Consider the following 72089-nt stretch of genomic DNA (forward strand, 5'->3'; position numbering starts at 1 on the left):
TTTAGTGCTCAATTGTTTATCTTTACATTTTAGGATCTTTTCTAGTTGTTTCATAGCAGTCCAACCCATTCCTTCTTAGTCATGCTTGAATTGGAGGACATTTTGGAATTCCTCCTGGACAGAAGGTTGAAATGTAGGACATGTCCTAAAAAAGGAGAGCATCTGGTGACCCTGGCCTATTTGGGGGGGAAGTAAATAAGTGTGACTTTAATAAAAGTACTTTTCTCTCCAACAATGTGGCTCTTTGTTATAACATTGCAAGTGATATATTGATTTCTTATTGACATTTGGATTTTTATTGGACTTAATCCCAAAAGCATTGAATCCCAATGTAACAACAATGAATCCCAATGTAACAATGGATTACACTGAAACCACCAAATCATTTCCACTGAAGTCAAACATCTTTATTCCTGTTCCCAAGTTCCTTATTGAGAGTCTTGCACTGCCCTCATGCTCAAAGTCAGGGTTGGAGAATCAGTGGCCTTTGGATCTTGCTGGAGCCTATTTCTCATTAGCCCCAGTTAGGCTGGCCAATGATGAGGGATGTTGGGAGCTGTAGTTCAACAGATGGATGCCCACAGATTTCTTAGTAGTGTCCAAAATCAGCCAGAAAGAATGGGAACTAACCTTACTAATGGGTGTTTAGTATGTATAGCTCTGAAATCCTACAACGACACCCCTCTTGAACTTCCATCTACAACCTAACAGAAGCTCAACCATCCTGCCTGTAGTTTTTTGTGGGTTTTTCGGGCTATGTGGCCATATTCTAAAAGAGTTTAAACCTGACATCAGGAATAAACTTTTAGAACATGACCACATAACCCAAAAAACTATGAATGCCGGCCATGAAAACCTTCGACTTCATATCCTGCCTGTGTTTTGAGATCTACTATTGAAGCTCTTCTCAAAGTGTCTGCACAACAATAAAGAAGAGGGACTTCTTCAAAAAAAAGTGTGCTTGCCACCAACATCACCTTACAGCAATGTAAGTCAAGCTAAGGAAATGTGTATGTTTTTCTAGGCATTTTACTTTGAGAAATAGTATTATGTGCATCTCTCCACTGAACCTGCTTCTCCAAAAAAGTTCCTAAATGTCCTCTAGGGGACATGGAGGGGTTTTCACCATGGTTTTCACCATTCATGGCCCAGGAGAGGAATTTTTAACAACAGGAAGTGAGCAGAGGTTTACTCCATGTTTCAAAGAGGCCTCTCTGGGGCCAAATTGGTCTGAGGAGGCTGCACAATTTGGTAGAAATGTGCCCTCATCTTCTAGTAGATATTTGGAGATTTAAAAACATTGAGAAAATGGGGGAAATGCAAAAAAAAAAAAAAAAAGGTTTACATCTCTTGGAGGGGCCCCAAACATGGTGGAATGCCTTCCATATCCTCTAGAGAACATTTGGGGGCATTCAGGAGCAAAACATATTTCAGAAAATAAGGTTTGACCCTGGAAGCCACAAAAAATGGCCTGGGGGGGGGCTGCATACAGCCCACAGGTTACACTTTGCTCATCCCAATGTACACCTAAATCCAGGCTCATCCAACAGAGCTTGTCACTTGGCTAGCAATCATATTCATCACTCAATTGCATTAAATAATCATGACTCACATCTGTCATCACATTATTCAAATTAAGCCATCACTCAGAACATTTCATGTGTGAGACCTGAGATTTTTCAATAAAGTCAGTTCACATATGCAACCCAATGACATCCAAGCAGAGTAGTTAACTGTATAGCTATTTAGTGATTTACACTCATACCAGCAATCAAACTTACTTGCTGACTTGACCAAAGAACAGCCTGGTTGACTTGTTCAGTTGTATATATTTAGGATTCTATATCTGAGTTTCTGGTGAATTTCTCAACCCTTACACAGCAACATTGATCCAAAACACATTGCAGAAATAATCCAGTTTGAGACTGCTTTAACTGCCCTGGCTCAGTGCTAGAGAATCCTGGGAATTGTAGTTTAGTGTAACACTATAGATCTCTGACAAAAGGCTAAATGTCTCATAAAACTATAGTTCCCAGGATTCCCTAGCAGTGAGCCAGGGCAGTTAAAGCAGTCTCAAACTGGATTATTTCTGCAGGGTGTTTTGGACCATTGTCAACCTACAAATGCCTCATTGGGACAAGGTACAGTGCAGTACATGTTTTCCTTTAAAAGGTAGGTATATTTATCACATCAATACATTTGGGAATAATTGGGAGTGATGACAAATATGTGTGAACTATCTTAGACAAAACTATGGCAAAAGTTTTAAAGAGAGTTCTACAGATATGAATCAGCCTAATCTAATAATAACCAGACAGCAAATCCACACTTGATGATAACAGTTATCTAATTTAAGACCTTGGGTGAGAGCTGCTTCGTCTTCTGAATCAACCACTATTTACATGTTCATGATGGCAACAGTCTCCACTATCAGCCTGTAAGGGGGAAATCTAGCTATTGAGCACTTGTCTAGACTTTGGCTTGATATTCACCACCCTACTTTTATAGCTTTACTGTTTACTATGTTAAGTAATAATATCAATTGTAAGGGCCTAGGGCTCACTGGCTGGTGAAACCCCCCTGTCCCCATACTCCAACCACAATTGTTCTTGCCTCTGGGAAAGACAGGCACAGCCCAAGTCTGATGAATGTAACCCCTTCCACAGTTGTTGTGTGCCTTCAAGTCACTTCAAACTTATGGTGACCCAAGGGCAAATGTATCATGTGGTTTTCTTGGCAAGATTTGTTCAGAGGAGGTTTGTCATTGCTTTGCCCAGAGTCTGAGAGAGTGTGACTTCTCAAGGTCGCCCAGTGGGTTTCATGGCCAAGCTGAAAATAAAATGCTGGTCTCAAGAGCCATAGTCCAACACTCAAACCACTATACCAAGCTGGCCCCTTGGTGTTCCCTTTTCCTTGTGTGTCTTGTCTTATTTAGACTGAAAGCCTGAGAGTAAGGAACTGTCAAATTAATTATGTGTAAGCTGCTCTGGGAGCCTTTTTGGGTGACTAGTGGGATATAATAGGGTAAATAAATACAATAAATAAGACACAAGTAGTGTCTGGGAAGCATACATGTTGACACTGGGCAAATTAGTCCTGGGCAAATTACAGAAATAAAATCATGATTTTAAAGTGTGTTCTCTTAAATGTGTGAAATCAGAGTTGGGTGGGAAAAAAACAGTTTTGAAACAAATGTGTAAAGTGTTTACACCATTTTTCAGTTTTATTTTTTAAACCAAGTTTTGGGGGTTTTTTTTGGGGGGGGGGTTGCATTAAAGTGTGTGACTACATCAATATCTTACATATTAATTCAACCCCCCCCCCCCAAAAAAAAAAACCCAAAAACTAAACCTGGGAACTACATCACTAGGAGCCAGCATGGTGTAGTAGTTTGAGTGTTTGGACTGGACTCTGGAGACCAGCTTTCAATTCCCAGCTCAGCCATGAAACCCTCTGGGTGACCTTGGGCAAGTCACATGCTCTCAGCCTCAGGAGAAGGCAATGGCAAACCTCTGAACAAACCTTGTCAAGAAAACCCCATGATAGTTTCACCTTAGGGACGTCATAAGTTGGAAATGACTTGAAGGCACACAACAACAACAAACATGAATATAGGGCTAAACCAGAAAATTGAATAGCAAAATGTAGTTCAGATATTATGACCACTGCTGCTGTTGTGTGCCTTCAGCTCATTTCTGACTTAAGGTGGCCCTAATGTGAACCTATCATGGGGTTTTCTTGGCAAGATTTATTCAACTGAGGTTTGCCATTGCTTAGACTGAGAGCACATGACTTGCCAAAGGTCACCCAGTGGGTTTCATGGCTGAGCTGGGAATCAAACTCTGGTCTCCAGAACTGTAGTCCAACACTCAAACCACAACATTACACTGGCCACTAGGGCCCAAAACAGACAGACCAAATAGAGTGGCTTCCAGGGTGTGGCGTTTAGACAACATGCCCCCCAAAGTGGCCAGAAGCCGTTCCAAGGCTGCCCAAAGCTACCGGCAAAAGGGGTGGGTGTAATTCACTCCTGTCGGTGGTCCATTTGAGACTATCACAGCAGCCCGCTTTGGGAGTAGGCCATCTGGTCGTTGTGGTCCTGGCACAATTACCATGGTCCCAGGGCTACCCTTTTCAGGCAATCTGCTTTGGCTCTAGCTTAAATAATATTTTTTTGTTCTTTTAAAAGTGCTCTTTCAAAGCAAGTTGTTTTGGTTGAACATGTTAATTGAAGGACTGTTTCTGAATGATTCTTCTTGCACTTTAAAATAAAGTGATGAAAAAAAAAGCAACTGACACTGGATACTGGTCTAACAATGAACAACACCGAATAAGGTGTTAAAGCTAAAATGTTTAAATTCAAACAGTCATTATGGGGAAATCACCAAAGAGGAATTCAAACAAATAGCAAGCACATGTAGGGGTAAAGTCAGAAAAGCCAAAGCACAGAATGAACTCAGGCTTGCTAGAGAGGTTAAGAACAACAAAAAAGGCTTTTTTGGGCGGGTTACAGACCGCCCATTTGGGGCAGGCTGCACCCACCCCTTTCCCCGGTGTATAGGCGCCTCAGCTGCTGGAACGGCAGCCGCTTAGGCCCCGATCTGCCGCTTTTCAGGCTGCGGGGAAGCAGCAAAACGCCGCTTCCCGGCAGCCTGAAAAGGGGTGTCCCTGGGGCTTCAAGCCCCAAGGACACCCCGCGGCGGTGGGGAGAAGGAGAAAGGGGCCGCTTGACCCCTTTCTCCATTGCTTCGCTGGGCGCAGCCATCTGAAGGATGCGCCCAGCGAAGCAAAGCGCCGCCGCAAACCAGGAAGGAGCTCCGAAACGGAGCTCCTTCCTAGTCCGCGGAAAGAGCGCCCTAGGTGCGGACCGACGACGTCACGTCCGCGCCGCCCCGTGTAGAGGTGGCGCGGTCGTGACGTCGTCATGGCAGCCCCCTTGTGGAAGGGGAGCCATCATTTTGTACGGACTCAGTCCGTACTAGGGTTAGCGGGGTGCGGAAGCACCGCACCTTCCTAACCCAATACGGACTGAGTCCGTACTTTAATGGCGGTTTGTAACCCGCCTTGGATATGTCTACAGCAAAAGGAAGAAGAAGGAAATGGTAGGGCCACTGCGTGCAGAAGATGGCAAAATGCTAACAGGGGACAGAGAAAAGGCAGAATTACTCAACACCTTCTTTGCTTCAGTCTTCTCAGAAAAGGCAAAGGGAACTCAACCTGACGATAATGGAGCAGAGGACAGAAAAGAGGAATTTCAGCACAGAATAAGCAAAGAGATAGTACAGGAATACCTGTTTAACCTAAACGAATATAAGTCTCCAGGAAGAGATGAACTACATCCAAGGGTATTAAAAGAACTGGCAAATGTAATATCGGAGCCATTGGCAATAATCTTTGAGAAGTCCTGGAGAACAGGAGAAGTGCCAGCAGACTGGAGGAGGGCAAATGTTGTCCCCATCTTCAAAAAAGGGAAAAGAGAGGATCCCAACAATTATCGTCCAGTTAGTCTGACATCGATACCAGGAAAGATTCTAGAGCAGATAATTAAACAAAGAGTCTGTGAATATCTAGAAAGCAATGCCATAATCACAAAAAGTCAACACAGGTTTCAGAGAAAGAAGTCATGCCAGACAAACCTGATCTCTTTTTTTGATAAAATTACCAGCTTGTTAGATGAAGGGAATGCTGTGGATATAGTATATCTTGATTTCAGTAAGGCCTTTGACAAAGTTCCCCATGATATTCTTGCAAACAAGCTTGTAAAATGTGGGCTAGACAAGGAAACTGTTACATGGATTTGTAATTGGTTGACCGGCTGAAGCCAAAGAGTGCTCAACAATGGCTCCTTTTCGTCCTAGAGAGAAGTGACCAGTGGGGTCCCACAGGGCTCTGTCCTGGGCCCAGTGCTATTCAACATCTTTATCAATGACTTGGAGGACAATATTGGGGGCATACTTATCAAATTTGCAGATGACACCAAATTAGGGAGAGTAGCTAATACTCCAGAGGACAGGATCAAGATTCAAAATGACCTGAACAGACTAGAAAACTGGGCCATAGCTAACAAAATGAAATTCAAGATGGAGAAATGTAAGGTACTGCACTTAGGGCGGAAAAACGAAAAGCACAGATATAGGATGGAGGACACCTGGCTGAATGAAACTACGTGTGAAAGGGATCTAGGAGTCCAAGTAGACCATAAGTTGAACATGAGTCAACAGTGCGATGCGGCAGCTAACAAGGCCAATGCGATTTTAGGCTGCATCAATAGAAGTATAGTGTCTAGATCAAGGGAAGTCATAGTGCCACTATATTCTGCTCTGGTCAGGCCCCACCTGGAATATTGTGTCCAGTTCTGGGCACCACAATTCAAAAAGGACATTGAGAAACTGGAGCGTGTCCAAAGGAGGGCGACTAAAATGGTGAAAGGTCTGGAAACCTTGCCCTATGAGGAACGACTCAGGGAGCTGGGGATGTTTAGCCTGGAGAAAAGAAGGTTAAGAGGTGATATGAAAGCCCTGTTCAAATATTTAAAGGGATGTCATATTGAGGAGGGAGCAAGCTTGTTTTCTGCTGCTCCAGAGACTAGGACCCGGAGCAATGGATGCAAACTGCAGGAAAAAAGATGCCACCTCAACATTAGGAGGAACTTCCTGACAGTAAGGGCTGTTCGACAGTGGAACACACTTCCTCGGAGCGTAGTGGAGTCTCCTTCCTTGGAGGTCTTCAAGCAGAGGCTGGATGGCCATCTGTCGGGGATGCTTTGATTGTGATTTCCTGCATGGCAGGGGGTTGGACTGGATGGCCCTTGTGGTTTCTTCCAACTCTACGATTCTATGATTCTAAGATGGTTAGAAAACAGTAATAGCCAGACTTTTAAAAAGATAATGAATAAAATCAATTTTAAAAATGTGGAGTGGTTTTGTGGGGTGTGAGTGTTTTTTTTAAAAGGGAATTTGGTTTAAACAAACCTGCTTTAAACTAGTCAATCCTGTGCTAAATTCAGTGTTCCAACTCTTGGTGCTCACCAGATTGGAAACAAATTTCTGGTGAGCCAACATTGTCCAGGGACACTCTCTCTGAAGAAAGAGAAACCAGTTTTCACTGAAAGAAGCTGCCTTATACTGAATTTGACAAATTGCTTATGAAGCCCAGCACAAGCACCGTCTCTCCCAGTGTCAGACAGGATCCTTTCCTAGCTCCATCTGCTATCCCCTGTGAATCTCTCAGGTTTTAGTCCTGTAAAGTATATGAAATCAAAACGGTTGTTCTGACCCTACTTAGCTTTTGAAATCAGACAAGAAAAGGTATGTCCAGGGTGGTAGAGAGGATCTGTATGCTGTATAGTGATGGCTGTAAGGGGAACACAATTAAAAATGGCCCCCTTCATATAGTGGATGCCTCAATGCAGAGAATAGAAAAAGTACCTTTTTTTGGACTACAACTGCCAAAAATCTCTGGACCAGTACAGCCAGTGCGGGATTCTGGAAGCTGCAGCAGATTAATTTTTCTAACTCTGCCTCCATGGGATCATAGTGCCTTCTGTGAACATAATGAGCTCTTTTTCCAACCAAGTATCTGCAAGGCTGAAGGCATGCATTTGGAAACATTGTAAATGATTTAGACGATATCTGGAGTGTTAGCTATCACAGAGAAGCTTTTTCACTTAATTTTTCTCCTCAAACATGTTTTGCCCCATCATCAAGAAAAATCTCAGTTAAAATGGCTTGAAGAACTTGTACAATTCTCATTTTGTTGATGACTACAGAAGATACCTTATTTAGTACTGTAAACTGGGAGATGAACTCAGATTTTGGTTCCTTCTTCACAGTTATAGCACAGGGCTATAAGTAGAACACTGATGGATTATTACTCAAGCCAACAGTTTCTGAAGACTATGTGCCAAGACATTTCTTCCACAGATAAACATGCTATTTTTGAAAGTGAAAATATTTCAATTTCACAAGCAAGCTGACCAGGCTAAATAACTTTCCCAAGGACCAGAGCAGAAGCAGACATCTTTATCTAAAATTAAGGAATGGCTTACATAAACATTTTCATTACTTGACGAATGCAACATTAATGATTTGCCGTTGTGATTTGGATGACAGGTAGCCACACAGCTAGACTTCTCTCCCCTCTTCCATTCACAAGTGTATACTTTTTGCAAAGAATTTGGCTGTTGAACATTAAATGTTGGCTCATCTATTCATGTGCATAAAAGTGGGAATGAATCAATGGTATAGGAGATTTTAACTGGGTTATTCTACTTACAAAACGGCTTCTAACCACAGGATGGGGCAGGAAGAACCCGATTAAGTCTCAGGAGATGGCACAGAGGACTCTCATTCTAGGAGACATGAGCACATTTTATCTGTGATAGTGTGTTCATACTTTCAAGTTGTTACCTCAGTCATATAAAGATAAACATGTATATATGAATACATCACACTGAACTGGAATCTGGGAGATCCAGACTTGCATCCACACTGATCCATAAAATTCAGGACTTTATCACATGAAGCAGGTAAACTGCAACACCATCAGGACCATTGTGTCTTTGGCTGGGGCTTATCACATGACAACATCCCTCTTCTGTTGTTCTTCCAGTGGGAGACTGTTTGGAAAGTGTTTCTTTTCCTTAATGCAAAAACATGTTAATAATCTCCTTCCCCAGTACTGTTCTACTACCATTTCCAATGTCATAGGAAATTATCACACCAGCAAAAAAAGATGGGAGCATAGCGATATGCTCCCATCAATATCGCGTGATAACGCTATGATTACCACACAATGTCACATGACATTGTGATTATCCTGTGATTATCCTGTGAATAAAAAGGAATTCTAGCACTGCTTTTTATTTACTGAAAATCCCAGTGAATAAAAAGTGGGCTAGAATTCCTCTTTATTCATGGGATAATCACGAGATAATTGCAATGTCGGGCGGCGTGTGATAATCATAGCATTATCACCGCTATGCTCTCATCTTTTCTGCCAGTATGATAATCTCCCTAGTTCAGTTCTGCTTTAATGCTGATTTTGGGTGCTTTAGGGGGTGGCTTAGGTGCTCTTTGCTTACCAGTCATTGGAGAGAAGAAGGGGTGGGAATTTCAGTTTGATTTCCTTTCAATTGGCAAACAAATTGAGAAACTTTAAAACTTTTTCACTGTAGAAAAGGAAATGCATTAGCAAATAACCATGACTCCTCAACTGAGGTTTATCAAAGCAGCCAAACTTTGCTCACTGCCCCCCCATCCCACCTTGTAGCCCTGCTTTGGAGTCTCTCTCTCTCTCTCTCTCTCTCTCTCACACACACACACACCTGGAAATGTAAGTGTTGCAGTTTAAAAAGTGTTTGTTGTATTAACTCCCAGTCTCTCTTGCTGTTTTCTTCTAGCTTCACACTTAACCTATCACTGGCAGAAGAACGCCAGTATTGCAGTAGATTAGACTAACTGCAGGCGTTCACCTGTCTGAAGCTAGAAATCTGATCTATCCTGATCAGGAAGCCCCCTCATAAGGAAAAAATGCTTTTAATAATAAATAATAATAAAAATTTTATTTCTATACCGCCCTTCTATATAATCAGGGCGGTGTACAACATTATAAAAAATCAACAGAAAAGCAATCATTACAATTACATTAAAATTTACAACTACATTAAAACAATCTACATTAAAACAATCTAGCCAGCTTGCCACTGCTGACATAGGGAGGGCGGGGGGGGGGGGGAGAACTAATTGGGGCCTGTGTCAGGGAATGCTGATTTGAACAGAAAAGTCTTAAGCCCCTTTTTAAACTGGGCCAGGGAGGTGGCCGAGCAGAGCTCAATGGGCAGAGAATTCCAGAGGGTCGGGGCCGAGATGGTGAAAGCTCTCCTGGACGTGGAGGCTAACCTGGCCCCTGGAACCCTCAATAACTGCTGCCCAGATGTTCTGAGAGTGCGGGGCGGATTGTATGGGGAGAGGCGGTCCTCAAGGTATCCTGGGCCCAAGCCATTTAGGGCTTTATAGGTAATAACCAGCACCTTGTATTGCGCCCGGAAGCGAATAGGCAGCCAGTGCAGATCTTTAAGCACTGGTGTTATGTGGCTGGCTCTGGGTATGCCAGTAACCAGCCTGGCTGCCATATTCTGCACTAGTTTTTTTAAAACATAAGACTGTTTTGATTTATATTTCTTGTAGGGGGGGCATCCCTATGCAGGTGGGTGTTTGTGTACCAAACCGGGAAAAGGATAATGTCTTGGAGGAGGTGTTGGGTGGGCAGTCCCAAATGCTGTGTGTGACAAGCTTTTAGGGTAAATGAAACTTGTGATCCCAGAAAGGCTCCCTAAAATGTGGTTGAGAGCATAGCGATTGCATAGCGTTTTTAAAAACAATGCTATTTTAGTGGGAAAAGAACCTTATGTGATAAAGCTCCCACTGAGTGACCTTGGGCCACTCACTCTCTCTTTCTTTCTCAGCCTCCACAGAAATCTTGTCAAGATGTGAGGAGCAAGGGCCATGTGAACTGCAATAGAAAACTTGATGTGATATAAACAGACAGATGTTACTAACAAGTGAACACATTCATTTTGATGGAATTGAATTCCAACTTTATGCACTTGGGTTTACAACTTTACATTAGATTAGACTTCGGGCTTAGATTCAAAATATCTCTTTTATTGGAGTTTAAGGAATGCAGCTCAGTTTACTCTCCATGTAGCAGGGTAAGGGCAGATTTAGACCTCCTCAGGCCACTAGTCAATACTTGCTGACAAATCTTCTGACCTAAACCAATATCTTTGGGGTTGCTGGTGTTACTTTTTCTTGATTTGGTTTCTCTCATTCCCTGAGAGGAGAAGGAATACTGGTTTTCCTTCAAGAGCATAAGCATAGCTCTGGTCTTTTCAGTTAGTTTAGCAAATAAAGACTCTCTGTCTTTGCAGGCTAGGTGGTCAACATTAGATTTACTGTGCCTTTCCACCTCAATGTATTTCTCCTAATGAAGATGAGCTTTATTATTTAAATAAGAAAGTAAATTCAGTGCAATTGCAACCCAGGGAAAACGGGCAAACTCTTTAACCAATTAACCATTCAAAAGGGGCTCAGTCCACATACCAGGAGAATGCAAAAACACACTCTGCTATCATTTTACAAAACGGTGACACTATCATCAAAACCACAGATTATCCATTTCTGGGCACTGTTTTATGACTTTCTTTGGTCTTGGTCCCTCCCATTTTGTGTCAGTATGGTGGGAAAGAGTCAAAGAGAGACAGACCCCATACTGGAGCTTCCTGAAATGCACAGAATTGATGTGCTCTCTTTTGGTGCCTTCAGGTTGCCTTGTGGTGGTTTCTGGGATATATCTCAGAAAATAGAGGCATCCCAACAGACAAAGCACTTCCCATCAGGCAAATGTTTTGGTTTAGAGCTTCATTTGCAAACATCACAGTCCCAGCAAATTAGATAAATGCTGTGTTGGATGCTCATACACTCCATACGTTTCCAGAAAGCTTAAATTTCTTAAACAAGCTTGAGCATCAATGATTTAAGAACCCAATTAAAATTGATTAGCTTGCTAGCCAAGTCTTATTGATGAGCTGCATTCTTTAAATGTTTTACATGCAGGCTCTGGATTAAGTGAGATAAATAATAAGCTCTGTAAATATTTTGTCAACTCAGCTCCAAGCCTTATTTTGAATCTGCTGGCACATTAAAATGGGATATTCAATACACACATGCATACACACACATCTGTCTTCCTGGAGGCACCAATCTAAATTACTGGACTGGCTCAACCTACTAATAATACTTTCTGATTGATGGTATCAACAATTGGGTCAAGGGTAGAAGTACCCACCATGAAAGCAAGTGATGTATGAATTTCTTTCACACATCAATAAATCCAGTCTAAATTATTTTCTCCTGCTCACTTCAGACTAGCTCCTCTAGGTAATTTTCAGACTCCTGAGGGCCTCTGAGGTTTGGATGGAATAGAGAAGCAAATAACAAGAAACTCAGTAACCAGAGGTAAAAGTAAAAATCACACATCCCTCCAGATATTGTTGGACTACAATTTCCAGTATCCCTTGACAAACTGTCAATGTTCCCAGGAATGCTGGATAACTGCTGAGAGAATCACATTTTCCTGGAAGCTAAATACAGTGTAATTTCTCTTCTCTTCTAAATAAAATAAAACTAATGTAATGTAACATATTTCTCTTTAAGTGAGTTTTCAAATGCAAGCTTAGGACACCTTAAAGAAGTCCCAAGCTTGCATTTGAAAATTCACTTAAACAGTACCTGAAAGTCCAGGATAAAACAGATTATTTTTATTGCTACTTATTTAAGAAGGTATTGCACTCCAGGTATGAATGTAGAAGCCCCTATTCTCTCAATTTTTTTTCTAGAACCATGTATGTTAAGTAAAGATTTAAGATGCAAAAGAACATACTGGCGGGTTACAGACCGCCATTAAAGTACGCGCAGAGCGCGTACTAGAGTTAGGAAGGGGTGGTGATTCCGCACCCCCCTAACCCTAGCATGCGCTCTGCGCGCACAAAATGGCAGCGGCCGTTCCACACAGCCGCCGCCATGATGGCGTCACGAACGCGCCGCCTCCAAACGAGGCTTAAAGCGCACAATAGGAGGGTGGTGGTGCATACTGCACATTGGTAGTCAGCCTTTGTGGGAGCCAGTGGTGCAGTCAGCAGGTTCTCCCTGCGAATCAGGAAATCCCAGTTGTGAGCCAGCTATTTCCTTTCCAACTGCTTTCAGCCTTAGTCTCACTGAGATGAAGCAGACTGGCAGCTTCTAGCTGCTCCTGCCCCATTCAGTCCCCAATCAACATGGGACTGCAACCAGATGGCCCACTCTGAAAATGGGCCACCTCCACAGTCCCAAATGGGATTCCAGCAGGAGCAGTTTTTCACTGCTCCTTTTTGTGCTGGCTTCCAGCTAATCTTGGCATATGTGTCATCTGCAAGCCACACCCCCAAAGTGACTGGAAGCCACACTTTTTGGCCCATGCATTTTGGGCCTCTATGCAAAATGCACCAAACCACACATCACAGCTTTCTCCAACCTGCAGCTCATCTACCCAGGACATTTACCATCTACCTACCGAAGACATTCATCATCTGATCTGAGACAAGATTGCACAGACCTTCCTGACCTGATTCACCTATAGAAGCTAAATAGATCAGCAGAACAATCTTCACCACAGGTAATGGGATAGTAAACCAACCTTTTTTTTTTTTTTAGGGTGATGGGAGAGGAGACGGAGAAGGTACCTCTGTACCTGAGTTTATGGCAATTATTTCAGTCTGCCCAATATAAAGGCTAGCTATTTACACTGGTGTTACCTTCTTCCCTTCAACAAGGGAAGGCAGGGGTTGAGATACTATAAAGGCTTACTTCTTATGTGCCTTCAAGTCATTTCTGACTTATAGCAACCCTAAAGGAAACCTATTATGAGGTTTGCTTGGCCACCCAACAAACAGACCTCCTCTTAATTGTGACTAGGATGGGTAGTTGCTGTATTGCTGCTAATACATAGAAGACCAGGGGGTCATTCCCACTGCAGTTTGCTCTGAAGTGGGATTCAGGACAAATGACCCTAGTTCCCATTTGAAACCACTTCGATCCTCATTGGATTCATTCCAGGGGAAAAAAAGTGGGATCTCCCAGCTATGCCTTGCTCCCTCAGGTGTTCTGCAGTGTGATTGCAGCCCAAGCCAAGCTTCTGTCGTGAGGGTTTTAAGGGGGAAAGTTGTCACTGCTTGCATGGTGCTGGCCAAGCTTCCGGCGCTGCTGCCACTGTTTGCCCGATGCTGACCAGGTTTCTGGTGCTGCTGCTGCATTGCCACCATTTCCCCGGTGCTGACTGTGCTTCTGGCACTGCTGCTGCACTGCCACTGCTTGCCCAGTACTGGCTGACAAATAACGAGTGGGCTTGTATTCCTGTCTTCTGTGGGGGAAGGAGGGACCTGGGAAGGAAAGAGGGAAGGCAGGCAGGTAGGAAAAGAAGGGGGAGAAGGAGAAGGAACGAAGGAAGTGAGGGAGGAGAGGGGAGGGAAGGAAAAGAGAAAGGAAGAAAGAGAGAGAAGGTACGGTAGGAACAGTAGCCTTCCAGAGGGGCTCATGGGGGGGGGGGGGACTGGCTGAAGGGTTGCCGCCTTCCCTGGCTCCATCTAATGGGAACAGCAAGCATTCCCATCAAAAAAAGCAATTCCACAAAAGGTCCCTTTTCATAGTGAGAACGAGGGACATTTTGGAATCGCTTCACAAAGCGGAGCCGTATCAGAATGCAGATTATACTCCAAGTGGGAATGACCCCTAAGAGGGGATTGAAGTATTTTGTCACCGAAAGAGAGGCAGCTTCCTTATCAACATAAAATACATCTACAGCAATCAGACAGGATAAGTGTATGCAATTTTTGAAGGATGAGGAGTAGGAGAGATAGACCTGTTTCTTTAACAATACTTTTTATATTCCTACACATTATAGGGTGGCACTGAAAATTTCAAGGCAGGCTTTTAATGGCCTCCTATATCATTTAAAGAATCAAATTTGCAGTAGCATTTTGCATGTAAACATAAACAGTCATACCACCACCAAGAGAAGCTAAATAGCAATTGTCATTAGACTCCCTGCAACCTTGAGTCTAGAGCTTCAGAAACTGGATAAGGGCAATAAAGCTTTTGTTGAGCATTGCATGTCACCGGTTTAGAAGCAGGCACTGCATTCTGATATACAGCAGCTATTATGAATCCGAATAGACATTTAATTTTCACTCACTCATTTCACTAGGAAGTAGGCAACTTTGTATTTTTTGATAAAGTTGGCAACTCATCACTTTAGATAAGGCATACCTATAAAACATGTCCACAAGCAAAATATTTTAGTTTTTATATACTATTGCAGATATTACTGCACTATACTGGAACATGTTGAGTAGCAGGTTCATTTGTTTTCAAACATCATTTCACATAATCTAAACCTATATTTCATTTCAGGGTAGGTAAGGCTTATTTTTCTTCTCAGATTACTATTTTTCCCATGGAGAGGAGATAGGCACACACAACATGATGTTCTTACAACCCAAATATTATTTGAAGACTGTCAACACATTCTTGTTTAGAAATGGGCAATACAGATTTTGTAGTAGTTTTGCATCAATCAGAACTCCTATTTGTGACGTGGGAAGTCAGTCAATATGTGCAATCAGATAGCCTTAATAACAGCATTAAATTAACACGGTTTCCTAAAGAAACAGTGCTACATAGCAGTGTGTGTGTGTGTGTGTGTGTTGCACTCCCCCCCCTCTCTATCTATCTATCTATCTTTATAGCACTAAATTTTTATGGAACTAATTTGAGATGCATATTTTTTTCCAAAAATGCATTATAGTCGGCCCTTCTTATACATGGCTTTTTAATATATGGATTCAAGCATCCATGGTTTGAAAATGTTCCAAAAAAGTATAAATTTCAAATATCACACCTTGATTTTCCATTTTTTATGAGAGACACCATTTTGCTATGTCATTATATTTAATGGGACTTAAGCATCCACAGATTTTGTTATACACGCGGGCTCTTGGAACCAAACCCCAGCATATAACAAGGCTCCACTGTATTTATGTCTTTTTTGAAGATACAAGTTGAATACAAATATTTATGTCTGCTACTATAATGGGAAAAATGAGATGTCACAAAAATAATTCAATGGCATCTGACTGAATTTAAAAGCCAACGTGATCTGAATGTGAACCGGAGGACCTTTGTGGAACGTAAGTTTTATGCAAGTTTCCCAGCACATGAAGAATGGAACTTTATAATACATACACAAGATTGAGAAAAATGATTCAATTATAGTGCCATTGAACACAAACCTACAAATACTTCAAGTGCTTCTGGGATTCAGTGGTGACTGGCTCATGAAAATGGATTCCAAATTAAAAAGAAAGTGCATATTCAGAATTTATTTGGATAATGTATGGTTTTTAGAAAGCTATTATCTTAAACCTGGACGCCGACATTTGGAAGTAGCACTAGGTTTCTACTCATGCCAGACTTGAAGTTCATTCTGAAAAGACCTTGTTTATTAAGACTGCAAAAATAAACACATTAATATAGTCAAAACCAAATGCAGTGCAGGCACTCTGAGGAGTAAAATTAAATCATGTTGCTAAAATGGCATCCCTTGTTATGTAAACAATAGCACAGAAGTTACATCTGTAATATACACTGACACATCATTCTCCAAATACCAAGGTGAGCATACATAATATGAATCACCCCCTGAATTTCAATGACACTTCCTCAAATAGCTAAAAATGCTACATGAGTAGTCACATGAGCTCATTAATGAAAAGATATTTTAAATGATTTTATTTAAAAATACTGCTACCTAGCAACAGTTCAGGTAAAAAAAAAATAACTTTTATTATTTCTTAAGGCAATCTGAGAAGGAAAAAAATGTCATATTTACAATGTCTGTGTGTTACAAAGTCTAAGAAGATCTATCCAAGAAGTAAACATGAATAATACTGAAAAATAATTCATGGTTTAAAAATAAAATTCAAACACAAAATTGTTACATAGATTCAGGGTTTTTGAGAGGGTGGGGGTGGGGGAACCCTAACCAGTATTTCAGATGTCGATTATCAGAGTAAGCCACCAAAAACAAAACTATGAGAAAACACAAGTTTTGGGTGTGAAAGGCTCAACATTGTAAGTCAGCTATGCTCACTATAGAAACTTCAGTCTAAATCCATCATTTCACTAGAGGATGTATGCTAATGCAGTGGGACTTACAGCTCATCATACACTTTGGTCCTTTAGCAATCTGATTGCTGTTCAATTCAATAACTATCTCATGCAATTAGATTATTCAAGTTGTAAAAACTAGCACTTTTCAGGCATCCTCTACTGAGTGTTAATAAAAGTGCAGACAGTGACTATGTCCTTCCCATCTCTGTTATTGGTTCTTTCCATTCAGGTTCTTCCTGGTTCCACACTACATAGAGAGCCTCTCCTATTAGACTCCCAAGAGGAGAGTCACATATTGATTTAATCCACATAGATAAAGCCAGAATAGATTTTAAATTAACTTGGAATACAGACAGGAAAATAATTTGTCAACCACACTTAATACCCACCAAAAGCCTTATGGAGAATTAAATGAAAACCTTTTGGCACACACTCATTTTATACAAGTGGCATTGGCTAGTATCCTAATCCCTAATTTCCTTTAAAAGAGATGACTAGGAGAGGCCAGTTGTAATAGGCGTAACATATTGCCAGAAGGAATACTCATTTCATTTCACATAGATGAAAATGGGATCATCATTTGGACTAAAGAGACAGCATACTCTTGTCCACTCACACATGCAAGCATGACAGCTTGTGGCTTCACATGTGGTAAAAGGAAAAACCATCCCTGGTTGTGAAACATAAGCCAGGAAATACTAAACATTCATTAACAAATTAGCTGGTGCAAAGATGTCTAAACAACCACTACTAGAGCAGAGCTAAGGAACTGGCAAATCAAATCTGCAGTCTCAAATTATGGAGGGGGATAATCAAATCAAAAGGCACCATGTTGCATAAGCATTTAATAAATCTGCCCTTGCTGCCCGAAAACAGAAATCTAAGAAAATGCATTTGTAGTATAAACACTATCCTTGCTCTTGTCAGGAGTAATGTATGTATGTATGTATGTATGTATGTTACTCCTGACAAGAGCAAGGATATGTTCTTCGACTATAAATTTTGCTGTGTAGACTAAAGATTTTACCACAGTGCATAGAGAGGTACAGAGGTGAATATATATATTACTTCAGGCTTGTAGCAATATTGTTTAGACTGCATATAAAATGCCCAGAATCATCTACCCACAACACAGTATGCTTAGCCCTGCATCTAAATATATACAGTATTAAGCCATTAGATAGTTTAAGCAGAAATCTAAAAATCTTCATTACTCACAAAGGCCAATCTCTGATGTATTGTTTGTAGGAAATAAATAAATTAGAGTTTGTTTTTTGTTTTACTCCAAGGAAACATGTAAATAGCTAATACTACCTCAGGGATTAAATGAAGAACTAAAGCAAATAAAGTACTACTATAACCATTATAACCAGAGAGCGAGATTGAGCAAAGACTTAGGGAATGATCCAATGTGGAGCTCCCACTCATCTCAGTGGACCTTCTGCAGAACTTCCCCGTGGATCCTTGCCCTTAGATAGTACTGTGTCCAGCAAAGGCAAGTGAATGACACTCTAACCCAAATATAAGGTTTCAATTGCAAGACCATTCGGTTCTTGTATTTAAAAAACTGCTGGAGATTATCTATGTATTTTTTAAAAAAACATAAAGAACTCAGTAACAGCTATACAAACAAGCACTATAACTTGAGAAAAGTCAATTTAATTTCACTTTAAGGCAACTTCTGGCTGGAATGGTGGAGCGCAGGCTGCTCCTCTAGTGATAGTGTTGGAAGGGACAGCTGCCATTTATGGAATTTGCCAGTTTAGGGACATCAGGACCAGCTAAAACTGTGCAAGCTGAAGACCCGCTGCATCTAGCCACCAAATTGCCATCAAGCTCTGAAACCAGCTTTTAAAAATTACTCTCAAGTTTGAAAATTAGAACTATATGGAAGCTTCCTAGCTGATGGTTATAAAGAACTTCCACTGCAAACATGTTCAAATTACTTATATGGACAAACTGAGTATTTTATATACAAAATTGTTGCACTTAAAGAAACAAAGTTTATGCTGAATATTAGTTTTTTTGGACCCCGAAGAATATATGAGAATTAACTGAAATATAATATCATACTCTTTAAGGATCTATTTGGCCTTTGGAAAACTGAGATTGGTGAGAGAGAATTGCTTACCGACTGAGAAATTAGTTCAAGGATGGTGGCTGTCATATGGAGTAGTAGTAATAGAGAGGATGCATACCAAATCTGAACTTTATTGACTGAATTCTGTTCTTCGACTATAAATTTTGCTGTGTAGACTAAAGATTTTACCACAGTGGATAGAGAGGTACAGAGGTGAAGCACTGGCATCTTCAGGAAGGAAAAGAAACTGCTTTCTTTTTCTTTCTTTTTTTCTTTTCTTTTCCTCTTTGTTTCTTTTCTTTTTTGACATTTGACAGCTATCAAAGGATATTTTGAGGGGACTATTCTTGTGGGTTAACTAATTAAAAAATGGACATAACATTAGATATTCTCAAAGATTATTCAGAATGGTAATTAATTAATTAATTAAGGAATTAATGCAAGTTAATTTCAAGGTATATGGAGAATATATATAAGGCCATCTGCAAGTTGAAAATGAAATTACAGCTGAAGAGTGTGATGGGATGGAGATCTCCGATTGCCAGAGTCTGATAGAGTCGATGGGATGATGTAAACGCAGTTGGAAAAAATTGATTTATATGTTAAAATAGAGAAGGTTTCTACAATAAATGACATGAAATCCAAAGATCTGAAGGAGAAAGAGCAGGAGAAATGGAAGGTGAATAAAGGAGCTACCTACAGATACTTGAGCTGAAACAACTAGAGCTGAAGCAAGAACATTACGAATAACCAGTTTCCTGGTGGAGATTATGCAAGGAAAAAATATCATGTACTATTGTGAAGATATATTGGACTGATTACAGATTTTGGAAGATTTGGAGTTATTATATCTATTTGATGTTAAAATTAATCGGGGGGGGGGGGGGTAAGCCATATACAAGATATAACAGATTATATCATTGTATTTATGGTTGGATTTAAGGTAATTTTAGATAAATTAAGCAAGGTGATGGGACATATAAGATTCTTTAAAAAATATCAGTGAGATTTGCAGATCAAATTTAAGAATTAAAGAGAAGCAAGATAAAACAGTGTAAGTTTGTAATTAACATTTTATCTTTTTCAAAAAGTGATGAAGAAAATAATTATGAGCATTTTGTGCATTTTTGGTTGGCCAATAAAGATATTTTTGTGGATTATGGATGTTATTGTACTTCAAGAAGAGTAGTTAAATATAACATGATATAGAGTATATATTTAATTATGCATTTGAATAATTTCACTTTAAGGCAACTGTAAAACATTATTTCTAATTATGTGTAAACAACTGTATTTCTTGTCCATGAATATTCTGGCTCATCTCCTTATTCTCACAAAATGAGAAAAACTAGGGTCATCAATGAAGCTTAATGGTAATAAGAGTTTGATGACACATAAAAGGAGCACTCCTTCACAAAACAGATAGATGAACTATGCAGTTAATTACAGTCGGCTCTTCTTATACATGGATTTCTTATACATGGATTCAAGCATCCACGGTTTGAAAATGTTAAAAAAAGTATAAATTTCAAATATCAAGCCTTGATTTTCATTTTTTATAAGGGACACCATTTTGCTATGTCATTATATTTAATGGGACTTGAGCATACACAGATTTTCTTATACATGGGGGATCTTGGAACCAAACCTCAGTGTATAACAAGGGTCCACTGTACTGCAAAATAGGATAATCGGCAACAACTTAGCTTTCAAAAGCGATTAGAGATGTTCATGAAGAAATAAGTTGAGTCATCCTAAATTGAACACTATCTCCAGAATTAGAGGAAGCATGCCTCTTAAGACCAGCCTCTGGAACTATAGCAGTTTTTCACACACACACCCCGCCAAACAGGAATTCCAGTATATTTCAATGGATAAAAATGCCTCGTGTTCAGAGGGGTGCTTCTGGGTATAGAATGAGGAGAACTGCACAATATCACACAGAACTAAAAAAACATTCACATGTGGTCAAATATTTTCTTTAAGTAGCTGACAGTCCTTTTTCTCCTCAAAAAATCATGAACATGTGTCTGTAAAAAAACAAAACATAACTGTTTATCATTAAAAATGTTACAAATCTCAAAAATTAGAAATAGATCTAAACCCTGTAGGAAAACTGACCCAGATTTAATATAATAATTTTTACTGCAATTTTAATACATTCCCTCCTGAACAAACATTCTTCAAATAAAGGCCATTCTTGGTATCTGCCTTGCTACAAACAACCAGATCATGGCTATTCTAGTGACCCGTGAAAGTAAAACTTCCCTCACAAAGACTGTACAGGTATATGCCTTCCAGCAGCCTATACTTACAGCAACCCCATGATTTTCATAAGATTGTCTTAGGCAACGAATACTAAAGAGTTGATTCCACCAGTTCCTTTCTCTGAAATATAGCCTACAGCACCTGGAATTCATTGGCAGTCTCCCATCCAAATACTAGCCAGAGCTGAGCCTGCTTAACATGCAAGATCAGATGGGATCTAGTTTATTTAGGCAGCTCATATGGTGTACCACTTAGTTATTTCTTGTCTGCTGACTTGTTTAAGAAGCAGCACTGTTAGTATGTGTGGAGGGAGATATGGTTTATTCTACCAAATGTGTTATTTTCTGTCAGTTCTAAGCTGTTGAAAAAAATGCCTTCCACAATTAGTACAGTTTGAAAAAATGGTTCAACCAGTTACATTGTAACCGAACTGGACAACCCATGACGTACCATGCAGCTCATCCAGTCAAACATCTCCCTTCAGAAGGCATGTTGACTTAGTGCTGTAACACCATTACACCTTTATGCTATATTTCCTTGGTTTACTTGGCATATACTGCTGAGATAGGCATTTATCTATGAACTCAACTAGCTGTTCGTCAGTAGCTAGGTTTTCTCTGTAGTGTATAATGCATCTGAAGTTCCTCAGCAAACACAAATCACATGTCTTGAAAAGTTTATCAGTGACTCAACGCATCATTCATTTTCTTCTTATTGAACACTCAAGACCCCTGTGAAAACATACATTTTCTGGAGACTCATCACTGAACTCAGGACTGGATACTAGTTCAAGACTCTAAGGTATACCTTCTGCTCAATGATGCATGGCTGATCCACAGCAGTTTGATTCTGGTAGGTTTCCTTCATTTCACACCCTGAATATAGGCTGTCCTTATTTGTTTCATTGACCAGGGCTGCATCTGCAATGCAGAAATAATCCAGGTTTGATACCACTTTAACTGCCATGGCTCAATTCTATGGAATCCTGGGATTTGTAGTTTGTTGTGCCACCAGAGCTCTCTGACAAAGAAGCCTATATGCCCGATAAAACTACAGTTGTCTGAATGCCATAGCACTGAGCCATTGCTGTCAAACTGGATTATATCTGCAGTGTGGATGCAGCCTATGTGATTAAAACAAAATACTGTTTCTGCAGTGAAGTTATGAGGTTCCTAGTTTCTGTTGTTGTTCTGTTTCTAGTTTGTTGTTTCTTGGTCATTTCTGAATATCACTGGCTGCTCTGTGGTGAACTGTCTGTGGATGTCACTAAGTCCTCCTATTCCTTCTCATTACAGCACTATCTCCACTTGCTGTCCTCCTGCTTTTCAGCAGAATAGGTGGTTGTTTCTTATCTGAGTGTTCTCATCAGTTTCTTTCCATCATGCTTCAAAACAGAATGGGACTTTTTTTGTCCCATTCATGTCACACTACATTGTGTATAATGAAAAAGTTCGATCTACCATTTGCCTGAAAAATATTGCTTGACATATGGTTGAAACTTGGAAACTTTGTTCAAAACTCGTGAATGTCAAATGCTTCCCTTGCAAGTACAGCTCTGTGTGAATTTATGTCCCATTTGGAAGAATGAACATTAATCAGGTTCCATCTGCTCTCTCTCTTTAATAGACGCATCCTAGGAGGAATACTTCCATATATACCCAGTATCAGCTATGGGAGTCAACAGACATCAAACTCTGCTAAGAAGACATAACTTTTAATCAAAACTGAGTAAGGAAACATAACCTATGTTAAGACAAGCCAGACTTCAGATCTGTATGCTTTATTCTATTTCTGCTTATCACTGGGAGTCCAGGGAATAAACAAACTACAAAAGTGTCCATCTCAATGAAAATGGAAAATCTTATAAGCTTTTGTACCTAGAAAGCTATCTCCTCAACCCTAAGGAGTAGATATGCTTCCTCATCACTGCCTCATTAGAGAAAACCTAATGCTCTCTGTATTAAATTCTGTAGTTTTTTATGAGCCCTGATGGCACATTGGTTAAATGCCTGTATTCCAGCCACTCACTTACAAACCACAAACAAGGTTGTGAGTTCAATACCAGCCAGGGGCTCAGGGTTGATTCAGCCTGGCATCCTTCTGAGGTTGCTAAAGTGAGTACCCAGTTTGTTGGGGCAATCACCTTAGACATTGTACATTGCTTAGGGAGTGCTTAAGTGCACTGATAAGCGGTATAGAAATGTACTTACTATTGCAATTGCTATGTATCTGAGTGGAATCCACACAGAAATACAGTTAAGTCACCCTAAATAAGTAATTAGAACCTTACATTTAATTGCTATTGCTAAAGCAAAAAAAAAAAAAAAAAGTATCACCAAGAGTACCTTGGAGATTCTTCTTCCTTACAAAGAAACAAATTTATTCCACATGGCACTAGGTATTGCCTCTAGTTCCTGAAAAAAAATCATCATTAAAACATACACAAAGCAAAACAGATAGATATTTTTGGAAGAAATCCCTTAGCATAAGGCTACAGTTTCAATAGGTTACGGCTTGCAGAGTGGTTGACAGGCATAAACAATACATTTAGGGCATTTAGATTTTCATCAGATTAATTATAGAGGCAGTTGCCCGTAATTCAGGCATGCATCTGCCTCCCTTGTGCAGTGAACAAAAATATTTTTGAATGGATTCTAATGATCTCTTAACATGGACTAACTTACACATTTCATGGAGACCATGACAATCATCCCTACTTTTGTCAATCCCTTAAGTGGAATTAGTACAGAACTTGTAATCCAGTTCTGTACAGGATCAGGATGTCCAACTGACAACTGTAATACCAGATTATGCCAGGGAACCTGTGTGTATGAAGGACTCAGATCAGTGAATCCCTAGATCAGTGGTTCCCAACCTTCCTAATGCTGCAACCCTTTAATACAGTTCCTCATGTTGTGGTGACCCAAACCCATGAAATTATTTTCATTGCTACTTCATAACTGTAATTAAATAGGTGTTTTCCAGTGGTCTTAGGCGACCCCCATAAAAGGGTCATTCGACCCCCAAAGGGGTCCCGACCCACAGGTTGGGAACCACTGCCCTAGATCATAAAGATTTCAAGCTCAAGAGGCAATGATATTTTTGTCATCATTAAGCAATTGGCCTGCCCAGCAATATAAAAAACAAGCACTCTGTACCACTTTCTGAAGTGTGATTTCTAATACTGTAGTTATAAAAGTGAACTACAAAAGGAGCTAAACTAATACTGCAAAACAGCAGTAGTGTGAAGTTAGCAAGCCTTCAGGATATCAACTATGGAAATGCAAAAAAAAAAAAAGGCATCCTTGCATTATTATAAACAAAACTGTTAACATTTTGCACTCTAATATGCACGGATTGTTTAAGTGTCTCACACAATATGAATGCAAGCCAAGAGAAAATACTGACTAGGGTAGACCAGATACTTCCTTGAATCTAATGTCAGTTCAGAACAATGATTAAAGAAGCAATTTACACATTTATCAGGAATTCTCACAAAGGTCCTTAAACTTCTGAGCAGACAATCACAGGATTGTGCATATTCAGTTTATCCTGTTTACTATCACACTGACCTGGGGTGAAAGTCAAATTACCACTGTTTATGGCAAAACTTGCAGGAATGCATTCTAATACCACTACCTGTAATAAGTGTTTCTGAACACATACATAACAAAGTAACATTATCATTCAAGCTAAAGGCAATAGGTGTAATAAAGCTAGTTTCATGAACTTCATCATCCACACAATTTTACAGGAGCATTAAAACAGGCTGTAAGAGAGACATACACATATTCAGAAGAAGAGGAAAAAGAATAGTGTTATTCATTCCCTACTTTCAGTTCAGCAATGTGTTCCAAAGAAGACACATTAAAATGTTTCCAGTGGAGTCAGGTTTTTAAATATGCATAGCAAGGAGAAATAAAGAATTTTCAGTTTTCCTCTAAAATTGACTGTTTCTTTTAATTATCAAAATGAAACATAAAATGGTAATAAAAACAATGGAATTGGTCATCATTAGGACAGGATAGCTAACACGTGGCACGTTCTTACAGTATGCACACTGGAAGTTTCTGCAAAATTTTAAAAATGGTCACCAAAGTTATGATTGTTGAAGAAATATTTTGGCACTACGAAACAGATGAAATGGGATTAAGTGGAGAACCCATTTGGGTAAGTACTTTATCCAGCCATTGCAAAGGCCCATGAAGATGTATTTCTATCCAGCATGGGGTACTTGTAACATCTTGTCGGTGATACTCTGCTCCCCAACCCTACAAAACAAACATATATTTAGTAAAAGTTAGATCTGAAATATCTGTTGTTGTTTAGTACAGTAAATTCATTTTACAAACAAGTGGGTTTTCATTCCCAGCTCATCAGCCAATAGAATACAGGGTAGATGAATACTCCATTCTGCCAAAAGAAAGTACTTCCTTAAACCTCTGCCATTTACAAGTTACTTGTGCTGGGCTATGGGATGTTTCAGGATCTTCAATGGGTATACAAGAAAGAAAGAAAGAAAGAAAGAAAGAAAGAAAGAAAGAAAAGCCTCTAATCTTTATTCTGCTTGGCAGAGCCTGCAAATTAAAAGAGAAATGCACCCTGTTTCAATGGCAGCTTCTTCCAAATCAATTTCACCAACAAAAGGAAGACTGCATTTCACAGAATAATCACCTTCTCAACCTTGCACTCTGAGAGAAAGTGAATTCTCCAGATTTGCTTGATGAAGACTTTTTTTTAGAAGGGAGATAATATCCACATTTTGTATATTAAGGTTACTATCTTAGGGAATATACCAGAAATTTATAAGACATTATAAAATAGTTCTATGGCAGGTTGAAGACTGACACATTTATTATGGGATGCAAACTATAGCCCATGTCATCAAAGCTCATGATAAATAAACCACATCTTACCTTTACGAAACTCATCCGAATTGTGCACATTTTGGTGAGCTCATACACTGCTTCAAACCCATGATTGACAGACTGAGCTAGAAGCTGGGCAAATTCCTGATTGTTAAAGATCTTTAGGCTGCATCCACTAGGAATCTTGCATACAGTTGTAGGATGAAATCCATGATGGTAATTACAATTCCGGCTCTGTACAAATATGCTGCTGTCACTCAGGCATTCAGCATAGACCTCTCCACCTACATAGTACAAATGGACACCTGGAAAAATTGAAGGAAACACCAAACATTTAACATAATTAATTGTAGAAACAATTATTGCATTTCACTTTAAAACTTGAGCCAGTCTTCTGGTTGAAAAAGATTCCCATGGGAATGCCTCCACAATATATTTTCCTTTCATAAACCCAGTATCTTATCAACCACTAGAGGTCCCCCGTCCATCAACAACAGAACAGGATTCCTCAATAAATGGGAAATGTGCAGCTCTATTGAAGTTGCTGAACTGCAATTCCCAGAATTCCTCACCATGGGCTACTGCTGGCTCACAGTTCAACAAAATCTGGAGAACTGGCCTAAATCCCACCCCTGACAAAGATGATAAATGGTTGAGAGTTTCCCTGTGCATTTTGCTCATATCCTGTTAATTGGGACACTTTTAATTAGAATCATGAAATCTATGATAAAAGCAGGGTGGCTGGCTTAAACCAAATGATTTTTTTTAAAAAAAAAATACTATTTTAAAATTGATGTGTGTGTGAGAGAGAGAAACTGGGTATTATTGCTTTTTCCAACAATGACTTTGAATTTAAAATTTTAACATTAAGAGTTCATTGACAGTTGTTCAGTTATTTGTTTTTAATCACTTCATATTATAGTGCAAGAAATGCCATTCAGGAACAACACAAGTTCAACCAAAAACAATTTACATTAAAAGGGCACATTTTTAGAGCAATTATAATTTAAACTAGTGGCCAAAAATCTGAACTGCATTTTTCTATTTAATTTTCAAATTATGGCTTCATCCACACTGTTGAAAAAATCGAGTTTGACACCACTTTTAACTGCCATGGGTCAATGCTATAGAATTGTGGGGATTATAATTTATTGTGGCACCAGAGCTAACAGAGAAGGCTAAATGTCTCACAAAGCTAAGTGTCTCCTAGAATTCCATAATATTGAACCATAACAGTTAAAATGGCGTCAAACAGATTGTTTCTGCAGTGCAGATGCATTGTATAGCCCTAGTCCTATACTGGTCTAGTTCTACATGTTAATGCAAAAAAACAAAAAACAAAAAACAAACAAACCCATTTGGGGAGGGGGTTAATGTCTTCTTTTTTCCAACCCTGGAAAGACCAGATCTTTTGTACAGTATGGTATGTCAGAAATCATTAAATTGCATATTCTGTGGGATCTTACTGTACAATTTTGTTGTTCTTATGGTTTATCTTTTTTAAAGGAACTCAAGTATACTATGAATTCATGGCACCTTATCCTTCCTTCTTTTCATGTGACTTCTTTGTAGATCCAATCTAAGACTCAGGCTTTCTCTTCCTCCCCTTAACTCTGTTTTGTTTATTTAACATGGCTCAGGGAGCCACTTCTACACAAAACCCTCAAATGTGTACACTAAGAACAAATGTTTCAAAAGAAGTTACAGTGTTTGTAAATCCTACAGTATGTGAAATAAATCCAAAATCGTAAAAACTGTTATAAGAATAGGAAATTCTATGTACAATGTTTCACAGCATAAACCAGTTAAAATGTTTTATTAAAGTTGGCAAGGCATTTTAACTGCTTCATCCAAGTTTATACTAGCTTCCATTCAATGCATTACAGCAATCAACTGATTTCATTTACAGAGGTCACTGCTCAGTAAGGCAAGCTGCTTATGATCATACAATCTACACTGTATTACCTTTCCCAATGTGTCTTCGTGTGTTCTCAATTGTTGAATTGCGATTAACATTGGAGAGCAAACCTAAGCAAAATCTTGTTTTGTTGTTAGAAGGATCTGTAAATCCATCGACTAAGATACTAGTGGAAGATGCATGAAAAGCATCCCCAACTCGGTTGTTTAATTCATAATATACAATTGAGCACCAGTGCTTGGGTTCTTCATAGGCCACAGGGTGAACATCTATGAACAAAAACAAAACACATGGACATTCAGCATTTTCAACAGTTAAGTCTACTGCAGCATACTCCAACCTGACAACCCCCAAATGTGCTAGACTACTCCTCTCACCTCCCCAATAAGAAGCTGGATCCAGAATGACAGAATCTGTAATCCAACCCAATTAAAAGGTGCTAGACAGAGGAAGACGAATTTACATCCCCACCACCAAGAATATTATATAGCATTAATGCTTTATTTGTCAGGGCTCAAAAACATTAGGTTCACTTCCCCAGAAATCATCTAACAATTATCACTATATTACAAACAAGGAGTGGGCACTGAAGACAGTAGCTTGCCCACCTCCCACTGAATACACAGATGGCTGGAGTTATGAGATAAATAATTTCAACACATATTTCATAGCCATAGCCATTACAAAAAGTCAGCAGTGGAGGTCCTGCTGTTTGTCTCAACATCCTGAGAAGCAGATTAGTGAATACACAGGACAAAGCTTTTTCTCCTGCCCCTCATTGTGAAACAGAAGTCAGGCTAGTTTCATCTTTGTTGAGCTTATGATCAGTGGCCAGAAGTGCATTATTCCAAACTGCCATTGTGTGTGTGTTTAGAAAAAGCCTTTAAAATGGTTTTAAAACTGTTTTTAAACAATGTCTTAACAGACATTCATAATATGGCAGCCAGACTGATTACAGGCACATCCTGGAGTGAGTACGTTACACCAATCTTAAAATCTCTCCACTGGCTGCTAATAAGTTTCTGGGCAAAGTAAGAAGTATTGGTTATTATCTTTAAAACCCTACATGGTTTGGGTCCAGGTTACTTACAGGATCACCTTCTCCCATATAATCCACCCTGTACACTCAGGTCCTCTGGGAAATGTTTGCTCCAACCAGCTAGGACTGGACTGGCAATGGTTTCCCAGAGAACCTTTCTGCCTGCTGCCCCAAGACTGTGGAATGACCAGCCATATGATATGATAGCTTGAGATATGACAGCTTGAAAATATCAGACAGCATTATAAACATACCGTATATACTCCACTATAAGTCGACCTCATGTATAAGCTGAGGGCAGGTTGTGGGGCCACAATAATGGATTTTGATATGACCCGTGGATAAGTCGAGCATAAAATTTAGGGGCATGTAACAAAGGATCTAAAGGATGAAGCAAAGGAAAACAATGCCAAAGAACTTACAAAATCCCAACAAGCATAACTTCGTGCTCATACTACAGTGGACCCATGTTATACGCTGGGGTTTGGTTCCAAGATCCCCCACATATAACAAAACCTGTGTATGCTCAAGTCCCATTAAATATAATGACATAGGAAAATGGTGTCCCTTATAAAAAATGAAAATCAAGGTTTGATATTTGAAATTTATACTTTTTTTGAACATTTTCAAACCGTGTATGCTTGAATCCGTGTATAAAAAATCCGTGTATAAGAAGGGCCGACTGTAAATGCTGGATGGATGAGAGAATAGAAGGGGGTCAGGTCAGTGCTTCTAAGAAAGATTGCACTCTTGCCTTTCGCCAAGGGACAGTTCCATTTTTTCTTACAGGAGTTAAAATACAATACTTCCATTGACCTGTGGATAAGTCGTTTTAGTTTTCTGGGGTCAGTTTTTTGACTAAAATTTTTGGACTTATACATGTATATATACACTATCTCTTCTGGCAGACCTACGCAGTCAATTTTAAATAATGACTTTAATTGTGTATGTACTCTATGAGGGTATTTTAATGATTTTATAGTGTTCTATTTTAGCTGTGGGTTTATGTGTTATTAGTTTTGGTACGATCAAGACAACTAAGTGTTAAACTAAACCAAAAGCAAGACAGTGTAACAAACAGAAAGGTCTAGGAAAAAAGTATTTACAGAGTAAAACATAAAATAGTTTTAATGTCTAAAATATTCTGATGATGCAATGACAAAGCATTCCCTTACATAAGCAGTGTATAAACAGTGCAATACACTGTACAAAAATACATTAAAGACAAGGAGTATATAAACTTCCAAAATGCATTAAACGTAGAAAGTATCAAAACATCCACATCCAAACGCATTTCAACAAACCTCTTCCTCAGTTGGTAAAGGAAAGCTGTAGTAGCAGCAAAACAAATATCATATTGCCAAAGAGTTATCCAGTATATGTAAGTAGGATAGATCAGGCTTATAATAGTTCTGTATCCTGGATACTCAAACAAATTGCAAGGCTGATTTATCCTACTTACAGTACATATACTGGACAACTCTTTGGCAACAGGATAATTGTTTTGCTGCTACTGAAGCTTTCCTTTACTACTGAGGAAGACTTTTGACAAAACATGTTTGTTTTGATACTTTCTACTTTTAATGCATTTTGGAAGTTTAGATACTCCTTGTCTTTAATGCATTTTGTACAGTGTATTGCACTGTTTTTACACTGCTTACTTTGATGTAAGGGAATGCTTTGTCATAGCATCATCAGAATATTTTAGACATTTAGACATTAAAACTATTTTTATGTTTTACTCTGTAAAAACTTTTTTCCTAGACCTTTCCGTTTGTTAAACTGTTGTGTTTTGGTATATTGTATCCACCTTGAGTCTTGAGTAGAGGCAGCAAAGGAATAAAATTTATTATTACTACTGCTATTACTACATGTCATGAGCTTTAATAAATAGCGTGTTTTTTAGCTTCTTGAAAGTATTTTATTTTTAATTCCACTGAAGTACTCATCACTTTAAAGCCCAGCTCATCTATACTGAATGCACTTTCAAAAGAAGTATATAACAAAAATCTGACTTAAAATAAATTCATTATATTACAGTTAAATATATATATTAGCTTGTTCTTTGAACACTGAAATACTTAATACATGTAGCACTTATTCTGAAAGGCAGATAATCAACTCTATGAACTCACAGCTCTTAAGTACAGCTTCTTTCAATATAATTTTTAAGTCATCAGAAACAGTACAGATGAAACAAATTATATTATTCTGCATTCTCTTCCAAATTCTTTGTCTACTCGCTTTGAAACAACCTTAACACTATTCTACTCCCATTTGCATGTGCCATGCACTGCTATGTGCATAACAACTATATATGAGCTTGACTGAACTATATTTAAAGCCCTGAATTTGTCTTTGGCACCTATCTGAACATCTCATTACTATAACACAGCTTGCATTTTCGGAAGTTATCCTGTGAGTATACATCCTTCTCACCTTCTTTAAATCCCAAGATGCAGTTTTGCCCAGAGGGGGAGTATCCTCATCAAATATTTTTACACAAAGGGGCAAACTCATTCCATACCAATACTCCTACCTTTAACATCCTCACCCACAACAGAATTACTTCCGAGGAGTAAATAGAAGTTGCCTATTTACTGCTTAGTTTCTAAGGCAAAAGTCCTTCCAAAAAGAATCATGTAGCCCTCCAGATGTTATTGGACTGAAAATACTAGCAGCCCTGCCCAGCATAGCCAAAATCAAGGAATGCTGGGAAGAGCAACAAAACATAATACGGAGGGTCTTATGATTACCACCCCTGCTCTAAGAGAAGATAGGTAAGCAGAAAAAAAAATTAGGTGTGACGGCAAGCTACATTCCTTAACAGTTATTGTTACTGGTCAAATATCAACAATGGCAAAATACGACAAAGCTTACCAATACACCGTTTACCTTACCTCTGTTGGAAATGTTTGGCATTATCTGAGGGACCATATTATTGCTTGTGTCCATAGACTGTGTTGTCTCTTGCCCCATTTGATCTTCAGGAGGCATATATGCAGGTGGTGGTGTATCTGCTACAAAGAAAAATTAGAAATTTGAGTGAAGTACATATATTTTATCTTAATTTCAGTTCATTACTTCAGTGTTTGATGGAGACTTGTCCTTTCTGTGCTACCTCTGCTTCCTGACTTCTTCCATTCTCTTGCTCCTGTGTTCTTACTATTTCTCTGTAGATCAACATCTCTCATAATGTAAGGTTGGCCCTCCATATCCACAGATTCTTTATCCAGAGATTCAACCAGCCATGCATTAAAGAATCTTAAAAATATAAAAATTCCAAAACGCAAACTTTGATTTTGCCATTTTACATAAGGGACATCATTTTACTATGCCAAGGTATTTAATGGGACTTGAGAATCCAAGGATTTTGATATCCATTTTTAGTCCTCGAACCAACCCCCAAGACCCACTGCACTGGTTTTCAAAGACATAGGCGCGTTACAGAGCGCCCAAAAATGGCGCCGCTGGTTGCTGCATCCAGGAACCGCAGCGGACAAACCGCGGCTTCTTTTTGTGCCCCAGAAGTGGCACTGCAAGTTGCTAGCCGCGCACTCACGGCGTCATTTCCACCATGCGACGTGAAGGCGCTAGGCGTCTGCGACGTCAAGATGGCGGCACCCATGTAGAACGGGTGCCGCCATTTTGTACGCGCCAAGCGCATACTAGGGTTGGGGGCATCTGGAAAGGATGCCCCTTTCTAACCCTAGTACGTGCTTGGTGCGTACTTTTGGCCCGTGCAGAACAGGCCATAGCTGTGTTAGTTTTTTCAGCCTAAAAAAGATTTCTCTGTATGTCTCCCTTCTACATCCAAATCCTACATATGTTCCCTACTGCAGTAAATGCCTTCTGTGTACCACAACCAAACTCTTGCAGAGATACACTGAGATAGTATTATTTCTATAGTACTTAACATCCAATGATGCCATTCTGCTAATGAAACTGCTTCTTGTAGTTAATGAAATCAAAAATAGGACTGACACCCATACACCCCAAACATGGCTAGGAAATGTTTTGGAACCTGTTTAAGGCCAGTGTAGAAGGCTAAGAAAGATTTATGGTACTAATGGAACGCTGGTTTTAGGCCTATAACTTCATATACTTGGAAGCAATTTACTGACACAATGTGATCTAACTCAGTGACAATATTTAGAACAATCTGATAGCCTTTTGGCTGAAGAGTGGGGTATAAATACTATAAATAATAATAACAACAACAAGAACAACAACAATCAATACTGTGCCATTTCCCATTTAGGCATTTGGTTCTACACTGCAATCACCACCTCCCCTTACCCTACAATATATTTAACACTTCCCTCACTTATGAAAACCTCATATTAATTCTTACTCCAACCTCATTCTGTTTAACCTTTTTCTTCCCATTCTCCCTTCTGTCTTCACCTCTGATCCACTAACATAAATACCACTGGCAGAACTCACAAGAAGATGCTTTGCACCCTCTGCAATTTTCCATTCCTCTAATTCTGGGCTGAGTAACTGACAGAGGAACGGAGTGTGGGCTGCATTTGCACCTTGTAGGACCTTCTGGGACCACACCCCACATCCTTTGTGAAAAATTGAAAAGAAAATCCCACTTATTTACTCACAAGCATTCCCTTCATCCTTGTGTCACCCAGCAAGCTCTTCTTCCCTCCCTCACACCATTTCTCCTCAATCCATGATGCAGCATAATGGGAAAGCTCTCACGTGAGCCTCCTCACTCTTGCTACTGTCACTTTTGAAGAGCCACTGTTACAGTGACAGAGCAAGCACTTGCTCTGATACACTGCAAGTGCAGGGAGTAGCCGCCGCTGCAGCTCCACTTTCAAAGCCTCCTCCCTGATCTACTTCTTCTTGCCTCTGCAAGAAGTAAGCAGCCATCTCCTTATGTCTGCAGGGAAAACAAAATCTGTTGGGAAATAAGAAGGCTGAGGAAGTTAATCAGCAGCACTGGGAATTTAGAATTGCCATAGTTGCTACCATCACCACTGTCACCTTCCTTATGCTCTCCTCTTCCATCCATGATTGGGTGGGTACAGAGGTGTAGGAAGATAGAAAGGCAGGCTACTTGATCTGCTTTCCTTCATGGCAGTTTGGCAGCAAACCACATCACTGCACAATTGTGTTGGTATTTGTTTTTAATCCACAGGGGCTGCAAAAAAGGAGAATGTGTGGGCGGGTCCACAGCCCACACTTTCAATACTCCTGCTCTAATTGCTCCATATATTAAGGCTTTTCTAAACACTTATGAATGCATTAAATTTTCAATTTACCATTCCAATCATACCCAACTTAGACTAAGCACTGCTTAGAAACAGATAAACCATGTAACTCATACAAAAATACTGTGTGTTCTCAACAAAACTATTCTACAAAAAAAATAATACTATGTATTCTCAACAAAACTATTTTACCAATTTAATCTCTAAGATCTGGAAGTGGAGTGCAAACAAGGTCAAGAGGTCTCACATTTGGAGGCGAGAACCGAAAATGCACCTCCTTTTAACTACAGTTGTCCCTTGCTATCCATGGGGAATCCGTTCCAGATCCCTCTGTGGATAGCAAAAAATACTGGACATTAAGTCCCATTCTTTTCAATGGGTGTGTGAGCCCATTTGCACTGCTGCATGCACACACAACCATTGAAAAAGTTGGGCCTTCCCATCCACAGAAGCTCAAATCATAAATGGTAAGCCCACAGTTGGTGCAGGCGCACTATACTGTTCCTTTATAAGACCGTTACATTGATGGTAAATTGCTCTTACCATCACTTTGGTAAAAGCTTTATTACTGAGGGATGTTAAATGAAATGAACTAGAGAAATACTGAAACTATTGTCAGGGATGATGGGAGTTGTAGCTCTTCACCTCTGGCTCGAACTCACCACCTTGTTACGCACCGGCGCTGACCAGTTTTGGCCAGTGGTTAAAGCTTTGCTCTAAAGCAGCAGAGTTACAGAGAATAGGCTGAAGACCCTGACAGACTCTCCAAGCCTTCTCACTCTTGCTTCCACAGAAGTCTTCACACTTCTTCAGGATCCAGCTGGCTCTTGTATCTTCACTCAAGACACCAGACAACTCAGTAGTCTTATATAAAAGATCTACTTTATTCTACTATATACAGCTCCAAAACTATCCAACACAACAATACTCCTCCACTACTACTACCCACAAAATACATTGGGATTCATAGCCATTATTATAGTCATTGGATAATACCACCCACTCTTGTCAGTTTCCACCCAGTGGGCGTGTACATCCACTCTCATTGGCTCTCTTGGTTCATCCCATAATTAATGATTTCATCATCTCACCTTGTCCACTTTAATAATTCTCAGGTGTGTTCAATTATCCACTTTGCATTTCTGTCCTTGGCATTTAGGACTTGTTAATTCCATTACCTTTTACACCTGTGTGGCTTCTATTTGCTTCTGCTGAGTCACCCTGACTCTCACATACATGTTTTATTTCAGTCACTGTATATCCCATGTTGCATTTTCCTTAACAACTATGCCAATGCATGTCATGCTATAGACCTACATAGAATGGTTGCTTTTTTTAAATTTTTAAACTAAAATAAATTGGCATCCTCTCTCCCATATATATATATATATATTTAAAACTACGTTAGAGAACAGATCTTACCTAGGTTTTCCCTAATATGCCTTCCTTACACATATTCATGGAGTCTTAAGATGGAGAACCATTTAAATATGTTACCTGTGCTTTTACTAAGCCTGAACATCTCTGCTATATTTGTGAAACTAAACTTTTTAGTTTCAATGGTTGGAGAAGGGCTCTCATGTTTTAGACTCCAAAAGATCATGTCTCCAGGCTTTAGTCTCTTTTGTATGTGGCTTCAAGTTCCCTGACAACTTATGGCTACCCCTACAAATTTCATATAGTCTTCATAGGCCAGTTTCTTCCTCTGAAATATAGCCTACAGTACTTGGTATTCACTGACAGTCTCCCATCCAAGTACTAATCAGGTTTTAGTTTCAAAGATCAGGCAGCATCTAGTGCCTTCAGGATATTTAAGTCCTTTTCTATTAGTTTCTTTGCTGATTCTTGGTTGATTAATTATTTAATTTCCCACCTTCATACCAGCATGAAATTCAAGGTGGCTTGAGTACTAATACTTTGTTTACTCCAATGTTTAAAGTTCTGGTTTTTTTCCTTTGGCACTCATTTAAACAACTTATTAGTGTTGTTGTTGCTGCTATGTGCCCATTTCTAACTTAGGGAGACCTTAAAGTATCCTTGGTAGGATTTATACAGAGAATATTTGCCACTACCTCCCTCTAAGACTGAGAAAGTTTGACTTGCTCACAATCACCTAGTGGGGTTTCCATGGCTGAGCAGGAATTATAACACTGATCTCCAGAGTCAGTGTCCAACACTCAAACCACTACATCACAATGGCTCTCCCTTACTGCTGTAAAGCACCTTATATTTTAAAAACAAATTATATCCAGAGAATGCATCTCCCTCACACTCTCTAAAAGCAAAATGCATTTGGAGGCAAAATACTAACTGTGCAATCTTTATCTTCATAGCAATTCATCCTTCTGTTCCACCCATGAAAGCTCTTTCATTCTATTCTGTCTGAGAATAAAATCAAAGCCAGCACACTCTCAGACCATTCCTTCCTCATTATCTATGCTCAAATTGCCTTCTTCCATCTCCAGACTCTTCAAATAAAGTTCTCCTTGTCAAGTTCTCCACCACTCAGGTCCTGTACAGAGAGCCCTAAAGGAGCAGCTTGACGCCGCCCCTTTGATTGGCAGATCAGGGCCGCAGCAACCACACGCTATAGCCCTGATCTAGTGGAGGTTTGCAGCTCCTTTTAGGGGTGGAAAAGAACCACCATTTCCACCACGGCAGTGCCTTTTCAGTGCTCCTGCGACATGTAAACACCGAGCTGCCAGAGTGCTGAAACGCTGCCCACCATCTAATCAGGTGGGTGGCATGACACCGGCTTGGGGGCAGCATCGGGGTGTGCCTCATCTGAATGCCACATCCCTACACCGGCATATTATGCCAGTCTGTTTTTCCCCTCATTCCTCATCCTCTTTACAGCCATCAACACAGTTGTTAACTTTTTTTGCTTTATTCTCAGTTAGTTTCTTTTGCTACCTAATTCATCTTCTTATAGTTTTTCATGGGCTTTTCAGGCTATGCGGCCATGTTCAAGAAGAGTTTATTCCTGATATTTCACCTGCATCTGTGGCTGTCATCTTCAGAGAATGCTGGCATGGAAGAGAGTTGGTGTGTGTGTGTGAGAGAGAGAGAGAGAGACCCTGGGTAGGGAGGAGTGATTTCCATGTTAATCTGTGTATTGTTCTGTTGTGAAATCAACAACCTCGAACTTAAACCCAGAGACATACTAATCAGCTTTGATGTGGTCTCCCTGTTCACCAAAGTCCCCATAACAGACACCATGGCACTTATCCAACAATTTTTTTTTTGGAAGACATCATAGTCCTGTTTGAACATTGCCTCACTACAATGGGACAATGGATTCTATGAGCAGAGAGATGGCGCAGCAATGGGAAGCTCTCTGAACCCCATGACAGCAAACCTTTACATGGAACACTTTGAAAAGTGTTCAGCATGGTTCTGATATGTGAATGACACTTTCACCATTTGGATCCATGGAGAAGAAGACTGGCTGTGTTTCTGAACCATCTGAACAACATCCACCCTAACAGCCAATTCACAATGGAAAAAGAAAAGGAAGGAACACTAGTCATCCACAAACCAAACCAACGTTTAGGCCACACGGTATACAGAAAACCTACACACATGGACAGATACCTGCACAAGAACTCCAACCATCACCCATGACAAAAAAAAGCAGAATAAAAACTCTGGTAGATTGGGCAATGAATCTGTGAACCCCACTTCTTGGAAGATGAACTGAAGCACCTAGACTGTGCTCTACAGACTATTGGTTATTGCAGCTCAAACATCAGAAGGGCTGCCAGACCCAGAAAAACCCATTGGACTAAAGACAAACCACCACCAAAAAAGAAGGTATTTTCCTCATACATCCCCATACATCAGAAGAGTCACAGACAGAACAGGGAAACTGACGAGGAAATACAACCTCCAAATGATCTACAAATTGACCAAGAAACTCCAGCAAATGCTGCGCTCAGGGAAAGACAAGAGAGACCCTCTCACAGCCGCAGGAGTTTCTCATACCATGTAGCTGCAAACAAGTCTACATAGGGACCACCAAATGCAGTGTTCAAACATCAATCAAGGAACATGAGAGACACTGAAGACTGAGTCAAACATAAAAATCAGTGGTAGCAGAACACGTTATAAACCATCCTGGCATAAAACGCTGTTTGAAAACACTGAAATTCTGGACCATGCCAACAAGTATCAGGTCAGAATGCACAGGGAAGCCATTGAAATCCACAAATACCTGGACAGCTTCAACAGGAAAGAAGAAACCCTTAAAGTGAACAAAATTTGGCTACCAGTCCTCTCCATCAAAACTACTATTTTCTATTAAGCCTTTTCTATAACCACCTAGTCTCCATAATGCTCTGTAATTAAACTCTAGTATTGTGGTGCCGAACCTATGGCATGCGTACACTCTCTGACATCCGAAGCCATTTTAGAGGGCACACAGAGAGATGGGAGGGTGGGGAAAGAAGAACAAGCACATGCCTGTTCCTCCTCTTCCCCAGCTTCCAGTGCCTTTAAGCTGCCTCTTCGGAGACAGCTGAAGGCCTGAGGGGGTGAGAAGAGCAACAGGTATACACCTGTTCCTCTCCCTCCCTCCCTCCCTCCCTCCCGGGCCTTTAGCTGTCTTCAGGAAAGTCTCACTTCCCAGAGGTTCTACCCCGGAAGGTGGAAGTCCCGCCCCCTGGTAGTCCTGCCCACCCAGAAATTCCATCCCCTGCACCGGGTAACACCCAGTGCCAAAACAGCTTTGAGTTTGGGTACTCGGTCCCTAAAAGGTTCACCATTACTGCTCTAGTATATCAAAGACATAGCCATGTTAATGTAGAAAATCAGTATGCAATGGGATTGTGTAGCAATTTTGAGGCTGATAGAGAAAAGTTGCATCTGAGAAAGGAGGCCCAAGTCTACAAAAGTTCCTGCACCAACTTTTCTCTTTCAGTTAGTCTCAAAAGTGCTACAAGATCCTTTTGCATAGTAAACTTTAGTATATGTAACTGCAACATTCACATTTGCCCTGTGCCTTCATTTTTCTGCTCCCCTTCCTTCTGTCACTTTCTAGCTTTTTGTAACTTTCTCATTCTTTATAAAGCACCATGCATACAGCTTGTACTAAGTAAAGAATAAAATGGCTTATGCTTTTTCCAAATCCTTCACCTGTCTTTTGTTCCACGGTGTATCTGTAGCAAAGCAATACATAATAGCCAAACTGCCACCACAAATAGATAAATTATCATTCTTCACTTTAACTTTCATCACTGCATCAATCCCAAAGCTGTTAAGTATTTTATTTGTAATTTTTGTTGTTAACTGCCCTCGAGTCGATCTCAACCCATGGTGACCCTGCTTATGTGACATCTCCAAGACCCTCTGTCCTCCACTGCTCTGCTCAACTCCTGTAAACTCATACTCATGATCTCTTTAATAGAGTCACTCCACCTTGCATGCAGCAAGATAAAATATGGATAACAAAATAAATGAATTTGATTTTCTTTCATTCAAGTTTTACTTTTCAATTACTGTCACACAGAAATCTTTACCTGGTAGCTGAAATGGACTAGATGGTCCAGAACTGGCTGGGGAATTTGGGTAGGTGCTGCCACCTGGAGATGGTGGATACGGACTATTTGGAGAAATGGGAAATGGAGTGCTGTTGGGCTGCTGGAACGATTCTGGAAATGTAGCATTGTGAGGCATATGTGGCTCATTGTGACTTAGGTTTCGGAACTGAACCAAGAGGCTATGCTGTGGGTTGAATTCACTATGCCTTGGCACCAAGACTGGAGGTAAAACTGAAAAAACAAAAGAAGAGTACAACTAAAATAGTCCATAAGATTACAATTCCCCGCCCCCTGGCTACTAGCCCTTTAAATGCAAAAAACACAGGAAGAAGCACATGCTATAAGCACCATACCTGTCAAAGCACTGCACTGCATTTCCCAGTTGGGAAAATTCTGGTTCTGTGCACCGTAGCAGCCTGGTAGGGTAAAGACATGTGTCCAACTGATAAATTGTGTAGGGGATGAGTGGCCCACCCCTGAACAATTAAGGCTGAACTAAAACAAACTGCACAGAATCCTATAGAACACAGTACATCAAAACTGTACTGTGTCAACAAAAGCAACTGCGCAAGGAATAAAAAGTTTGAGGAGAGAGAAAGATTACATTTAGCACATGAAAGAGTGTAAAAGGTAGGACATGAACATTAAGCGATTTAAACTGGCATATAAATAGATATGCATAAATGATGAATTCATATTTTTATGAATGCTAAATATGTTTAGGAGTACAGCCAGTTATCAAGTTAGTTACAAGTTTAGTAATTCTGTTTCTAATTGTATCATATTTAGCAGATACATGCAATCCAAGGTAAACATGCAGCCTCAGGACAAAAGAGAAACTTTAACTTAGGGGGGAAGAATGGCATCATTAGGTTCCATCTGTCCCTCTGCCCAATTTGCACCAAGCCACTTCATTGACAAGTCATTAAATCACCCTTGGAAATAGGTGAAGACATCATAACATTCAAACACACCTGGGCTCTCCACCCTTTTGTAATGATATGGATTGATACAGACTTCCTTCTGTTTAGATCCGAAAGGAAATTCACAAATGTCCAGTGGTTTTAGCTCATGATGACTCTGAAGATCAGGCCAACGCCATACACGACAGTAAATAACATGAGGAAGGCCTTTGCGGTGAGAAACTTGAAGTCGCCCATCTAACGAACGAGGAATCGTAACACATTTACTAGGCTGACCAGGACTGCTCAGTGCTTTCTCCAGCTCCTCCATGGCTCCTTTTTTCTTTTTCAGTTTTTTAACTAAAGCATCAACTGCTTTTTCTGCCCATTTTTCCTCTTCATCACCTTGTTTCCAGCCCAAGAGACGCTTTACAGCTGGGCTAGTAAAAGAGAACAGACTGGCCATTGATGTCATTTGACAAGTCTTTAAGCAATTTTCAAACTAAATTGTAGATTCTCAGGCACAACAGCAGCTTTATGAACAGCAGCAAATGATCTTCTTTCATCCAAGGAAAAGATTCTTCTTAGGACTGTTAAAAATAATTAGAATCTGTTAGTTGATGCCATATCTCTCCAAAAACTAGGGGAAATGGATACAGATTAACAGAATATTTTAAAAGACTGTTAAATTTATTTCAGATCTGATGTAATCATTGATTGGCTTTTAATTTGTTTTTGTTTTCATCTCTCTCATGCACTCTCACAAACAAACACACACGATTCAAAAAGGAAAAACCAACTGGTGCAGGTGACAATGGAAACTGTTTGAAGCAAAGCTCTCTCCAACACTCTTACATTATACAGCATAATGGGTTTTTTAAAAAAAAAGTTGTGCATGAGAACAAGCAGTTTACAGCACACAGAAACTTTGATGACCCATTTTACAACTGGAACGGTAAGTTAATAAAGAGGAATGTAACACTTTATACAATTATTTGTTAAATATTTAACGAAAATGGGGCACTATAGCATTGTACAACAGGAAGAAACAACAAGAAAGTATGCCCACATGCCAGTTAGGCCACAACCAACCCTTGAAGCCCCTGGCTCTGTTTTTCTTTGCTGTCACTGCTTGTTCACAAGTCTGTGTAGTGACCAAACAGAAGAGCCTAAATACCTTAATGACACCAGATCCTACTGGCTGGGAAGCTAAGCAGGGTCAAACTTGGTGAGTACTTGGCTGGGGGACCAGCAAGGAATATCTAGCACTTTAAGCAAACCAACTCTACATATTCCTTGCCTATGAAATTTACGTGATCATCATAAGTTGAAAGGCAATTTGAAAGTACTCTCACATCCCACAAACAGAGCGAAGAGACAGGGCAATAACCTTCATTTCCCCAGGGTGGATTGTGCCCAAAGAAAAAGGACAAGTGAACACATAGCAGTGAGAGCAACAAGGAGGAGACAGCCCTACTAAAGTCATCTTACCCAAGAATCTCCCAACATCTGAAACCAAACTGTTCAGACCCAAAGAAATTCTGAGGGAGGTACAATTTTCATTAAATACTCACTTTATCTCAGTTTCAGAACAGAATTATCATAAAGCTATGCTTTTACACAATGCAGTGGGGAGTAACAAACTGTTCCTTTTATATCACTAACAGCATCCATCTGCAACTCTTTTTTAAAAGGAGTAATGATGACAAACGGAACTTGTGTGCTATGTCAACATGTTGATAAGACCTCATAAAATCCCTGAAGAATATTCAACAAGTACAGGCACAAGACAATAGGCAGCTGGCAAAAAGCAGGCGCTGAACAAAGAAAAAGGATGTCAATAACAAAGTGTGTTCCGCTCCTGCTACAGAAACTGCCAAATATTGTCTTTGAGACTTCTGATAAACCACAGCAAGTCCAAACAGATAGCCTATCATTCCAAACTTCAGTCACGTTTATGGTCTCCATCAAAAGAAAGTTAGATCCTCTCCTATAGCTGCTTCCCAAAAGTTGCAACCTCCATGTGACCCAATGTCACGTATGAGAATGAGCATGGGAACAGCTGCTACCTGTTTTTCCAGCTAAGGAAAGATGGCAGAGTGACCTACCTGCACTCACTTCCTCATCAGGAGACAGAGACGGGCAGCAGCTTGTCAACATCTGAACTCTGCATTTCACTTTCTCTTGATGTGGGGACAGAAGGTTGCATGTCTAGACATCAAGCACACAAAACAGATATCACCTGTAGCTAGGAAAATGAATCAAAGTGACAGCCAATCATGGTGCTCTCAAGTAACGTATCACGTGACTCCAAGTGGATACGGGGGAAAAAAGCCTCCTGCCCCCTCCTCCCCAACTGTGGCTTTACTTGAGCTTCAAACAAGTGAGCCAGACACCCAGTTCTAGTTCTCATGAATGGGAAATAAACCCAGGCCTGGACTATATGCTTCCAATAATGCAGATGAAGATTCACAAGACTGAATATGCACCTTAAGCAGAAATAAATAAATACGGTAGTAAACTTCTGCATGTAGGAAACTGGCGAAAGCCCTTCCCTGCAGCTTACTTACATGAAGATCCATTCAGCCATGGAAGGCCACTCTCATCCCTCCAAACTCAACTGGCCTCCCACCTCAAACCTGGAGTGATACCAATCAGAAACAGATTAACTCCCTTCCCCTGCCAGCTGTTGCAGCTGTGTCAGTTTCTACTGACCTCCAAAACTTTAAAGCTGTAAATAAACACATAAATAAATTCTAGTCATAACACAGCAGCAGAATATATCTGGAATGTGTATTTATATTGGATCTTCATGCCTGAAAGTCTCCATACCATTTCAAAGAATACAAGATAAAAGAAGAGGGACCTTTCCCCAGTTTCCTTCATCCAAGCAGTCACTACATGCTTTCATTTATTTCATCTGAAGATACATACCCAGTCTGGTGACTCTCTGAGTGCATTTACACTGTAAAATGATGAAGCCTGACACCACTTCAACTGCCATGGCTCTATCCTACAGAATCCTGGGATTTGTAGTTCTGAGGCACAAGCACTCTTTGGCAGAGTCCCAGGACACCATCTACAGCAGTGGTCCCCAAACTGTGCTCTTTAAAGGGATTTTGGACTTCAGCTCCCAGAATCCCAGACTATTGGCCAACATGGGAGATGAAGTCCAAAATCTCTTAAAGGGCACAGTTTGGGGACCACTGCTCTATAGCAAGTGGTGTCAAACTGCATGATTTCTACAGTGTAGAGGCACCTGTAGCTTATGTTCCTGGAGGAATACAGAACAGGCATGCCTTTGTCTCCTGTTACTGAGACCTTGAAGAACTGGGGGCACAGAAGGAACATACATACATCCCATCTGGGATGGATAGCCAAGGCACAGACTGGCCCTGCCACTGGCCCCATTTTCTGCCCATAGGACATGTGTGTTTGTGTGTGTGGGTAAACCCCCTGGGTGACCCTGGGCAAGTCACACTCTCTCAGCCTCAGAGGATGGCAATGGCACCCCCCCCCCCTTTGAGAAAACCCTGTGACAGGTTCACCTGGGTATCACCATAAATCAAAAATGACTTGGAGGCACACAGCAGCAATATACAAACAGAATCCCCTACACACACAATGTGTGTATATTGTTGTTGTTATATACACACGCATATAAACCCAGATAAACCCTGTATGCCAATGACAAATCCCTTTGGAAGAAACCTGCCAATAAAACCCCATGCTAAATATGCCTTAGGGCCACAAACAACGGCAGCACACATAACAACACCACACACACATGGGGGAGTGTTGTTGTTACTGTTGTTGTATGTACACACAAATAGGGCCCCCAATATATATACATGTGTGTGTGTATGCAGATATATGTGTATATAGCCTTGCTGTGTATGTCTATGTGTGTGTGTTGTTGTTGTTGCTTGTTGTAGATACACACACAAAGCCCCCAATATATATGTGTGTGTATCGTTCCTGTTTATACATAAGCAGAGCCTCCCATATATATGCGTATGTCTGTATCTGTGTGCATGTGACATATGCATGATGTGTATGTCTATATGTGTGTGTATACAACAACCAACAATACAAACACTCATATATATATATATATATACACACACACACACAGACATACTCACAGAGCCCCCATATATGTGTGTGTATGTCTATATGTGCGTACACACACGTGTGTGTGATTGCCTGTTATATATACACGCAGAGCTCCCAATATATATGTGTGTGTGTTTATGTATGCATAGATATATATGAGTGTATCGTTGCTCTCATATATGAGTATGTTTATATCTGTGTGTGATATATGCATGTTTGTGTATACAACTGACAGCACACACATATATGCATGTATCACACATATATAGATATGCACACATACAAAGCCCCCCCATATATGTGTGGGTGTGCATGTGTGTATTGTTGCTGTACATACACATACAGCTCTCGATATATATATATATGTGTGTGTGTGTGTGTGTGTGTTGTTGTTGTTGTTGCATATATACACACACAGCCCCCAACATATATATGTATGTGTGTGTTGTTGGTTGTTGTGTACACACACAACAACCAACACACACATCTATATATATTTGGGGGAGAGGCGTTGCTGATACCTGGCCGCTCTCTCTTTCCCTGCTCCGCCTTCCTTACTCACGAGTTGAACAAACACCCCCCCCCCCCAAAAAATTGCAAACTCCAGAGCCGCCGCCGCTGTCTCCTCCTCCCTCAGCCTCTGCGGCGGCGGAGGGCTCCAGCCGGCCTCCCGCGGCGTCCGCCCCGCTAGAGAAGGGGAGAGGAGAGGGAAGTAGCCGAGGGGGGCCGGCCTTCCCTCTGGAGCCCGCCAGCGGACACCCCAAAACTACGGAAGTTTACCTCGATTTTCCTCAGAGCGGGAAGGGAAGAAGAAGAAGAAGAAGGCGACAACGACGAGGAGGAGGAGGGCGGAGCCGGGAGCGTACGTGACGGCGGGACACAAGGCGCCAAGGGATTGGTGGCGCTGGATGCCACTCAGTTGGCCTCCGCCAACCGGCTAGCGAGTGGGAGGAGTGAGAGGGAGGAGCCACTCCCCATCCCGCCTCCTCCTCCTAGTCTCAGCCCAGGAGTTGCTGGAGTTTTTTTCATTGAGGGAAAAGTGGGAGGAGGAGAGGGAGGAGGGGGGAGCCCGCGAGCCGTTTCCCTTGGCAACGCGGCCGTTAGCGGCTGAGGCCTCGTCCTCCTTCTTCCCATGAGCCTCAGCGGCCCTCGACACAGACCTTAGTGGTCCCAAACTCTGCGCCCTTTAAGAGATTTTGGACTTCACTTCCCAGAAGCCTCAGCCATGTTGGCCAATAGTCTGGGATTGGAGGAGCTGAAGTCCAAAATCTCTTAAAGGGCACACAGTTTGGGGGGACACTGAACTCTTTGGAAACGAGCAAAAGTGATTTCGTCCTCGTCATTCTCACTCAGTGCCCCCCAAATTCTGCTCTTTAAGGGATTTTGGACTTCAGCTCCCAGAATCCCAAACTGTTGGCCACCGTGGCTGATGAAGTCCAAAATCTCTTAAAGGGCACAGTTTGGGGAGCACTGCGAGGCAGCCTTGGCTTTCTGGAAGACCTGAGTTCGAATCCCCTACCAGCCACGGAGACCCACCTTGGGCCAGTCACTCTCTCAGCTTCCCACCCCTCTCCCTCCTTGGATTTGTACTTTTTGTGAGGGGAAGAAAGAGAAACGGGGGTATTTGGAAAGCAACTGAAGAAGTGGGGTGACAGAGGATTGATTGAGACTGTTCCTGTCCATTCAGGGCAGTATGTAAACAAGAGTTAACAAGAGGAGAAGCATGGCCAAGGCAGTCTGGGGGCTAGGCATCAGAAGCAGCCTTAACAAGGCCCAACACCTGTCAGGGATTAACCAGAGAGAACAGTCCAACAAAGACACCAAAATCCAGAAGCCGGTATAGAGCAAGGCCCATCAAAGCAACACAGAGATCGTAGCACTACTGCTATTCACACCAAAGCCGTAGCAATGCTGGCTGTAAACCACACCAGCTGTTTGTTTTAAAGCCAGCTGAGGCTTTTCTGGCTTATTAAATCATTTTATTTTATGGCCACTGGTGGTTTAGTCTGCAATGCTCACAGGGGTGAACTTCCACAGCCTCTTGCTCCTGCTCCTGACGAAAACTAGAAGCTACATCATGGGATTGTCCTGGCTCTGGTTCCAACTAGGGTTGCTGCTGGGGTTCAGAATCATATCCCAGGCTATGAGAACTAGGGGCAGCCCTTGCTGATGCCATTATGTGTTACGTATTAGCTACCAGCCAGCCACAGCTTGTCATATAAACATACACACACACACACAGAGGAAGGAGGCATGTTTGTTTTTTTCTGTTTGTAAATGAAGACAGGTATCTGATTGCAAACCCATATAAGATAATGCAGCACATGGAATAATTTCAGAAGAAAATCAGCCTGTGCTTTATAGATTATAGCAAACCTTTTGATTGTGTAGCTCATGGAAAAATTATGGATCACTCTTAGGAGTTTTTCACACTGGAGCTAATTTCGGCATTAAAGAGAAATTAACGTGCATTTAAAGCATCCCACAAATAAAGCGAAAATGGTGGGTAATTACACGAATGATTATCACATGCAATTGCGCGAATAAAGTGATATTGGAAATGCACTGCCACCGAAATCCTAAAAGTGAAAAAATGTGTGTTAATGATTCTTTGTGGCTACTTTAATGGCAGGTTTTGTGCAATGTCATGCGAAATCGTTCTGCGTAATTACACAATTTCTCCGGAATATTTACGGGATAAACTCCCGATCTCCTTTGTGTGATAAACTCCTTAAAGAAATGAGAATACCACATTTTATTAATCTAGTCTATAAACCTGTACTCACAACAAGAGGCCACTGTCAGGACAGAATACAGAGAAAAGTAATGGTTGCCAATTGACAAGGGAATCTGGCAACACTGCATTTTATCACCCTATCTGTTTAACCTGTATGCTGAATGTATCATACATAAAACAGGGTTCGACTCGGAGGAAGGAGGCATGAAAATTCAAGTAAGGAACATCAACAATTTTAAGATATGCAGATGGCACCATACTGCTAGCAGAAAGTGAAACACAAACACATACACAGAGAGAGTTTTAATATTAATATGATTTGGCAGCAGTCTGACCAAAAACAAAAGGTAGTAACAATGACTGATTTCTAGTACAGGTTTTACTGGGTTTTGTGTGCGTGTGTGTGTACTTTTTACTCCCCTTGCTCCCTAAATTGTATGAATATTTTGAAAATCACCTTCCCAATTGGTGCTAATATTGGGTATGTTATGGGAGGTGGGGAAATTCAAAGATATAGCCATGTTCGTCTGTAGATGCAATATGCAGAGAACTCTTGTAGCACCTTTGAGATTAACTGAAAGAAACAAGTTGGCAGCATGAGCTTTTGTAGATTTAAGTCTACTTCCTCAGATGCATTCGGACAGTAGACTTAAGTCAATGAAATGTCATGCTGCCAACTTCTTTCTTTTAGTTACCGTATAAACTCAACTATAAGTCAAAAAATTAATGCCCCAAAATTGACCCTAAAATCCTGGGTTGACTCAATACAGTAACATTGCTTAGAAAGGTCCTGAAAGAAGCACCACCCCATGTGCCTCACCAATAATTTCTGAAAGAGCTGCTGAGGCAGGTGTGTGCGTGCGCATGCATATGTGCATGTGAAAGAGGTGATTGCCTTCTCAATCCAATGTTAAAACCTTCTCTCCCTATCTTCCTCCTCCTCTGGATATCTCTCCCCACCAAACACAATTTAACTCCACTTCCCTCCTTTCCCAATCCAATATTAAAAACTTCTCTCCCCACCAAAACATCCCACTTTCCTCCAGTTCCTTCCCTTGTCAAACTGACATTAAAACCTTCTCCTCCATTACCAGGGAAGTGGTGATAGCTGGTCAGGAGAGGTCCAGAGAAGGAAATGGAAGGAAGGAAGTAGTGTTTTCCCCTGCCACCGCCGTTTGCTACGTCTGGGAACCGCAGCAGCCAAACCGCGCAGTTCCCGGGCGCAGCAAGAAAGAAGCGCCGAAATGGGGATTCTTTCTGCGACCTGGAAGTGGCGCCGCGAGGTGCTAGTCGCACTCACGCGTCACTTCCACCGCGCAACGTCCGGACACTACGCGTCCGCGACATCAAAATGGCGGCCCCTGTGTGGACGGGCACCACCATTTTGTACGGACTTGGTCTGTGTTAGGGTTGAGGGGCATCCAGAAGGGATGCCCCTTCCTAACCCTAGCACGCCCCTTTGGCACATCTGTAACACGCCTTAGAATTGGAAGAGAACACTAGGGCCATCCAATCCAATCCACTGCCATGCAGGAACTCACAATCAAAGCACCCCTGATAGATGACATCCAGCCTCTATTTAAAGACCTCTAGAGATTTCCCTACAATTACCCAAATCTTTTATCTCAGGAAATACTTCTAACTATCTGTGCCTCAACTATTAAGAGGACACTTGGATCTTGATGGCAACCTAGTGATTTCTTACTTTACACCAAATTTTTACTTCAGAAATCACTCTCAAAGTTCGTTTCTTGGGTGTGCTTTTTCTCCTTTTCCTTCTAGTCTCCTACAGTTACCTCAGCAATTTACCTCAGAGACTAGATATTTTCTCACGTGGTCAGTTTCCGAATAATCTCCTACATGATACCATTTACATTTACCTCAGAGATTATTCTACTGACACAAACACCGAGATTCTTAAACTGTTGAACTTTTTACTGTAAAGTTCAAATTAAATATTGGGTATCTGGTAATTCGCACTCAGACCGCTATAAGCCGAGCACACCCTCAGCAACCGGATTTTTTGGATCCCGGCGCTGCCACCAATATTATTTATGTGACGCACCCTCTCTTTAAACTGCCACCAAAATGAATACTTATGCAACAGTGGGTCCCCAAACTTGAGCTGACCCTTTTAAAAACGCTCTGGTTTTAATGTGAAGTTGAAGGCTTTCATGGCTGGCATCCATAGTTTTTGGTGGGTTTTTTGGGCTATGTGGATGGCAGTTATGGAGGGCGGAGTCTCCTGCCTCTCAGGCCGGCAGATGGCAGTTATGGAGGGTGGAATCTCCTTCCTTCAGGCTGGCCCTGATGGAGCTGGACCTGCCTGGTGAACTCCCTCTCAGGCCGGCAGATGGCAGTTATGGAGGGTGGAATCTCCTTCCTTCAGGCTGGCCCTGATGGAGCTGGACCTGCCTGGTGAACTCCCTCTCAGGCCGGCAGATGGCAGTTATGGAGGGTGGAATCTCCTTCCTTCAGGCTGGCCCTGATGGAGCTGGACCTGCCTGGTGAAAATAAAAATTATTTGTGGGGAAGGATGGTTGAGGGAGAGAGAAAACTGCCTCCCCAAAGCACTTCTGCTAGGCTGCTGCCTTGGAAGAAAGACCCCAGAGAGGCTGGGGGAGGCTGCAGGCAAAGCAAATTTGGGGAAAGCTCCTTCCAGAGGAACTATGGGATGGGTTTTGCAGGACATACCCCGCTTCATGGCTCTACAGACAGCCAGGGAGCCCTCCAGAGAGCCCAGAGATCAATGGGGGAGGCTGCAGGCAAAGCGAATTTGGGGAACCGAAGCTCTTTCCAGAGGAACTACGGGATGGGTTTTGCAGGACATATCCCCGCTTCATGGCTCTACAGACAGCCCAGGGAGGGAGCACTCTTCCCCAAAGATTCTCTTTCCAGGGTTGGAAAATGGGAACAAGGAGGAGAAGGCAGATTCCGTTTGGGAAAGAGAGATGGAAAGGCTCTATTTCCTCCGAGATTGCTGTGCATCCAGCCTCTCCTCCATTACAAATGGTGTTCAATGGCTTTCCTCACACCGGGGGAAGCCTTTAAGAGTCCTTTGACAGATGAATACACACACACACATTCAGGGTTTCCTGTGTCTCCCCAGATTCCGTTTGGGAAAGAGAGAAGGAAAGGCTCTATTTCCCCCCAGATTGCTGTGCATCCACCCTCTCCTCCGTTACAAATGGTGTTCAATGGCTCTCCTCACACCGGGGGAAGCCTTTAAGAGTCCTTTGACAGATGCAGGCGCTTGAGTGGCCGGGACTTCAGGCGCTTAAAGTGCTGAAGAGATTAAGTGCCTGTAAACCATTAAAAAATAAAATAATAATAATCCTTATCTCTTATTGAAAGACCGCCACAGACAAAGGGGTGAGGGAAGCAAAGATGGCGACGGCCACGATGGATGAGGACAAGAAAGGGCAACTCCCCCGAGCCAGCCCATCACGCTCCGCTCCTCCCATCCAGCTAACCCGATTTCAGAGGCTGATCGTTCCTATTTAAATACTCCGATTCCTATCCCGAATCAAGGGAAAATAGTACGTTCGACCCTTCTATTTTTTTAACCCGCTTTATAAGCCCCTACCGCGGATTTAAAAAAAAACGATTTCTGATTCAGATCGTAGTGGAAGCGATTGCGGGTTACTCTAGAACTGTTCTAGAGTTAATTCGGGTTCAAATAAGAACGTTATACCTTGAATTCGATTTGTAACCCGGAGTATAAGCCACTGAGAACAACCCCTATCTTTTCTCTACAGGGGGTATTGGAAAGTTCTAATTATCACCTTAAAAAAATTGACAGGAAGTTTGTTTTGATTTGTAGTTGTTAACTTTTCTCTAAGTAATCACCATCCAGATTTACACATTTTCCCCAGCGTTTCTTGACCCTCCGAATACAGTTACTGTAGAAGTCTGCAGATTGCACCTTAAACCACTCTTCCACTTCATGAATGACGTCATTTGTGTTGTCAAATTGGCGACCCCACAACAGATTTTTCATTTCTGGGAGCAAGAAAAAGTCACTTGGTGCGAGGTCAAGAGAATAAGGCGGATGCTGCAGAATCTCAAAGCCACATGCCCTTGCTTTGTTAACTGCAACTTGAGATGAGTGAGCTGGTGCATTGTCAGCTAGGAGACCAATGCCTCTGGAGAACACTCTTCCCATATGAACTGGAAAGGTCATTTTCTCTTCAAAATATCATTTCCTGTTCATCTGGGGAGGAGCCTCACCCCAGCCCAAGAATCGACAATACAGGGGCAAATGCAGTAAGAAGACATCAAGGAAGATGGTGGACGCCTCTTTCTCCATGTTTGTGTACTGCAAACAACAAGCCAGATGACTCCTGGACTGCTGGTATCACACTCGTTTCAGAGTGTATAGTAGATTGCAGAAATGTATCATTCAGTGTGAGGTTATTCAAGTGATCCCCCCAAAAATCCCTTTCCAGGTCATTGATTCTAGACTTCATAACCAATCATTTTTCATATACCTATTATAGGGGTAACACCTCCTAAAAATCTAATTGACAGATTGCCAAGTGTTCAGGGACTATTTCATGGAACATTTTAAAAATGTTTTCATTATGATGATACATACAACATATTAGTGGTAAAACTCTGGCACAGTATTTAAATGCCTGTACTGCAGCAATTCACTCACAAACCACAAGCTTGTGAGTTCAGTACCAGCCAGGGGCTCAGGGTCGACTCAGCCTGGCATCCTTCCAAGTTCACTAAAATTAGTACCCAGCTTGTTGGGGGCAATTGGCTTACAAGTTGTACACCACTTAGGGACTACTTAAGTGCACGGAGAAGCAATATAGGAATCCCCTTGTTATTGCTACTTGCCTTAGTAATTATGTTAGTAAAATGTAGCCTTATTTCAGAATCGACTATTCTTTTCCTCTTAACAAGACAATTTCATATAGTAGCACTTAAAGAGAGCCAGTGTGGTATAGTGGTTTCAAAATTGGAAACTAGAATTTGAATCCCTACTCAGCCATGACAATGTATTGGGTAACTGTGGGCAAGTCACACTCTCTCAGCCTCAGAGGAAGGCAGGGGATTCTGAACAAATCTGGCCAAGAAAACCCCACGATAAGTTCACTTAGGGTCCCTATAAATCAGAAATGACTTGAAGGTACACAACAACAGCACTTCTTCATACGTTTGTAATCAAATAAATGTGTTATATAGGGCAGCATATTTGAAATAAAGTTCTGATTTGTTAAGTCAATGTACTATTTCTTTTAACCTTTTATGCAGAACTCTTCACCCAGTAATAGTTTGGTAACATATAGCATTAGAAAGTGTAAAACAAATCATCACAAAGAGCATAGCAGAGGAGTTTATCAGACAAGGGAAATTGGAAGTATAATCCAATGGCAATCTGAATGCAATCATGGGGTTTAACATTATTGCGTGATAACCCACTACACATAAATTCGGGCAGTGGGAAGTCAGTCCGAACACAATCATGGGTTTTCATGTTATTGCGTGATAGACTACCATACACAAATTTGGACAATGGCATGCTATTTTTGGGCAATGGGAAGCCAGTTCAAACGCAGTTTGCGTTCATGTAAATTAGCTGAACTAGTTCTGGCCCCACTTTCTTTTCATTCAAAATTATGAGAAATTCCTCGTGTGTGATAAAGTCCAGAAAGGGAAGATAAGTAAATAAATTAATGCAACCATCTGATGGGAAGGGGGGAAGAAAAACTACTAATGTATGGGAAGTTGCAACAAATACTGTATTTTTTTTTCTTTAGGAAGCTTTTGGGAAGCCCTAAAATAGATAAAATAGCTTGTGTTCCGAGATGCTTTTCCATGTACACTTTTATTGTAATGCTGATACATGGCATATCCAGTAGGCATACCATATTATCAAATGGCATCAACTATTGTCTTCAGAAATAGTCACATTGTTGTTTTATGAAAACCTCTTTAGTGGTGGCCTTGTGACAATACAGATGAATTCTGTCAGCACGTCCTCTACTTGGCCAGTGAATATTGGCAAGGTTCAGGCATTTATCTGCCAGAATTATATCCTCATTGACTGACCAACAAGCTTGATTCTGCCAGGAACTGTCACCCTCGACAGAGGATTTTTATTGGACTAGTTGACAATGGCCAATAGATATGAGACAGTGGCTCTATGTTCTGAGTCAGTGGATTTTGCACACTGACAAATCCAGAAAAATTTTGCCATTCTATCCTGGAGCAAAACATGTGAACAAGCATATTTTAGTAAATTATTGTAGATCTAGTCTGATCTCTCCTATGAGGGAGAGAGTAGGCTGGCCCAGTTCCATCAGTGGCTAGCCTGAAGAAAGAGACTCCTCCTCCATAACTGTCATCTTCCGGCCTATGAGGGGGAGAGTAGGCTGGCCCAGCTCCATCAGGGCCAGCCTGAAGAAGAAGAGCCCTCCTTCCAGTCCATCTGCCTTGGTCCAGGCCTCAGAGGGAGAGAAGAAATGCTGGACCTGATCCCCTCACCCCCCCCCTCACCATTCCCTTCTCCTTTTGTGTCGTGTCTTTTAGATTGTAAGCCTGCGGGCAGGGAACCGTCTATTATCCCCTCTGTTGTAAACCACTCGGATTCCCAGTGATTGGGCAGTATATAAATAAAACCTATTGTTATTATTATTATTATTATTATTATTATTATATGGGGGCATTTGTTTAACAATTAGAAGCATCTGTATTTTGCAAAAAAAAAATGTACTGTATTCATCTTGTATTAAAAGGATCCAGTACTTTTTGTACTGGAGTACTTCTGCCAATATTGTATTTTATATTTATATATTGGGAAATATTCAATAAAATTTCCATCTACCAATTTTAAGTCCTTTGTCACAGATTCTACCAAATCTTTGATTTTCAGATACTTAGAATCCCAGTGTTGAATTGCCAGCCATGCATTTGCTTTTGATTAGGTTTCTACAAGTGAATACCGGTTATAAATCTGCAGGGAATGAGGTTATTCTTAATGTGATGCATCTTTAATTTGGGTGCTAAGCACTTTCTGGAGGGAAGTATTCAAACTATCTTGCTCTGTATCATGAGATGGACCCTGGCCATTTACTTTCTTTCTTCCTACCCAACAAATAAGTTTGCCAGCCAGAGCTTTACAGGTCCAGGCAAAATTCCATCCTCTTGGTCCATTTCCAAAATTGGAGGATGCAAATCCAGAGAAAACATTGACCCGTCTTGACAGTTAGGGTGAACAGGAGCACTTACATAGCAAGGTGTCCCATGAGAATGATGGTGGTATTTTTAATGATGGGCACATACATATTATGGGCTGCAGAGAGAAATCCATTGGTTAAGAAATGTGGAAAGATGTCTGGCATCATTTGTAAGGGGGCCAAATCACTGTTCGTTTTTAAAGCTCCACTGTACACTCAGCCTGTTGATGCAGAGCATAACATTTCAATGTGTGGCTTGTATTTGGATTTTGTTCAACTTTCTTCAACTATTTGTTCAACAAATTATATGAAGAGGGGGTCTGGACTCACAAGAAAGAGAAGTAAGATAAGAGGAAGGAGCATCAACAATCTAAGATATGCAGATGACTCCATAATACTAGTGGCAGAGACTTGGAACAATTACTAAGAAAAGTTAGAGAAGAAAGTGCAAAAACAAGCTTGCTGCTGAACATAAAGAAAACAAAAATAGTGATCATGGAGGATTTAAATAAATTCAGCCTGGATAATAAAGAAATCAAAATAAAGATTTCCCATATCTTGAATCAATCATTGCTCAGAACGAGACTACAGTGAAGAAATCAGAAGACTAGGAATGGTTAGGGCAACAATGAAAAACTAGACAAGATTGTAAAGTGCAAAGATATATAACTGAACACTACAGTTTTTGTCTGTTCATTGTTAGAAAGTACACGTTTCTGAGTTAACCAAAATACCTTGAAGGCACCAGATCCAGTCTGATGTTGAAAGGTAAGCAGGGTCAGCCCTGGTTAATACTTGGATGGGAGACCACCAACAAATGCTAGATGTGTGACTTGAACGTGCACACACACACATGCATTTATGACCCTGTCCTGGATAGTTTTTCCTTTGGCTGTTCTCTTGTAGTATATACAAGGTGCACTTGCCAGGTGTCCTGAAACAGGACAGAAGTAGCCTAGCTCTAGCACTTTACCTCTGAGGTTTTAGAGTCTTTTTAAAAAATCCTGAAAAGAACCCACTGGTTAAGCAAAATGTGTTCATTTTTTAAAAGAGCTCTTTCAGATTGGGCAAAAGTGTTAGAAGGCAGAGGTATTTGTTGCTATACTTCCAATTTTTTTTTTTATAGGAAGGAAGGAAGGAAACAAACACATTCAAATGATATTTTCCCTGCAATGTTTTGGCCTATTTTTTCCCCTTTACTACATTATTCCAAAATATTTTGTTCCTATCTGAAATGCATAAAAACCAATAAGTGCATGGAAGGGGATGACAGAAGTGGATGTGTCCAGTCCCTGATTCCCTTCCTATTTTCATAATGTTTATGCCCTATTTCATATCTTCCCCCTTTCCCAAATGTTTCCTTTAAATGGCTTAATATTTTAAAACTGTCTCTATATTCTTAGCACTAAAGATCTAGGCTCTTGTGCTCAGAAAGATAAACCCCTCTCACCTCCATATACCTACTAGACAATCTGAGATCTCAGGCTGGGGGAAAATCCAGCAACATTCCCTCATTTTCCACTTTGGTGGTGGTGTGTGCCTTGAAGTCATTTTCAACTTATGATAACCCTAAGGTGAACCTGTCATGGGCTTTTCTTGGCAAGATTTGTTCAGAGAAGGTTTGTCATTGCTTCCCCTGAGGTTGCAAGCATATGACTTACCCAAGGTCACCTCCAGGTTTTCATAGGATTCAAACTCTGGTCTCCATAGTTGTAGTCCAATGCTCAAACCACTACACCAACTAGCTCTCTTTTCCAATTTGCAATTTTAAAACACTTCCTCTAGAGTAGATCTCAATAACTGCCGGGGGTAGGGGGGGGGGGTAGAAGGCTGCCTTGCAACCAGGGGACCTCATGGGGCTGCACCTCTCCACTACACTTTGTACATGTGCCTTCAAAAGTAAATGAGGCCTCCAATGCCTGGGACTGGGTCTTCCTATAAGCATTTTTTTATGTTTGTGAAAATCATAGGGTTACTCCAAATCTTCTGACTCCTTTTTCATATGTGTCCTTAAAATGACTTTCATTGTATAAAAGCAGGAACACCTAGACACTTGAGATCAATATTGCTAGATCTAGATATATAGATATATATGTTGTCCATTCCAATGCATTTACTCAAACATGGTCACGGTTCATTAAGACTGCCAAGAAAAATGCCAAAATGGAGTCTTAGATCTGGGATTTTACAAAAAAGAGAAAGATAATGTTATCTGTCTGCTGGTGTCTTCTTGTGAAAGTGCAACAACTGAAAATGTTATCATCCCTTTGTGCATCATCACCGTCACCTCTCATATCTTTACCCACTATAGCTGTACTGCTGTTAGCAGGCAATCGGTATAAACAAAAGATAGCATGAGTTGGGATCAACTCATGGGTGGCTAACAACAACAAAGGTAATTTTTGCTTGACATCTCTTCTGTTAAAACACAAAGTGTTAGAACCTCAGACTGCGAACCTTTTCAGATTGGAGCTAGTTTAGTTGTTGATTGGAGTCATCCATTCTATGTGGATTGGATCTTATCAATCTGAAGAGCTATCTATGTGGACTGAAGCTCATCTGTGTTCACCCTTCTCTGTGTCATCGGTATATAAAGTTCTCTCTCTCTTGTATTATGTGAGATTTTCATCCTCTCTTTTTTGTGTGTATACTGTAACCTCATATAAAGAGTATTTTTACCTCATTCTTTTATTGTTTCTATCAGCAAGGGTGCAGCTAAAGGACAGTTGGGCCACAACTGTGGAAACCAGAGTTCAAATCCCCTCTTGACCATGGAAACGCACTGGGTAACTTTGAGCAAGTCACTCTCTCATCCTCAGAGGGGGCAAAGGCAAACTCCCTCTGAAGAAATCTTGCTAAGAAAACCCGCCCCCATGACACATTGGCGGGATACAGACGGGCAGGGGAAGACGTCTTGGAGGTGTATTCTGCTGAATACGGAGCCTCCAGACCGCCCGCCCCGGGGGCGTGGCTCAGGTGATGGGGCTTCCACATGGGGGGCAGTGAAGACGCCTCACCTGGGGCCGTTTCTGACCTGCAGTTTCCATACCGCCGCCTCGGAGGACGCTGCAAAGAGAGAGGCAGCTTCTGCACGGGCGGCCAAAAATGGGGCTTTTTTTTTCCTTTGCCGGCTGGCGGATGCGCAGCTGCGCAGCTGCAGCGCTAAGCAGCGGCAGCAGAAAGCCTATGGGCACATTTAAAGTGCCCAAGCCCCTTTAAAACTTTTTCCCCCGCTCTGCCCAAGAACAATAGTGGTCTCCTGCCAGCTGGTGATCAGCTGGTGTTGGCATCCTTGTCCGCTTGCACTTTGCCAGTGTCACCAGCATCATAGATGCCTCCTCTCCTTTGGTCCCCGTGCTCCTGCTGAATCTGCAATGCACAGCTACAGCTGTCTCCGCTGCCACCGCTGTCCCCCTGCCATCCCCCATCACCTCCCTTGTATATATGTAAATATTTACAGTTTTAGCGTTTTTTATTGTTAGGTGAAAATGGCACAGGAATGTGTGTGTGGGTTCACTTTAAAGTCCAAACTTTCCAAGCAGCGTATGCATACATGTTGCTCTAGGGTTAGGGTTAGGGTTAGGGTTACGAGTCTTAAAATGCGCTGCAGCTGTGCTGCAGCTTCCACACCTGCATGGCAGCTGACGCTGCAATTAAAGCCTGACTGCAAACTGCGCATGTTCCAGGACCCCGACTCATTATGCGACGCAGCAGACACGGAGCTTTTAAATGGACAACTTAAATTAGCGGCGTAGCAATTCTGGCGTACCGGTGCAGCAGCTTACAGATGGAGCTGCGCAGCTGCGCATCAAACGGAAAAGAAGCGGAAAAAAGCAGCACCTTTTTAATGCCGCTTCTTCCCGCTTGGGGCGTGCGGGGGGCGTGTTCATGGCGGCATTCAGGTAAGGGCTGTCTGAAGGCTCTACCTTCATGACGTCATGAATACACCCCTTTTTGCCCGTCTGTATCCCGCCATTTACTTTAGGGTCACCATAGGTTGGAAATGACTTGGAGGCACACAACAACAACCACAAAAACAGCGACAACTAAAGCTGAGGGGAAAATGAAAGACTTCTTCCTTTTCAAATGAAATTTTACTTTAGTCCCAGTTTTTTTTAGCACTGCAGAAACTTAATACTGCAGTTGAGCACTTAGAAATAAAGTTTAGGCTTCATAAATAAAGGTTAATAAGAAGAAGAAGAAGAAGAAAAGGGGCAGGCAAAGCTATCAAGGAAATGTGAATATAAGAGTTCTAGATGTAAAAGATTTTCAATGGCTCCCTTTCTACAATGATCACAATTTGGGGACTGAAGGACAATTTCAGAGGGGGTAACAGAATTTGTCTTTGGAGGGGCAATGCCTTCATTGCTCTGTCATCTTGTAGCTACTGTGTTGACTGTTGGTCATTGACAAGTTCTGTGTAATCATATGTTGATATTGTTATTATAATATATGCCTGAGCATATGACTTATTTTTAAATTTACATTTACTTATTATCTTTTTATTTATAATTATTTAGTGCCTTTTCTTGTACTAGTAGTCATTTGGCTAGCATCTGAGACATTTCCCTTTTGTTTTTTTGTGGGGCCACTAACAATCTCCTATAACACATTTGAGTGTTGATGGAAGAAGGATGGTTTGCCTACCTAATGTTAAATCATTCTTCTTTCATCAACATTCAAGCATGTTAAGGCTTTTTCATTAATTCCTTATGTTAGTTGTTATAGCACCTAACACACATTATTCCAATAATTACACCAATTCTATATATTAGAACAATATTATTTAAGCAGAGACTGGGTCTGAACAACAATGGCTTGCTCAAAACCTGCACATGTTCTTCAGAGATAAAGACAGGGACACCTGTACTAAGCAACATCATGGTATGATCAAGATGGCAAAAATTATTAATGGAGAATAAGGCCAGAATAAGGCCAGAGAGGCTGCAGCAATGTGTTTTGCCTGAGCTACAGGGAATGACAACATTCTTCTCCCCTCACCTCTATCTGGCTGCATCCGCACTGCAGAAATAATCCAGTTTGACAACATTTTAACTGCTATGGCTCAGTGCAATGGAATTCTGGGAACTATAGTTTTGTGAGTCATTTAAGCTCTGTCAGAAAGCTCTGGTGCCACAACAAACTACAGTTTCCAAAATTCCATAGCATTGAGCCAGGACAGTTAAAGTGGTGTCATTCTGGATTATTTCTGCATTGTGGATGCAGCCGCTACTGAGCTAACTGAGTGCAAGTTACTTTTGCACTTTCAGCTCAGTTTGCAGCAACTGAAGTAAATTAAGAACAAAGATGGAAAGTGGAAGAAAGACAGAGAAGCTACAACATTGTAAAAGAGCTGAAAAAATTGAATTATTCAGCATTCTCCTTGCCAAATCAAGATGGTTGGTGGATTCATGGACCCGGCAAGCTGAGTTCCACTCATGGCCAAGGTGACACTTGAATTGGGAATTTCATTTTTTTGCTATTCACTACATGTGAAATGCAGACAGCATGTTGAAGATGTCAAGAAGTCTGTAATTACATGAGCATGTTGTTTATCCTGGACTGTTATGTGAAGCTACTTTATCCTATCATGAAAAAACTGTTGGGCAATTGTAAAAAGGTAGGGTGAGGTCTGTCTGCCCTGCCTTCATTGGTAAGATCCACTGCCTGAGAAGTACTAACCTGCCCAAAGATGAAATGAGAAACTATAAATAGACTGATTGACTGAATGATTTGTTCAGTGTTGCAACAGACAGTCTAATCCCTGGCTATCTCAGCTCATGCTGAACAGGTGCCATATTTGGAGGGAATTCTACTTTACTATACAATAGAATTCCCACAGTGACTCACAAAGTTTCAGAACACAATAAAACTACTTTAATGCATAGACTAGAACATATTTAAAATTTACCAAAACAGCCAGAACTAGTTAACAGCTAGGTACAGCACAAAAACAATAGCATGGTGACATTTTTTAAAAATGCATTAAAAAGCCTGAGAATACTTTTTAAAAAATCTTTGCCTTATGTGGAAATGAAATTAGAGCAGGCATCAGGTAAGCCAACTTGATGAGAACGTTCCAAAATATGTCAACAAGGCTCTTTTGCCAATAGCCACCTGCTTTACTCAGATGAAGGCAAAGCCCAGAAGGAACCCAGAAGAAAAAGTTCTCTGTTTAAGATCTTAGTGCCCATGTCAAGGCCAGAAATCTTTCACCTGTTCTGGGCAGCTGCATGGTCCAGCATAGCTACTACTGCTATCATTGCTTAGCATATATTATTCAATAAGCAATATGCTCCTGGACAGTTGCTGTTGACAACTGACTGACTCCATGTCTTATATCAGTCACATATTGCTTTTATTAGTACACATTCCTGTGGCAGACTTTGATATCAGATCTATATGAGACACAGGAAACCTTCTCCATATATTAATGTGCAGTCTGGCCTTAGGAGATCACATTCCATCACCAAAGGAAGAGGCAGTGCACATGCCTCCCTTTGTGGGGTCTCCATAACTCAGGTTTGTTTATTTTTTTTATGAATATCTCAACTTTCTCTAAAATGGAAATCAAATCAGCTTAAAATATAAGTTTAGAACAGAGCTCCTAAAACAATATAAAGTAGAAATGTTTAAAAAGCATGAAACCATCAGTCAAATTAAAACACTAAGGTATTAACTGGTGGTGGTAGTCTGACTTATGGCAACCCTAGGGCGAGCCTATCATGGGGTTTTCTTGGCAGAATTTGTTCAGAAGTGGGTTTACTTTTGCCTTCAAATATTCTACTTCTACTTACTCCCAGAACATTGTTGCCATGTTCTCTCCACTTCAACTTGCCTTCCTCCTCACCTCTACATCTGCTACCAACCCCCCTCCACCTTGCTTTATTTCCTCTGCTCCAGTTCTTTGTCTAGGAGCAGCAGTTGCACCACTGCTCTTACCTGCCTGCCCTCTGCAGATTACTACATGTCACTTTTAAATTGAAATTACAGCCAGAAAAAGAGCGGCTTTGTGATACAGTGATACAGGCAGTTTTCAGCCACCTGGGATCTGTGCATGCAGCGAGCACGAGCCCCATTATATCCAATGGGGCTCACAAATCGCACGCGTGGCCGCATGGCACACACGCAGCCACGTGGCGAGCATGAGCCCCATTGGTTATAATGGGGCTCAAGCTTATGCATTATTTGCTTTATGTGTAGGGTTGCCATATCCCGCCTGGGGGCGGGACTTTCCCGGTTTGGGGCGGGTCTGCACGGTCCCGCCCCGGTTTGGCCCCGCCCCCGGGATTCCCCCCCCCCCCCCCAGAGAGGCCCTGGATAAGGCTCCGCGATCGTGGAGTCCTCCGAGGCCTCCTGGCTGGGGCTTGGGAGACGCTGTCTCCCAGGCCCCAGCAAGGCCTTGGACAAGGTTTAAAAATGTAGAACCTTTTTTTCTGCCAGGGGAAAAAAAAGGTCCTACATTTTTAAACCTTGTCCTACATTTTTCCCGGTTTGGAGGTCCTCAGGGATGGCAACCCTATTTATGTGAGGGTGTCCAGAATGGATCCCCCACATAAAGCAAGAGCCCACTGTACTTATTGCATGATGTTGCCTCCAACCTGTAGCTTCATTGTCCCTCAAAGCAGAGTTAGAGTGTCCCTTTTCATTAATGGGGAAAGCTGTCAATGACCTCCCAATTGCACTAGTTTCCAGGGGTGAAACATCACTGCCAGGGCAGTTGCAAGATTGGTAGTCAGGTGGACTTATGGCGACCTAAGGCATTTATCATGGAGTTTTCTGTGTCTGACTTGCACACAGTCACCCAGTGGGTTTTGTTGGCTGGCTGAATGGGGATTTGAACCCTGGTTTCCAGAGTTCTAGCTCAACACTCAAATCACTACCCCTGAAGCTAAAAAAAAAACCTCGGGATCCACTTTTGAACCAATTCCACTTTCTGACAGTCCTCTAGTTCCTACCCATCAGATAAGCAGGGGCTTCCTGTATATACCTAGGAGGAGGAAAGACAGCAAAGGATTAATAGTGCTTCAGGTCTTGTACTGCCTGCTGGCCCTGTGGTCCTGTTATGTCTGTTGTATCTCATCATTTGTAAATTAACATATTGGTTTATATTTTCTATAATATGCTTTATATATTTATATTATTTATAATGTTGTATAATATATGTATTTATATTTGTATATTTAACATATATTAATATATTAGCAATTATTAAGTTAAATTGCTGTTTTAAGCAAATGGATCAGCTGCTGGATGGTAAGTCAATACTTATGTAAATCACATTGATTCAGGGAGCCTACACTAGTTAGGATTAAACATTGGATTTAAAACATTAAGTAAACGTAGCTGCATTATGCTTTCCCTGTAAAATTAGTCTAATGGTCAAACTCTCTGTTTCAAGAAAAAGCATAGATTTATGTTTCTATGTAATAATGACTAAAAAATAATTGTTAGTCCCAGCTAGAGCAGACTCACTAAATCAATTGGTTTTATAATTGTGTTGACTTACAATTGCTTGTTTCTGTGGGCTTTTTTCTATGGTTCCATACTGTTAAAACATTTTCCCTCTTATAACAACATTTTCTAATCAATATGTTTCAGCAGCCAGAGTTCCAATTAAGCCTACACTTATGTTCCAATGATCAACCACAAAGCAAAGCATGCTGAATGCAAGGTGTGCAGCTGAGGACAGTCATGTGCTGTGTCAAGCAGTCACCTTGCACAACTTGAGGGAACACTTTGTCAAAATATGTCCTAAACACATTGTCTAGATTGACTCTTAAATTCTCACCACTCCAGGGGTGGAAGAGGACAAAAATAAATGATGGACTATCAAAATTAGATTTTAGCAAATAGAATATGTTAAATAGAAATAATGTATTATTAGAAAGAACATGTTAAAAAGTTATCAAAGATAACTGTTGCTTTGCAATTTGTATCATGAGATAAGAGTCATTCAGCCTTCTCCTGAGCTAGTGCTCTTAAGACATTTTAAAATACACTTCCCACCAGCTTCAAGCTCCCCCTGTCCTGTTCAAAGTTGACTTGCCCTTTTTTAGGTAGAGAACATTGAATTTCTGAAGAGGTTTCTGTACTGTTACACCTCAAAAAACATAGCTGCTGTGCAGGTACAACATGTCATTGTAGTCCAGGCGAAATACTTTTACTTTGGTTGGAGGTAAAAGAAAATCTCAAAGAATTACAGTAAGTCCTAGTCCATTAGCTCCCTCCCATTGTGGCAAAATTTGATATTTTCAAATCCACAAAACATATTCAAGGGTAGTCGTAATGACCATGCAGCAAAATACAGCAAAACCCACAAAAGGGTGATACCTTTATTGGCCAACCAACATGCACCAAATGCATCATGCAAGCTTTCAAATCTTAACTGTCTCCTTCATCAGGTAAAGATGTTGTATTTTGTTGTACAGTCATCCCTCCTCATTCTTTGGGGTTAGGGGCGTAGGTCCCCCAAGAATGTGAAAACTCTGCAAAAAAAAAAAATCACTATTCTTTTTACCTGAGAGAAGACTTTTCTAGGAATCTCCAGATCTTCCAGTGTAACTCTATGAGCCTTATCACACTAGATGAATCCCGCTCAGAAACAGGATTTTAATAGTAGAAAAAATCCGCAAATTTAGGATGATTTTCAGACGCATTTCTCTCAAACAGCAATAACGTAAAAATAAAGTGAACAGAAAGTGGACAAAAACTACACTATTTTACTTTTTGGGAGGTTCCCCAAAATTAAAAAGGTGGGTTTTTTTTGTTCACTTTATTTTTGCATTATTGTTGTTTGGGAGGAACATTGTCTGAAAAAACATCCTGTATTTGCAGGTTTTTTAAACTTTTAAATCCCATTTCTGAGCAGGATTCATCTAGTGTGATAAGGTCCTATGTTCAACATCTGCCAGAAGTTGATCATGGAATCATGCTGGAGGACCTACAAAGGCCTAGAGAAGTATTTTCTCTAGGATCTTGTAAGTTATCCAGCACAACTCTATAGCCAACATCTAGCAGAACTGTGCTGGAGAACTTAGAGATTCTTTGAGAGAACACATTAATCAAAACTGCAAATAAACAAATCCACAAAAGTCAAAACCGCAGATGTGGAGGGCCAACTGTATTTTGCAGCATGGCCAGCACATCTACCCCTAAATAGGTTCCCTTTGAAACTATCGGCCTTTGGTGGCATGGTATGTAGGAGGAGCTATGGGAACTGCAGTCAAAACCTTTTGGAGGCCATTAAACTGTGGAGGCCATTAAACTGTGGTATCTGATAAAAGATTGGAGAAGGGCAACCTCTTTTTGGTCCAACTTAATGAAACAACAATGACTCTAGAACAAGTAAGACATTCTAAGGAAATAACAACCTCACAATTTTTAGGCATGCTGGGAAAAATACAGCTTTCAGAACCACGTGATTAAATTTGAGATGCCAGATTACTATCCAGAAAGAGTTATAAACTATAATTACTTGAAGCATCTCTTTCGCATGCCACTTCAGCAGTCCCAGCTTGGAATGTGGGTAGGGTTTGGCTGTTTTGCTCTTGCAGAGAAACATGTGGTGTTGGGTTTGTTTGTTAGTGTGTATGTGCGTGCAATGTGCTAAACAACATTCCTTAGATTTTACCTTCACACCCTAGATAGTCCTTCAGACAGGCAGCTAAGCTTTGGTTCATCAAAGTTGCAAGATAAATCTTAAGAAAAGCACAGTTGGACCAGATCTCTTTTAAAATGGTCTGTTTTAAGGGTCCTTTATTTTAGTGGGGGGGGGGGGGTGCAAAGTATTTTGCTGTTTGTATTGAAATTAGAAAATCATCTTCTTTCCTTTCCTCCTGATTCAAAATACAGCAGCTAGATTAATTGCTGGTACATCTAGGAGTAAGCATATTACACCAATATTAAAATCACCCCGCCGGCTGCCAGTTAGTTTCTGGGCAAAGTACAAAGTTGTTACCTTTAAAGCCCTACATGGTTTGGGTCCAGGATACCTATGGGATCATCTCCTTCTGCATAATCTACTTTGTATACTCAAGTCCTCTAGGGAAACATTTACTTCATCCAACCAGGACTAGAATGGCAACTGTCACCCAGAGGACATTTTCATCAGTCGCCCCTAAACTGTGGAATGACCTGCAGGGAGAGATTTGACAGCTAAATATGCTATCTGAATTTAAAACAGTATTAACGACTGATCTCTTCCAGCAGCCTTACCCAGTCCATTTTAAACTATGAATTTTAAATAGTTATATTTCAGTCTGGATTATTTTAATGCATAATGGTCATTTTAATCTTTTGTTTATGTGTTTTAACTTATGTGCTGAATAGTTATATATTGTATTTTAATCTACGTTGTACCCCACCTCAAGCTTAAGAGAGAGGCAGGTAAGAAATAATAATAATAATAATAATAATAATAATAATAATAATAATAATTTATTGCCTACCATCCTATATCCTCAGCCTTCTGCTGTTTATTTTGGCATGGTGGCTACCTTGAATAATCCTTTGCCAGCATGCTTGCATGTGTACACAAATACAAACACACATGTACACATTAATGGTGTGGCAGTCACATCTCTACTAGGCCTGCCTTCAAACATTCTCAGTAAGCAATTAGAAACTGACCAAAGTAAAGTCAAAAGCTACAGATGTACTAATTCTGCTGAGAAAACCAGTTTGAAAGTATCTAGTTACAAATAACAAAATAATTAATGTGTAATACTGCATTTTTCCCTAGTAGCAAAAATATAAACATAAATAAACTCTTATAGAACATGGCCACATAGCCCGAAAACCCTACAAAAAACTATGGATGCCGGCCATGAAAGCCTTCAACTTCACAAAATATAAATACATTATGGCTCTAGACTGACTGATCACTGTTTTTCAAGCACAGCTGTAACATTTAATGTTATTCTTTTGTTAGATTTTTGTCATTTTGTTTGTTCATTCCTTTTCCCATACCACCTCTTTCTCTTTGCTGTCACAGCCAGGCGCTTTCGTACAAATGACCTTGCCCTAGTTCTCCTCCTTCCTTTATCTCAGCACCTGTGTCTGAGATCAAGGATCTAAAACATTTTTAACTATCACTACTACATACAGAATTCCATCACTACTGTATATTATGGCAGGACAAAAGTATATGCAACTTCTGACAATAGCAGGGGATTTAACTACATGATCTTTGTGGTCCCCTCCTACACTGTGATTCTGTTCTATCTATCTATCTATCTATCTATCTATCTATCTATCTATCTATCTATAACCTTTGAGCAATACTTGTAAGGCTTAGTGAACTAGGAATTGATAAAATTCCATTGAGCAACGCTGAAGAAATCCTGAATGGATCCAATATAGGATTTAAGTAGTTGTGAAGAGTACAGTTACAATGATAGAAGCCAGGGATGATGAAACATCTGGAGCTCTCATTAACCATATCCAGAGCAGTCAATGGTAGGAGATAATGTCAGTTGCATATACCAACATGTTACCCAATCATGGGTAACCCAGATATTAATGGTATGTGACAGATTTTTATTTCTATCTATTTAGAAAACCTGTAGCAAATCAAACATTCTTTTCAGGAACACTAAATACTTGAGGAAGAATGCTTCTGATGTTTGTGTTCATGAAAGCTGATACAGGGTGGGGCGCCAGAGCTGAGGAACAGTTCTTCTTTCAGGATTAGATATAACATGCTCAGCTTGAGTTGTGTGCCAACACACTTAATTATGCTGTGCATTTCAGTACAACTGCCAAATTCCCTACCTGCAAATTCCTCTAATCAGCAAGTCTCTCTTCCTTGAAGTATCTGGCTTATTATCCCAGTTGCCCAAACTCAGTCATCACCTGCTCTGTTTAACCACTCTCTTTGCTGGCTGCACCTTGGCTTTTTACCCTCATTTTTAATGACGTGTTCTGGTCTCAAGTTATTTCATCTGAAAAACATGTGTGCCACAGTGCTTCAGAATGCTTATGTCAGACGTTCTGCTTATTGTTGAGACAGGGAGAGAGAGACGTGATAGGTCCAACGAATCTAGGTTGGCAGGTATCAAAACTGGCTTATGTGCTATATCTTTCTTTTCCCTCTTCAAGTGTAAAAGAAGGCTGGAATTTTTTCATGACAAAGCAAAAAACATAATGGAGCTTATTGCTCACATGGGATGGAGGCAGGGATTATTGCTCACTAAATCACCACTGAACCACTGGCCAGAACCAGCCCGGGTCCAAGCCGGGTCCCAGTCATGCTCCTCCAGCACTTTTTTGCAGTAGCGGGGGAGAGATCTTTAAAATTCTCTGTCAGAGGGCTCCTCTTGGCATACTAAAAAGCCCAAAATTCCATAGGATGTTGCCTAAAGTAGAAACATAGTGCTATAAGTGTGTGGTGTGAATGGGTCCCTTGTTTTAATTCATGTTGTGGTTCACCTTAAGTCCCATTCTGGAAAAAGGCAGGATATAAATCAAGTCAATAAATAAAATGAATGAATTTTGTACAGTTAATGAGTCTGAATTACATACTAGACCAAGGCACTCCAAAATTCTTTGCACTACAAACAGGGATCACTCATAACTATGTTTTGTTGCTGAGGAACATACCACATCTGTTGATATGAAAGTTGTCCATAAACTCAGATAGAACAGGACACCTGAGGAGAATAGGACACCCAGATTCCCTGAAATCAACAAGCTGAAAAATCCCACAGCACTATGTCAAACATTTCTTGGTGAGAATTTTTGAGTGTTTTTCTGTGTGTCAGACAAACTTCACAAATATTTAAGTGTATAAATATACCCTTAGTGGTTCAATTAAACAGTGGTTCCCAACCTTCCTAATGCCATGACCCTTTAATACAGTTTGTCATGTTGTGGTGACTCAAACCCATGAAATTATTCTCATTGCTACTTCATAACTGTAATTAAATAGGTGTTTTCCAATGGCCTTAGGCGACCCCCATGAAAGGGTCATTTGACCCCCAAAGGGGTCCCGACCCACAGGTTGGGAACCATTGAATTAAAAGAACCCAAAGCACTCTACCAATTTTCTCCCGAATGAATGAACTGAGCCCTGGTGGTGCAGTGAGTAAATGTCTGTACTGCAGCCACTCACTCATAAGCCAGAAGGTTGTGAGTTCAGTACCAGCCAGGGGCTCAGGGTTGACTCAGCCTGGCATCCCTCCAAGGTCACTGAAATGAATACCCAGGTTGTTGGGGGCAATTAGTTTACACATTGTAAACTGCTTAGGGGGTGCTTAAGTGCACTAATAAGCAGTATATAATTGTACTTGCTATTGCTTCCTTAGGTGGAAGTGACCATGTTCTCCTGGAGCTTGTTATACAGTGGAAAGGAGAAGCCAGGCATAGTCAGACACGCACCCTAGACTTCAGGAGAGCAGATTTCAGTAAACTTAGAGAAATACTGGGGGTTATCCCATGGTCAGGAATACTAAAAGAGAAGGGAGTTCAAGATGGGTGGGAGTTTCTCAAAAGGGAGATACTGAAGGCACAAATTAAAACAGTTCCAGTGAGAAAGAAAAATGGGAGGTGTTGCAAGAACCCAGGATGGATGACCAAGGAACTTTCAGCTCAGCCAAATTTTAAAGGGAACATGTATAAGAAATGGAAAAATGGGGAAATCACCAAAGAGGAATTCAAACAAATAGCAAGCAAGTGTAGAGATAAGGTCAGAAAAGCTAAAGCACAGAATGAACTCAGGCTTGCTAGAGAGGTTAAGAACAACAAAAAGGGCTTTTTGGATATGTCTGCAGCAAAAGGAAGAAGAAGGAAACGGTAGGGCCACTGCGTGGAGAAGATGGCAAAATGCTAACAGAAGATAGAGAAAAGGCAGAATTACTCAACACTTTCTTTGCCTCAGTCTTCTCAGAAAAGGCAATGGGTGCTCAACCTGAGGATAATGGAGCAGAGGACAGAATAGGGTACTTTCAGCACAAAATAAGTAGAGATAGTACAGGAATACCTGTTTAACCTAAATGAATTTAAGTCTCCAGGACCAGATGAGCTACATCCAAGGGTATTAAAAGAACTGGCAAATGTAATATCGGAGCCATTGCCAATAATCTTTGAAAACTCCTGGAGAACAGGAGAAATCCCAGCAGACTGGAGGAGGGCAAACGTTGTCCCCATCTTCAAAAAGGGGAAGAAAGAGGATCCAAACAATTATCGTCCAGTTAGTCTGACATCAATCCCAGGAAAGATTCTGGAGCAGATCATTAAACAGAGAGTCTGTGAACACCTAGAAGGCAATGCCATAATCACAAAAAGTCAACATGGGTTTCAGAGAAACAAGTCATGCCAGACAAACCTGATTTCTTTTTTTTTATAAAATTACCAGCTTGGTAGATGAAGGGAATGCAGTGGATATAGTATATCTTGATTTCAGTAAGGCCTTTGACAAAGTTCCCCATGACATTCTTGCAAACAAGCTTGTAAAATGTGGGCTAGACAAGGCAACTGTTAAGTGGATTTGTAACTGGTTGACCGGACGAACCCAAAGGGTGCTCAACAATGGCACCTTTTCATCCTGGAGAGAAGTGACCAGTGGAGTCCCACAGGGCTCTGTCCTGGGCCCAGTACTGTTCAACATCTTTATCAATGACTTGGAGGAAAAAATTGGGGGAATACTTATCAAATTTGCAGATGACACCAAATTAGGAGGACTAGCTAATACTCCAGAGGACAGGATCAAAATTCAAAATGACCTGAATAGATTAGAAAGCTAGGCCACAGCTAACAAAATGAACTTCAACAGGGAGAAATGTAAGGTACTACACTTAGGGCGAAAAAATGAAATGCACAGATATAGGATGGGGGACACCTGGCTTAAGGAGACAACATGTGAAAGGGATCTAGGAGTCCAAGTAGACCATAAGTTGAACATGAGTCAACAGTGCGATGCAGCAGCTAAAATGGCCAATGCGATTTTAGGCTGCATCAATAGAAATATAGTGTCTAGATCAAGGGAAGTAATAGTGCCACTATATTCTGCTCTGGTCAGGCCCCACCTGGAATATTGTGTCCAGTTCTGGGCGCCACAGTTCAAAAAGGACATTGAGAAACTGGAGCATGTCCAAAGGAGGGTGACTAAAACGGTGAAGGCTCTGGAAACCAAGCCCTATGAGGAACGCCTTAGGGAACTGGGTATGTTTAGCCTGGAAAAAAGAAGGTTAAGAGGTGATATGATAGCCCTGTTTAAATACTTGAAGGGATATCATATTGAGGAGGGAGCAAGCTTGTTTTCTGCTGCTCCAGAGACTAGGACCTGGAGCAATGGATGCAAGCTGCAGGAAAAGAGATTCCACCTCAACATTAGGAGGAATTGCCTGACAGTAAGGGCTGTTCGACAGTGGAACACACTCCCTCGGAGTGTAGTGGAGTCTCCCTCCTTGGAGGTCTTCAAACAGAGTCTGGATGGCCATCTGTCGGGGATGCTTTGATTGTGATTTCCTGCATGGCAAGGGGTTGGACTGGATGGCCCTTGCAGTCTCTTCCAACTCTATGATTCTATGATTCCATGCTATATTGAATATTAATTTATGGAGCATATTAGACAAATGAAAGAAGACACCTGACATTCAGTCTCCTAATGAAGCCATTGCAAATACTCTATTATAATCAGGCAATGGAAAGAGAAAGGTTAGACAAATTATCATTGACACTTCATAAACAAGGTACCATGCAATGTAATATAGGAACTAGTATTGTATCTCAATTTCTTCTGCAAAATCATTTTATTTTCCCTTCTCCTCTAAAAGAAAAAAAAAACAGCAAATCAAATCTAATGATCCTTTAGAGAAAAACATTGGGTGCCAACACTACATTAATTTGTCAGAACAGCACTACCAAACTACTTAAATGTTAACAATGAAACACATGCGCTAAATATCAAAGAGGATATTAATATAGCCAGTCCACAATTATGAAGTCCGGCCTCTTTCTCTAGAAAGAGTGCATGCACACACACAGGGAATGCTCCATCATGTTCCTCCTTTATGCAGCATAATCAGAAGTAAAATCCACTGACTTCAATAGAACCTATTCTGAGTCACTGCTTTGCCTGACACTTTTCGTGAATACAGGGGAGAAGGTCTTCTTGGTGACTACTCCTAGACTTCGGAACCCTTTCCCTAGGGAGGTTGGGATGGCTCCATCCTTGCTCTCCTTTCCTCACCAAGTGAAAACGTTCCTGCTCTTCCAACAGGCTTTTATAATTGACTGAATGGGCGTTGGATGTGTGTGTGCGCATGTGTGTGTCTTCTGTCTTTTAATGATGGTTAACGGTTTTAATTCTAGATTATTTAGTTGCTTTTTAAAATAACTTTTATATATAGTTCACTGGCATTTTAATAGGTTCTTAATTGGTGCTGTTTTCAATATCCTGTAAGCTGCTTTGCATCCCAGTGCTGTGAGAAAGGCAGAATTT

General features: G+C 40.9%; 1 protein-coding gene across 5 annotated transcripts; it reads right to left on the minus strand.

Moving 5' to 3' along the window:
• Positions 1–20163: 20163 nt before the first annotated feature.
• On the minus strand, positions 20164–45746 carry SMAD5 (SMAD family member 5). Of its 5 annotated transcripts, XM_089529655.1 has the most exons (10): positions 45500–45746; positions 43174–43334; positions 42712–42814; positions 40676–41193; positions 40055–40117; positions 39681–39932; positions 31837–31956; positions 27945–28166; positions 26028–26284; positions 20164–25382 (listed from the first exon to the last, which is right to left on the minus strand). In XM_089529655.1, the coding sequence occupies exons 4-10, from the start codon at positions 41076–41078 to the stop codon at positions 25239–25241; spliced, it is 1461 nt and encodes a 486-aa protein (XP_089385781.1). In that variant the 5' UTR covers positions 41079–41193; positions 42712–42814; positions 43174–43334; positions 45500–45746; the 3' UTR covers positions 20164–25238. The 5 variants fall into 5 exon arrangements, with proteins under 5 accessions (XP_089385781.1, XP_089385770.1, XP_089385786.1 ...); XM_089529644.1 differs by lacking the exon at positions 43174–43334; XM_089529660.1 differs by lacking the exons at positions 43174–43334; positions 45500–45746 and adding an exon at positions 45241–45261.
• Between the last annotated feature and the right edge of the window lie 26343 nt (positions 45747–72089).

The sequence above is a fragment of the Sceloporus occidentalis genome, unplaced genomic scaffold, assembly GCF_023333645.1.
Source record: "Sceloporus occidentalis isolate IW3139 unplaced genomic scaffold, rSceOcc1.0.p SCAF_1, whole genome shotgun sequence".
Taxonomy (NCBI): domain Eukaryota; kingdom Metazoa; phylum Chordata; class Lepidosauria; order Squamata; family Phrynosomatidae; genus Sceloporus; species Sceloporus occidentalis.

Coding starts and splice junctions, on each gene's coding strand:
- SMAD5 (XM_089529669.1), bottom strand. CDS start 41,078: ATGACATCAATGGCCAGTCTGTTCTCTTTTACTAGCCCAGCTGTAAAG. Junction 39,933..40,054: donor GCAGTGCAGTGCTTTGACAG/GTATGGTGCTTA, acceptor TTGTTTTTTCAG/TTTTACCTCCAGTCTTGGTG. Junction 28,167..31,836: donor GCCAAACATTTCCAACAGAG/GTAAGGTAAACG, acceptor TTTTGTTCATAG/ATGTTCACCCTGTGGCCTAT.